Genomic DNA, 72,089 nt, shown 5'->3' with positions numbered 1-72,089 from the left:
TTCTAACCTTTTTTTTTTTTACAATTTGCTGTTTTTTTTTAAGTATTCATTTTTTTTATAATTTTTTTCTTTTGCGCTCTGGGTGCGCGCTCCGGGAAGCTTTCAGCTAAGCTCTCCTGTAAGCTTCTCCGAGAGCTCATCTGAAAGCGCACCCAGAGCGCAACTGTCGTTCGTGAAAAAAAAATATGAATGAAAAGTTAATAATAATGCAAAACATTTCGTACCATACAAATAAAATTTGTTTTTTTTAATATGGAAAATGATTATGCATTTCTATTAAAGATTGATGACGTCACTTCGGCGCCTAAACGCACGCAAAAGCGCCTACGATCGCGCCACGTTTGCGCCCCGGAAGCGCCTACGATCGCGCTGCGTAAACGCACCCGGAAGTGCACCGGAGCGCGCAGCGTAAACGCGTCGGGTCATGTGACCCTAAAATAACACTTTTCATTGGTTGCTAACAGTTTTTTTTTACAATGAATGAAATCCCCACCCATTTCCTTCACTTCTTCTTTCACTTTTGTGACTGAAAGACCTGCCTTTTTTGCTGCTCCATATTCCTGGATTCATCATGGCTGCCAGACCATCCAGCAGTGAAGATGACTCCAATGATTTCATTGATGAAGAGCCTCCTACCCCAAAGGTGAAGGAACATTTCATCTGGAAATTTTTTAAGTTTCCAGCAGACCAGAAGAAGGTGAATGCACCAAAAGTAGAGTGCAGGATCTGCAAAAAGGTCCTGTCACGGGGTAACCCCCAAAAAAAATACTCTTTTGGCAACTTCACCATGATTCGCCATGTGGAGAGGAGGCACCCCCAGAATTTTGCCCGGGAAAGTGTCAGGGCTCTGGCACAGGAGGTTCCCAGAGATGGGGCCTCTACATCAACAGGAGGAGCAACTTCTTCTGGAAGAGAACAATCTCAGGGGCAGGTAGCAAACATTCAACCTGCATTCAACCATGGGGTCGTCAGATGCAGATACTGCAATCAACTCCTCACCTATGGGGAGCAAAGTGTCCTGCTCATGGTTCGGGCATTAGAGAACCATCACTGCCCTTCCCACCCCTAATTTTTTTCTTTTCTTTTTGCTCCTGTTGAGCAGTTTCTATTCCCTGTTTTTGTTCCTCTTCAGTTAAAAGAAGAAAACCAAAAGTTCTTTTCAGAACTACCTCCAATTCTCATCAAAGAGCTATAATCTTAAAAAATGAAGAGTAAGTGAAATATAGTGCATTGATAATTGAAAGGAGAATGAGTAAGAAAGAACAGAAAGGTATGAGAGGTGAAAGGAAGTGAAGTAGGAGGACTGAAAGAAGGTGAGTGTTAGAAAAGAAAGTTATGACACAGTGAATAAACTGGAGGCCTCATTTCTGAAAAGTGACGCATCGCTACGTGAAAATAGCGATGCGTCACTTATCTGGACGCACTCCTTATGACATTCCACATATGTCATATTTAATATATGACTAATCAATTCGCAAGGAGTTACAGATATGTCAGTATTTCTGACATATCTGTAAACATATATATATATATATATTCACTGAAAAAACCATAGGTTTCACACCAGTTATAGTTAGCTGGAAATTTTACTGACATAAAACCATTGAAATTCCCACGTTATAGTTAGTCGGACTCACTATAACTTGCGCGTGCAATGCACTGCTGATGACATCACATATTACATCACTCATGACATGGTCAGTGACATCACTCATGACACCATCCTTGTGACATATTGACAGACCTCCTTTCACTATAATGTAACCCTTGAGACACATATTCAAAAATAGAAACTGAAATTTTTAAAAAAATGGAGATACCTATATCAGTTACAACAAGCAATTCAGTAATTCCACTATCTATATACACATCCACTCATTCACCAACAGTTCTATATAGTCACTCATACATATACTCACTCATCATATGAAGAGATACACCTATACATCCTGTTACACACCGACATTCATCCAAAAGTTACTCACACACATATTCACACGTGCAAATAAACTATTGAACAACCATTTATTTGAATATAGAGTTATACACACACTTCCACCTTACTTCTATTGAAAATTACACATATTTATTCTCTTAAACAATCACTTATAGAAACACATACTTATTTAAACAGGAACTCTTACAATCTCTTACTCTCACATATACTCACTTATATACATCAATATTCATATATACTAGATTAAAACATATGTAGTTACTGATAAAGACACTAGTGAGACAGTCATTTACTCACTAACAAACACATATAGACACTCATCCACCCATACAGTCCTGTACATATGCTGTCTTCAAAACACATACAAAGAAAGAGTCAGTCACTCATGCATCTATGTGCTAAGTAATACCCCCACCAAACCATATAGACACTCATACTGATACTAATAAAAATATCTAATAACCCATATACATACGCATGTAGCTACTTATCAACACATGTAGCCACTTATACACAAAGTGAAACACTAATATATATATTTAAATATTTAAACATAACTCACTAATATTTATTTTTCAGAAAGACACATATTCACTGGATGGTGTCATCAGTGATGTCATGAGTGATGTCACTGACCATGTCATGAGTGATGTAATATGTGATGTCATCAGCAGTGCATTGCACGCGCAAGTTATAGTGAGTCCGACTAACTATAACGTGGGAATTTCAATGGTTTTATGTCAGTAAAATTTCCAGCTAACTATAACTGGTGTGAAACCTATGGTTTTTTCAGTGAATTTAATAGGTTTTTTAAATGCTAATTCCTAACTATAACTGGTGTGAAACCTATGGTTTTTTCAGTGAATTTCATAGGTTTTTTAAATGCTAATTCCTTTGTATATCGAGTTTCTAACCTTTTTTTTTTTACAATTTGCTGTTTTTTTTTAAGTATTCATTTTTTTTATAATTTTTTTCTTTTGCGCTCTGGGTGCGCGCTCGGGGAAGCTTTCAGCTAAGCTCTCCTGTAAGCTTCTTCGTGCGCTCATCTGAAAGCGCACCCAGAGCGCAACTGTCGTTCGTGAAAAAAAAATATGAATGAAAAGTTAATAATAATGCAAAACATTTCGTACCATACAAATAAATTTTTTTTTTTTTTAATATGGAAAATGATTATGCATTTCTATGAAAGATTGATGACGTCACTTCGGCGCGCAACGTACGTGCCCTCGGAAGCGCCTACGTGCGCGGCTCCTAAACGCACGCAAAAGCGCCTACGATCGCGCCACGTTTGCGCCCCGGAAGCGCCTACGATCGCGCCACGTTTGCGCCCCGGAAGCGCCTACGATCGCGCCACGTTTGCGCCCCGGAAGCGCCTACGATCGCGCTGCGTAAACGCACCCGGAAGTGCACCTGAGCGCGCAGCGTAAGCGCGTCGGGTCATGTGACCCTAAAATAACACTTTTCATTGGTTGCTAACAGTTTTTTTTTACAATGAATGAAATCCCCACCCATTTCCTTCACTTCTTCTTTCACTTTTGTGACTGAAAGACCTGCCTGTTTTGCTCTTGCATATTTCTTGGATAATCATGGCTGCCAGATCATCCAGCAGTGAAGATGACTTCATTGATGAAGAGCCACCTACCCCAAAGAAGAAGGGACATTTCATCTGGAAATTTTTTAAGTTTCCTGCAGACCAGAAAAAGGTGAATGCACCAAAAGTAGAGTGCAGGATCTGCAAAAAGGTCCTGTCACGGGGTAACCCCCTAAAAAAATACTCTTTTGGCAACTTCACCATGATTCGCCATGTGGAGACCAAGCACCCCCAGAATTTTGCCCGGGAAAGTGTCAGGGCTCTGGCACAGGAGGTTCCTAGAGATGGGGCCTCTACATCAACCGGAGGAGCAACTTCTTCTGGAAGAGAACAAGCTCAGGGGCAGGTAGCAAACATCCAACCTGCATTCAACCATGGGGTCGTCAGATGCAGATACTGCAATCAACTCCTCACCTATGGGGAGCAAAGTGTCCTGCTCATGGTTCGGGCATTAGAGAACCATCACTGCCCTTCCCACCCCTAATTTTTTTCTTTTCTTTTTGCTCCTGTTGAGCAGTTTCTATTCCCTGTTTTTGTTCCTCTTCAGTTAAAAGAAGAAAACCAAAAGTTCTTTTCAGAACTACCTCCAATTCTCATCAAAGAGCTATAATCTTAAAAAATGAAGAGTAAGTGAAATATAGTGCATTGATAATTGAAAGGAGAATGAGTAAGAAAGAACAGAAAGGTATGAGAGGTGAAAGGAAGTGAAGTAGGAGGACTGAAAGAAGGTGAGTGTTAGAAAAGAAATTTATGACACAGTGAATAAACTGGAGGCCTCATTTCTGAAAAGTGACGCATCGCTACGTGAAAATAGCGATGCGTCACTTATCTGGACGCACTCCTTATGACATTCCACATATGTCATATTTAATATATGACTAATCAATTCGCAAGGAGTTACAGATATGTCAGTATTTCTGACATATCTCTAAACACAAAAGTAACGCATTGCAGGAGTGCGTCACAAAAGTGACGCAACTCCAGTAATGTGTCCTTTCACATGGAAAAAGCACCATGTGAAAGGTTTGCTATGAAGCAGGCGCAAGATTTTGGCGCAACTGCATCCTAAAAGTGACTCACTGCGTCATTATTACCAAGCTTTTTGCAAGGAACACCCCCTCTGCATGCATTATACCTGACACTATTTTTTAAAAAGTGACGCATCTAGGTACATGGGTCACTTTTTAAAACTCTGCGCCATATTGTATCTGCATCAGGTATAATGTATGCAGAGGGGGCAATCCCTCGCAAAAAGCTTGGTAATAACAACGTACTGAAATCTATGAGATTTCCCTGCGTCACTTTTAGGATGCTATTGCGTCAAAATTTTGCGCCGGCCTCGCATCACTTTTATGTTTACACATATGTCAGAAATACTGACGTATCTGTAACTCCTTGCAACATGATTCGTCATACATTAAATATGACACATCTGGAATGTCATAAGGACTGTGTACAGAAAAGTGACGCATCACACCAGCAGTGTAATAAAATGTGCCTCGTTGCACTATATTTAAAGGATGCAACAGCATCCTAAAAGTGACGCAGTGAAATCTCAAACATTTCACTGCGTCGCTATTACAAAGCTTTTTGTGGGGGAACACCCCCTCTGCATGCATTATACCTCACGCAGATATAATGTGGCGCTTGATTTTAAAAAGTGACCCATCTACCTAGATACCTCACTTTTTAAATATAACGCAACGCAACACATTTTTTTACACTACTGGTGCAATGCGTCACTTTTCTGTGCGCACTCCTTATGACATTCCAAGTAACGCATTGCTGGAGTGCGTCATAGCGATGCGTCACTTATCTGGACGCACTCCTTATGACATTCCACATATGTCATATTTAATATATGACTAATCAATTCGCAAGGAGTTACAGATATGTCAGTATTTCTGACATATCTCTAAACACAAAAGTAACGCATTGCAGGAGTGCGTCACAAAAGTGACGCAACTCCAGTAATGTCTCCTTTCACATGGAAAAAGCACCATGTGAAAGGTTTGCTGTGAAGCAGGCGCAAGATTTTGGCGCAACTGCATCCTAAAAGTGACTCACTGCGTCATTATTACCAAGCTTTTTGCAAGGAACACCCCCTCTGCATGCATTATACCTGACACTATTTTTTAAAAAGTGACGCATCTAGGTACATGGGTCACTTTTTAAAACTCTGCGCCATATTGTATCTGCATCAGGTATAATGTATGCAGAGCGGGCAATCCCTCGCAAAAAGCTTGGTAATAACAACGTACTGAAATCTATGAGATTTCCCTGCGTCACTTTTAGGATGCTATTGCGTCAAAATTTTGCGCCGGCCTCGCATCACTTTTATGTTTACACATATGTCAGAAATACTGACGTATCTGTAACTCCTTGCAACATGATTCGTCATACATTAAATATGACACATCTGGAATGTCATAAGGACTGTGTACAGAAAAGTGACGCATCACACCAGCAGTGTAATAAAATGTGCCTCGTTGCACTATATTTAAAGGATGCAACAGCATCCTAAAAGTGACGCAGTGAAATCTCAAACATTTCACTGCGTCGCTATTACAAAGCTTTTTGTGGGGGAACACCCCCTCTGCATGCATTATACCTCACGCAGATATAATGTGGCGCTTGATTTTAAAAAGTGACCCATCTACCTAGATACCTCACTTTTTAAATATAACGCAACGCAACACATTTTTTTACACTACTGGTGCAATGCGTCACTTTTCTGTGCGCACTCCTTATGACATTCCAAGTAACGCATTGCTGGAGTGCGTCACAAAAGTGACGCAACTCCAGTAATGTGTCCTTTCAAATGGGGAAAGCAGCATATGAAAGGTCTTGCCTCAGTCTAACACCTGCTGTAAAGCAGGCACAAGATTTTGACGCAACAGCATCCTAAAACTGACGCAGTGAAATCTCAAAGATTTCACTGCGTCGCTATTACAAAGCTTTTTGCGGGAGAACACCCCCTCTGCATACATTATACCTGACGCTATTTTTAAAAAGTGACGCATCTAGGTACATGGGTCACTTTTTAAAACTCTGCGCCATATTGTATCTGCAACATGATTCGTCATACATTAAATATGACACATCTGGAACGTCATAAGGAGTGCGCACAGAAAAGTGACGCATAACACCAGCAGTGTAATAAAATGTACCTCGTTGCACTATATTTAAAAAGTGACGCATCTAGATAGATGCGTCACTTTTTAAATATTGCATAACAATGCGCATTTTTTTACACCGCTGGTGCGTCACAAAAATTGACGCACAGGAAGCGCAAAACTAACAGCGCAAGGCCTTCATAAATATAGTCCTGGATTTTCCCCGTGCTTCCGGTGCGCGTACCATGCGCTTCCCCCGCGCAAAACGAAAAAAAATTTTTATTGCCCTGCAGGACCCTATTTTAGTCCCTACATCAAACCTAGGGGGTCAGAGGGGGTCTACTCTTCCCCCTTATGGTCATTTGCCCCTTTTTTTTTCAAACCCCTTGTGTCTCGATTTTACCGAGACACAAGATGGCGGCCGCTCCGCACTGTTTAGAATGTTTACAGACAACTGAGATCCAATCAGCTTCCTGTGCGCAAGTCGCGTGTCGCGCCTGGAGCGCTCTCCCGTGCGCGCACGGGAGAGCGCCTATCCCCGCGCAAAACGAAAAAAATTTTTTAATGCCCTGCAGGACCCTATTTTAGTCCCTACATCAAACCTAGGGGGTCAGAGGGGGTCTACTCTTCCCCCTTATGGTCATTTGCCCCTTTTTTTTTCAAACCCCTTGTGTCTCGATTTTACCGAGACACAAGATGGCGGCCGCTCCGCACTGTTTAGAATGTTTACAGACAACTGAGATCCAATCAGCTTCCTGCGCGCAAGTCGCGTGTCGCGCCTGGAGCGCTCTCCCGTGCGCGCACGGGAGAGCGCCTATAGATATATATATTTTTTTGAACCTAAATTACTCAAAATCCACTGGAGCACATATCTTGAGACATAGCAAAGGCACATCGGGCTACCAGTCCCTACAATTTTGCCAAGTTTGGTGGAAATCCATTCAGCCGTTCGGGCTAAAAGTGAAATCGACCGCCCTATGGAAATTAACATGGGGAAAACGCGTTTTGGGACCCCCCTTTTATCTCGGCCCCCGCTTGACGAATCCCCCCCAAACTTTCAGGGAAGGACCGGACCGCCATGAGACCATTTTCCTGAAAATTTCAGGCAGATTCGACAACCGGCGCCAAAGTTATTCAAAATAGAATGTTGAGATTTAACATTGAAAATTATCCTAACTATAACTACCTACTGGCGACCGCCAGTAGGTAATATATATATATATATATATATATATATTACCTACTGGCGGTCGCCAGTAGGTAGTTATAGTTAGGATTTTTTTCAATGTTAAATCTGAAAATTCTATTTGGAATAACTTTGGCGCCGGTTGACGAATCTGCCTGAAAATTTCCTCAAAATGGCCTCGCGGCGTTCCGGTCCTTCTCTGAAAGTTTGGGGGGGATTCGTCAAGCGGGGGCCGAGATAAAAGGGGGGTCCCAAAACGCGTTTTCCCCATGTTAATTTCCATAGGGCGGTCGATTTCACTTTTAGCCCGAACGGCTGAATGGATTTCCACCAAACTTGGCAAAATTGTAGGGACTGGTAGCCCGATGTGCCTTTGCTATGTCTCAAGATATGTGCTCCAGTGGATTTTGAGTAATTAAGGTTCAAAAAAATATATATATCTATAGCCGCGCTCCGGTACGCGCACCGGTACGCGCACCGGGCGCTTACCGCGACTTGCGCGCAGAAAGCTGATTGGCTCTGGGGTGTCTGTAAACATTCGAAACAGTCCGGAGCGGCCGCCATCTTGTGTCTCGGTAGGATCGAGACACGAGAGGTGGCCAAAACAAAGAGGGAAATGACCATAAGGGGGCAGAGTAGACCCCCCTTGACCCCCTAGGTTTGATGTGGGGGCCATAAAAGGGCCCCGCGGAGCAAAAAAAAAATAAAAAAAAATTTTGATTTTCGCGGGGTGAGCGCCCGGTACGCGCACCGGTACGCGCACCGGTAAGCGTACCGGGGAGTGTACCATGGGGAAAAAGAATGACAGTTTTAAAAGTAGCTGTTTAAAAAAAAAATGTTTTGTTGTTTTTTTTTATACATACACATACATATTACCTACTGGCAATAGCCAGTAGGTATATATAGTTAGGATTAATTCCCTATGGGACTTTTGAAAATTCTATGTCTAATAACTTTGGCGTTTGTGGACGGAATCGGCTGAAATTTTCAGGAAAATGGCACATTTTGTTTCTGAGCAGCCCCTGAAAATTTGGTGGGGTTTCGTCAAGGGGGGGCTGAGAAAAAAGGGGGGTCCCAAAACGCGTTTTTTGCATTGAGTTTTCCATAGGGCGGTTGGACTCACTTTTAGCTCGAACGGCTGAATGGATTTGCACGAAACTTGGCAAAATTGTAGGGACTGTTAGCCCGATGTGCCTTTGCTAGGTCTCAATATATGTGCTCCAGTAGTTTTTGAGAAATTAACGTTCAAACCAAGATATATATCTGTAACAGCGCTCCGGGCAGCGATCCGGTCCGCTTACTTTTCGCGAAACGGAACTTTGCGCGCAGAAAGCTGATTGGCTCTCCGGTGTCTGTCAACATTCTAAACAGTCCGGAGCGGCCGCCATCTTATCTCTCGGTAGGATTGAGAGAGAAGAGGTGAAAAACGAAGGGGGAATTTATTGAAAGGGTGCAAGGTATACCCCTCTTGACCCCCTAGGATTGTTGTTGGGGTTATTAAAGGGTCCCGTGGGGAAAATAAAAAAGAATGATTTTTCACGGTAGAAGCGTTTCCCGGGCCGCGAACTGGGCCGCAAACTGGTAGCGAAACGGGAATTCGCCATTTTGTGCTACGTTTTAATTGTTTAGAGACAAAAATTATCGCCGCACATCGGCCACAATGCATGAATATCGTTGAAAAGTCAGCGATATTCATGCATTATCGAGCAAATGCTCTTAGCCATGTTATCCACCTTCCATTGGATAACAGAAAGCTGATTGGCTCTCCGGTGTCTGTCAACATTCTAAACAGTCCGGAGCGGCCGCCATCTTATCTCTCGGTAGGATCGAGAGAGAAGAGGTGAAAAACAAAGGGGGAATTTATTGAAAGGGTGCAAGGTATACCCCTCTTGACCCCCTAGGATTGTTGTTGGGGTTATTAAAGGGTCCCGTGGGGAAAATAAAAAAGAATGATTTTTCACGGTAGAAGCGCTTCTCGGGCCGCGAACTGGGCCGCAAACTGGTAGCGAAACGGGAATTCGCCATTTTGTGCTTCGTTTTAATTGTTTAGAGTCAAAAATTATCGCCGCACATCGGCCACAATGCATGAATATCGCTGAAAAGTCAGCGATATTCATGCATTATCCAGCAAATGCTCTTAGCCATGTTATCCACCTTCCATTGGATAACATGGCTAAAAACCGCTCTGTGCGTGGTTTTTTTTTTTTTTTTTTTTTTTTTTTGCTGCGTGACGTTTGTTAACGTTCGATTCGATGGAAATCAGGAAGTGTTGAACACCATTTTGTCACTGCGAGTAAATATTTTGTTATAAATGAATCCTTATTGATAAACATTGTCTGCGCCATCTTGCGTTTTTGTCCAATGCCACAATTTTGTCGTGCACGGCAGCTATTTTAGATGCCTTGACCAGACCCACTCTCTGCACGCCGTCGATTCTCAGCATGGCTCCCCACCCTCGCACGCATCTCCCCCACGCAATGGTCACCCCCGCTCTCTCTCTCTCATGCATGGGCCATATACTTCCCCCATCTGCGCTGCTCTTCTCTGAGAATCACACCCTGTGCCCGTTCGACACCTCCCTTTCACCCTATTCACTACCGCACCCTCTGACACTTCTCTTCCTCTGTGTCCGATTGTCCAGGCCGGACCTAGGCTATCACCTAGCCCTGCGGATGTAGTGTATGGCTCCAGCTGTAGAGTATCCAGACATGCCAACCCTCCCGATTCAGGTGTGAGACTACTGATTTCAGTGCTAGTCTTTCGCTTCTCGATTCCTGCAAGGAAAAATGCGGGGGCATATTACCAACAACTAGCGGTAATTTTTGTCTCTAACTTGTTTAGAGACAATAATTATCGCCGCACTTCGGCGAATTTTATTGCACATAAACCTTGCTATTAGCAAGGTTTATCGCAAATGCGATAAAAAACGGCCGCAATGCATGAATATCGCTGAGAAGTCAGCGATATTCATGCATTAGTCAGCAAATGCTCTTAGCCATGTTATCCACTTCCCATTGAACAAGCGCATGGTCTTTTAAAGATTTGTGAAGTACTCGGGCGGGGGGGGCACTGGCACAATTTGCAGGCCAGGCAGTGTTCAACACGTGCATCACCCTTTCTCTGCCTGCTATTGCGCTCCATGTTTCGGAAAGGTAAGAAAATGAACGTGCATTTGAGTTTGAAATGTCCGATCTTGTAGCAGTACACTTGCAAAGCCCACACATGACAATAACCCGATTCAAGGCCCCATTCACCCGATTTTTTTAAAAAATATAGTACTCCAAGACAGTTACATTTTAAAACTTTATTAATATTTAAATATAACGAACGCAACAAAAACTGTAAATATATTTAACCATTTTTTTAAATTAACCAGAACTATAACGATAACAACAACAACAACAATAATATAACTTTTATGTCTAAATTACGCAAACATTTAGCTAATCTGCTAAAGGGGGGAGTCGCCATTTCTTTACAATAATCAATAATGAAAAATCCACATCAATAGGGTTGACCGTTTTGTCGATGCAGCACTATAGTGCAATATACACAGCACCTGGGGTGTCAAGAGTGAACAGGTCTTTCTTTGTTCCTTAAGATGTTATCTCCGAGAATGCTGATGCATTGGTGTCTGTACACTTCTTTGTCAATTCTGTCAAGATGATAACTGCTTTATAAACAGACGATATCTTTGTTTCGTCATTAGTGTTAAGTGTGTCTGAAACTACAGTGCCCTTCTGGTTTTTTTTCTTCAGGCTCTACAGAGTTTTGTGTGTTGTTCTTTTGAGCGACAATTATTCCAGAGGTTTCAGGTTCACTTGTTTTGTTCTGCAGTGAGTTAACAGCTTTAGAGAGTTCATGTTTATTTGCTATGTCCTGCTGTTCGTGAACTGCTTCAGAGACGTCAGCCTCATTTTTTATGTTTCAGTAGATCCTGGACCTGCCCGGCCGCGCCCAAAATGGCGCCGGTGTAAATGGGACTCGTAACTGCTTGTTGTGTACTGGTTGCCCAACCTTGATATCACGAGATACATATGCAGTTTTGAAGCACATGGCGGAGGCTCGTCTGCTGTAGTGGGGCGCCCCTTTATCGTTTCAGTCGCCATTCCGCCCGCTTTTGCTACACTGTGCCTCATCCGCCATTCAGCTGTTTACCGCCCGCTCTTACGGCTACAGCGTCTCGCTCACCATGTAGTTGAGTTGCTCCCACTCTTGCGGTGCAGCGGTAGGCGGCTTCCACAGGACTCTTAAAATGGCGGCCGGCTCTTCGGATTTGGGCCTGGTCCAGTAAAATGGCCCTGGGACACCTTGGAACTCGGACGCTTGTCTGCCAGGGCTTGGGTTCCATTCTCGAAAGCGTCCCCTCAGCCTTGAAGATTGTACAAAAGTCTTGGGGGCCCTCGACTCCCGCAGGCTTCCGGTGGGGAGCGGCTGCCATGATTGCTTGCGGAATGGCCACGACGGAGCTACGAGATGGTGGTGCTCTCATGGTGACGCCAGGTTCAGTCTGAAACATCCAGAAACAAGGTGGGGCTTTTATCGTTTGGGGAAAAAAAATGTTTTAATCCAATGAAAAGTGTTATTTTTAGGTCACATGACCTAGTCTTACATAATTAGGAAAAGAAAAGTAAAATGAACCAATGAAAAGTTTTATTAACAAGTCACATGACCTGTTATGCTTACGTTACGCGCTGCGCGGCGCGCTCTGGATCGTTTCCGGGAAGCTGCGCCTTGCGCACCGGAGCACATCCGGGTGCGCTAACGCGTCGCGTCATATGACGCATTACGCGACAATGCAGGTGCAGAATATAGTCAAAATGTCTCCACCAACCAGCGGTCGGAATTCCACCGCTTTCAGCAGTCCAAAAAGTTCGGTTAAATCTTAAGAGCGGGAGCACCTCAACTACATGGTGAGCGAGATGTTGTAGTCGCAAGAGCGAGCGGTAAACAGCTGAATGGCGGAAGAGGCACAGAGTACCAAAAGCGGGCGGAATGGCAACTAAAACGGTAAAGGGGCGCCCTGCGACAGCGTGTCTTCAGGTGAAACGGATTGTGGGACAAGGTCCAGAATGAAAGATTCTTCAAAAGGGAAAAAATTCCGCCGGACCCCGGGAGCCGGCCACCTATGCCGGGGGCGATCTCAGGCCTCACCAGGGCAACACGACTTGGGGAGGGGGCAGGAGCCAAGCGCCCCCTCTCAGTCCGCGCCATCTCACCGCCCCTCGGGAGCCTCCGTCAAGCGGTTTAGGGAGGCACCGTATCACATTGTTTTCCAATGCAGTCAGGTCCACAAATGGACCCCACTACTTTGAATAGTGAAGCTGCAGCAGGTGCAAATAAGGTTTAAACAGTGTTACAAGAACTGCTTAGAACTCTGAAGTATGGCACTCAATAACCAGGACTTATGCCATTTATGTAAGGCAGTGACATGGAAGCAACTCTGGGACAAAAAGCATGAACGAACATTCACGTATGAAAATCTTATTTGGAGAAGGGGTAGAATCCAAACGCCCCCTGCCAGTTCGCGCCACTACACTGTATGTGGAAAATCTGAAGACATCATTCTACAAACTCTCAACGCTTGTTATCAGTGCATCACTTTCATGCTCGATCGATTGAGCTAGCCGGATCGGGCAATAAAAAGTATAAAATAGTTATGTAAATAGTTATTTAATAAAATGTTTTATTCTGTTTCTTTGGTGGTGTGTTGTGTATATTTATAATATTTGCATAGGGTTTGCCGTTATTTTTGGCGGTGTGGGTGGCGGAGTCGAGCTGTTTTGCAGCCCTCATGGTGTGGAGCTCAATTCATTTCACTATTTTCGTATTTCTCATGAAGGGTTATTCCTAATGTTTGTATTTTACCGAGGTTAAAAAGAGATCGAATTAGTGGTCTACTGATTTTGCTCGATTACTTTTATTTTTTTACACGATTTTTCACTATCTGCAAAGACTAAACAGAGTATTGCGACTTTGTGCTTGTTTGTAAATAGAGAATGATCCAAAGAGAACCAATTGTAAAACAGTAAATGCTTGGATAATAATCAATCAAATGGAGAGACAAGCAGGTACGACGGATTACAACAGGGGTAAAGGTCTGCGTTAACTACCGTTCACTATCTGCAAAGAGAGAGTACTACTAAGAGAAAAGAGGGGAGTGGGGGGGGGGGGCAGCGTTCAAAGCACATCAGCGTGCATAAACACGAAAACGTTTTTACCTATCACGTACTTGACATTTGACAGCTTTTGATGTTTGCTATTAAAAAACCATTGAAATTCACAGAAAAAACCATAGGTTATACTCCATATATAGTTAGGAATTTGCATTTACAAAACCTTGAATATTCAATGAAAAAACCATTGGTTTTAGGCCATATATAGTTAGGGATTTGCATTTAGAAAACCTTATTTTACTCGCATAAAACCATTGAAATTCCATATATAGTTATAAGCGCTAACTATATATCGCGCACCCGCAATCCACTGCTGATGATGTCACATATTACATCATTCATGACATGGTTAGTGACATCACTGATGACATCACTGATGACATCTCAAATGACATCACTGATGACATCACTGATAACATCTCATTTGACATGACTGATCACATCACTGATGATATCATTCATGTGATAATACCATGAACCTCTTCAGACTCTAATATAACCTTAGATACAATCAGTGTAAACAGACAGTCACTCATCCATGGAGTTACTCACACACCTAGTCAGTTATGCCAAAAATCAATCACACCTCCATTTTCTCAACTATACAGTTATACACACCTTACTTATTCAAACATATACTAACACATATTTACTTTACTCTCTTATACAATCTCTGATACATGTTCACAATGATCCATACAGCCACTCACACATTCACTAGCTCTTATGCACAGTTATTTATAGATGTCAACTCTCACATGTACTGTGTTTTACATATGTACTTAATTTGACATGTAGCACTGAGATATCCATTCACTCACTAATACACTCATGCACAGTCAACCGCCCATACAGCTGTTTCCACATGCAGTTTTGAATCTATACATATAGTGAATCAACTACTCACACATCTATGTACAGAGTCACACACCTTCCAGCCACCCATACACACACACTCAGTTTCCCATACAAATACTTGGGCAACCAATCAACCCATACAGTTACTCATATAGCTACTGATCAACATATGCAGCAGTTTGTAGAACAACAGATATAATGATGCACAAATTAAAACAGTTTAGTCACTAACCCATGCACTCAGTGAGACACATTTAATCACTCACTCAATCAGTCAGTCATGCATCTAGTAAATCCTTCATCCAGACACTTATATATCCACACATTCATCAATATGTAAAACATATTTTAACTTTACAGAAACATACAGTCACTGGATGTTGTAATCAGTGATGTCATCAGTGATGTCATTTGAGATGTCATCAGTGATGTCATCAGTGATGTCACTAACCATGTCATGAATGATGTAATATGTGACATCATCAGCAGTGGATTGCGGGTGCGCGATATATAGTTAGCGCTTATAACTATATATGGAATTTCAATGGTTTTATGCGAGTAAAATAAGGTTTTCTAAATGCAAATCCCTAACTATATATGGCCTAAAACCAATGGTTTTTTCATTGAATATTCAAGGTTTTGTAAATGCAAATTCCTAACTATATATGGAGTATAACCTATGGTTTTTTCTGTGAATATATATAAATGCATATGCATATATATATATGCATATATGTGTATATGTGTGCGTGTAGAGAGAGGTAGAGAGGTAGAGGTGTAGAGGTAGAGAGGTAGAGAGGTAGCGGTAGAGAGGTAGAGATTAGTAGAGAGAGAAGAAGAGAGAGGTAGAGAGGTAGAGAGTAGAGAGTGAGTAATAGAGAGTAGAGAGTGAGTAGTAGAGAGTAGTAGAGAGCAGTAGAGAGAGTAGCAGAGAGTGAGTAGTAGAGAGTAGTAGAGTGAATAGTAGAGTGAGTAGTAGAGAGTAGTAGAGAGTGAGTAGTAGAGAGTAGTAGACAGTAGTAGAGAGTAAGTAGTAGAGTGAGTAGTAGAGAGCAGTAGAAAGTGAGTAGTAGAGAGTAGTAAAGAGTGAGTAGTAGAGAGTGAGTAGTAGAGAGTGAGTAGTAGAGAGTAGTAGAGAATGAGTAGCAGAGAGAATAGTAGTGAGTAGTAGAGAGTGAGTAGTAGAGTGAGTAGTAGAGACTAGTAGAGAGAGAGTAGTAGAGAGTGAGTAGTAGACAGTAGTAGAGAGTGAGAAGTAGAGAGTGAGTAGTAGAGAGTAGTAGTGAGTAGTAAAGAGTGAGTAGTAGAGAGAGAGTAGTAGAGAGTGAGTAGTAGAGAGTAGTAGATAGTGAGTAGTAGGGAGTAGTGAGTAGCGAGTAGTAGGGAGTGAGTAGTAGAGAGAGAGTAGTAGAGAGTAGTAGAGTAGTAGAGAATGAGTAGTAGACAGTGAGTATTTGAGAGTAGTGGAGTAGGAGAGAGTAAGTAGTAGAGAGTAGTGGAGAATATTCCAAAGTTTGGCACAGCACCACTTTCACAATGAGTCCAATCAAATCATATCACTTAGAGTCCTTATTGAAGCGCTGAATCTTGGTGTATATTCAAATGCTTTTATTTTCCTTAAGTTTATGTACCACAGCCAGCCGAAAGGTTTCGTTCTGTACAACAGAACTTCTTCAGGGCGTTCTTATTTCCTTCAAGTTATGTCGGTATCCAGTTGTCATATAACTAGATATTTCTTCCAAATGTTAGACGAGACATAAGTATATTCTTATTCAAAGTGACTAGGTATCAATTTTACCCACACAATTCGGGCAGACTTGAGTAATTTATAGCATCCTCAAAGTCAGTCTTTCAAAAATTCCAAAGTATAGGACATGATAATCCAAATCCAAATGTTTCGCAAGAAAAGTAATTTACAATCGTTCGGAATATCGGTGTTTGGGCAGATATGATCCAGGGACCCCCAGTATGCAAGGGGAATTAGTCCCCCCTCTACAAACGCGCCAGTGGCGTGCATTGCAGAGAGGTGTAACAAGGGTGTGGCCTCATTACACTTCTCTGCAATGCAGCTCCCTCGCGCATACTGGAGGCTCCTGGTGGACCAGTTGACCCCAGGGACCCCCAGTATGCAAGGGGAATTAGTTCCCCCTCTGCAAACGCGGCAGTGGGCTGCGTTGCAGAGAGGTGTAACAAGGGGCATAGTCTCATTACACCTCTGCAATGCAGCCCCTGGCGCATACTGGAGGTTCCAGGTGGGCTAATTGGCCCCCAGGGGCCCCCAGTATGCAAGGGGAATTAGTTCCCCCTCTTCAAACATGCACGGGGGCTGCGTTGCAGAGAGGTGTAAAAAGGGTTGTGGCTTCATTACACCTCTCTGCAATGCAGTCCCCTGGCGCATACTGGAGATTCCTGGTGGGCTTTCAGGTGTTATATAGTTAGGAATTAGCATTAAAAAAACCTTTGAAATTCACTGAAAAAACCATAGGTTTCACACCAGTTATAGTTAGGAATTAGCATTTAAAAAACCTTTGAAATTCACTGAAAAAACCATAGGTTTCACACCAGTTATAGTTAGGAATTAGCATTTAAAAAACCTATTAAATTCACTGACAAAACCATAGATTTCACACCATTTATAGTTAGCTGGAAATTTTACTGACATAAAATCATTGAAATTCCCACGTTATAGTTAGTTGGACTCACTATAACTTGCGCGCCTGTAATGCACTGCTGATGACGTCACATATTACATCACTCATGACATGGTCAGTGACATCACTCATGACATCACTGATGACACCATCCTTGTGACAGAGTGACAGACCTAATTTCAGTGTAATGTAACGCTTGAAACACATATTCAAAAATAGAAACAAACATTTTCAAAAAAATGGAGATACCCAAACCAGTAACAACAACCAATTCAGTAATTCCACCATCTATATACACATCCACTCATTCACCAACAGTTCTATATAGTCACTCATATATATACTCACTCATCATATGTAGTGATACACCTATACATCCTGTTACACATCAGCAGTCATCCAAAAGTTACTCACACACATACTCACACATGCAAATAAACTATTGAACATCCATTTATTTGCATATACATTTATACACACACTACCACCTTACTTCTAAGGAAACTTACCCATACTTACTCTCTTAAACAATCACTTATAGAAACACATACTTATTTAAACAGGAACTCCTACAATCACTCACTATATATACTATACTCACTTATATACATCAATACTCACATATACTAGATTAAAACATAATGTCGTTACTAATGAAGACACTAGTGAGACAGTCATTCACTCACTAACACACACATATACACACTCATCCACCCATACAGTCCTGCACATATGCTGTCTTCAAAACACATACAAACAGTGAGTCAGTCACCAACCCCTGCAGCCACTTATACACAAAGAGAAACACTGATACAAACATTTAAATATTTAAACAATACTCGCTAATATATGTATTCACTAAGATACACGTAATAAGCCAGTTACCCAACCAATTTTTTTAAAAAAAAACATCCATTTACACACTTATTTAAACATTTATTCTTCCATCGACCTTTACAAATACATATATAACACAAATTTATTTTTCAGAAAGACACACATTCACTGGATGGTGTCATCAGTGATGTCATGAGTGATGTCACTGACCATGTCATGAGTGATGTAATATGTGACGTCATCAGCAGTGCATTACAGGCGCGCAAGTTATAGTGAGTCCAACTAACTATAACGTGGGAATTTCAATGGTTTTATGTCAGTAAAATTTCCAGCTAACTATAAATGGTGTGAAATCTATGGTTTTGTCAGTGAATTTAATAGGTTTTTTAAATGCTAATTCCTAACTATAACTGGTGTGAAACCTATGGTTTTTTCAGTGAATATATATATATATATATATATTACCTACTGCGGTCGCCAGTAGGTATATATAGTTAGGATTTTTTCCCTATGGGATTTTTGAAAATTCTATGTCTAATAACTTTGGCGTTTGTGGACGGAATTGGCTGACATTTTCAGGAAAATGGCACATTTTGTTTCTGAGCAGCCCCTAAAAATTTGGTGGTGTTCGGCAAGGGGGGGCTGAGATAAAAGGGGGGTCCCAAAACGCGTTTTTCCCATGTTAATTTCCATAGGGCGGTTGGCCTCACTTTTAGCTCGAACGGCTGAATGGATTTGCACGAAACTTGGCAAAATTGTAGGGACTGTTAGCCCGATGTGCCTTTGCTAGGTCTCAATATATGTGCTCCAGTGGATTTTGAGAAATTAACGTTCAAAGTAAGATATATATCTGTGACAGCGCTCCGGGCTGCGCTCCGGTTCGCGTACTTTTCGCGTAACGGAACTTTGCGCGCAGAAAGCTGATTGGCTCTTCGGTGTCTGTCAACATTCTAAACAGTCCGGAGCGGCCGCCACCTTGTTTCTCGGTAGGATCGAGAGACAAGAGGAGGCCAAAACAAAGGGGGAAATTACCATAAGGGGGCATAGTAGATCCTCGTTGACCCCCTAGGTTTTATGTGGAGGTTTTAAAAGGGCCCAGCAGGGTCAAAAAAAAATTTTTTTTTTTTTTTTGCGTGGTGAGCGCCAAGTTCGCGAACCGGGAAGCATTCTGGGCAGTGTACTATAAGGAAAAAAGAATGATAGACTTTTCAAATACTGTATGTTAATTGTTTGTTGTTTTTGTTGATTTTTTTTTGTCTTTATTTTTAAAGCATTTTTTTTATTTTGTTTGTGTTTCATAATTTGTTAAACTTTCTAACATTTCAGTGTCTGAAATGTCATTATTTTCTTGGAATATTGTTTGCAATCTGTGAGGTTGTAAAATGTCCTCATTTTCAAGGAGGTCATCTACTGCTTGGACACATTGCAGTAGTTCTTTATCCAAAGTTTCATCCATAAATTCAATGTCAATTTGATCAATTGTATCAATCAATTCTTGGCTGCTCTCTTGCAGGTCCATTTCAAAAGAAACTTGGTTTTCGCCTTCCATTTTGCCTGAAATTTGGATTAAAAAAATATATATTAGTAGAGATAGGGCACTGTTGGGAATAATTTTAGATAGGCATTTTTTATCAGTGAATTTATCTTTGGGCAGTGTATAGTATCAGAGTGGGAGTAGGAATATAAAAAAGTGTATGTGATTTAACCTAAGTAAATTTATAATTATACAAGAGAAGTCTAAGTCCATCCATAACTATAACAGAGAAGTCTATCTAAATGTATAACTACTACAGAGGGATAGTATATAACTATCTGAAAAAGTTTACCATATTTACTTATAGTGCACAATATACTTCAGTTTTAAAAATAACAACTTACCTTTAGAAACAAGTTGAAGTGATTAGTGATATTCCAAATGATATATACAACAAGAAGTAGTAGTCAAAATGGCTGTGTTTCCTTCTCTTCCTTTATATATATTCAGGTATATAACCAATCAAATGTCAGGTAATAAAAGTAGAAAATGAAAGTAACATTTTCATTGGTTGTCAATTCCAACACTTCAGATGTGTTTTGTGAAGTAATTTACCTCACGGTACTTAGAGAGGTCTACAGGCTAAATGGCTAAATGGAATTTCAATCAAATTTGTGAAAATGAAAGGTATTGTTATGTAGTATGAGCTAATCTATATTTGGTGACAGTGTCTCTAGTCGTTTTTCTGTAAATTACTTTCCCACCTTTTTTTTGGACCGCTTCCCGGGAAGCGGCTCGGTTCGCGGACCTTAAGCGTCACGGGAGTCCACCATTTTGTGTTTCGGTCGCATTAAGATACAAGATAGAGGGCAAATAATGTTTAGAATGGGTAGAAGGGGTCATGGTAGACTTATCTTGACCCCCTAGGTTTTCTGAGGGTGGCTGAGGAGGCTTATATGTGCGGAAAAAAACATTTTTTTTTAAAATTCCGCGAGGTTTGCTTCCGGTTCGCGAACCGGGTAGCGCCCCGGGGAGCGTATTTTGTGGAAAATTAGTGAAAAAAGTTAGAAAAAAATAATAATTGTGAGTGATCAGATGAAGGGTAGCTCTGAGAAGAGCTTTTGGGTTTATGGTACATTTAGGTACTTATAAGTAGGTACCAATGCACAGTCTTAAATTCAGAATGAAAATTCTGTTGCCCTCATCTGAGAAGTGAACTCCATCTCTTCTGTAGATATCTTGCATGTAGTAACGCAAGTTATTGTTGTACAAGGAGCCCATTCCATGGTCTCTCATGTAAGCTGAAACAGATTTGTTTCCATGTTTCCTCGCTTTCTCAATTTGTGGACAAAATTGGTTGGACCACCTCCATTTCTGTCTTTGGCATATATTGGAATATACCAAGGCAGTTTGAGGAAAAAGTGCCATTAATTGCTCAAAGGTGTCCTTTAAAAGCATTTCCAGACCTACCCCAGTCAAAGTGCCCAAATCATTACCTCCACAGTGCACAATTAACAGGTCAGGTTTTGGCAAATGCATAAAGGTTTTCACCAATGGTATCAATTGGTGACATTTTAATCCTCTTTGGCCCAACCACTTAATTTCCACATCTTGTAAATTGAGGTTAGGTAAATTTCTGTTCTCAGCATACCTTTGAGCCCAGTGGATGTAACTATGTCCAACAATCCAGACTTTAAACATGGTGAGAGAAGGTTGTGCTGCAGTCAGATGAAGTGTGGTAATGAAAGGGCAGTTGAAACAGTGAGAGTTTGTAAAGAAAAAAAACTGTGGAGTTTCAGTGCTAATGATTCATTAGCAGTGATTGGTGGATTTCCATTTCTGAAAACAGAAAGTTAGGGTGCATGGATGTTTTCTTTGAAAGATGTAATTTGAATGGTCAAGGAAAAAACATTTAATGAAAGATTGCACTGGATACGCAGGTGCACTGAGAGTTCAGAGTTCAATTGAAACATTGTTGTGTGAATTTGCAAACATGAGAGGTCTTTCAGGAGGTGGTTGCTAAGCAAAAAAGGCAGAGAGGGCAGAGGGGGGAAGGGTTTTGATTTGAAAAAAGTGAGGGAAGATTTATGATTGGCTAATATGAGAGATATGTGTAATGAATATCTGTATTTCTGTGCTTTCAATAGCTGCAGCCTCTGGAGTGCATCCTCTTTGTTCTGCTGAAGACAATTTGGTGTATTTCTGAGACTGTTTTGAAACTCAAAAAGTATTTGCTAAGGTGAGAAAAGATGTATTTAATTTAGATAGAGAATAGTATGATTTAAGGAGAAAATGATGATGAAAGCTGTGTTTTTAAAATGTGGCTTTGTCTCAAGTGATATACAAATAGATTTTGTTTCTTTGAGAAATTTTAATTGCATATTTTGTGTAGCAATGTGGCATGCAGTAACACAAGTTATTGTTGTACATGGAGCCCATTCCATGGTCTCTCATGTAAGCTGAAACAGATATGTTGTGTTTAAAAACGATTTTTGAAAACAATTACATTTCTGGATATGTTCTGCTAGAGCTTCATAGGTTGTTTGGGTCATATTTATAAGGCATTTGAGTGTCTATGATGTTATTTTTCCCTTTTTAAATGGAAAGCGTTCTTCATGGGGCAAGTTTGTTGTAAATACGCTCCCACCTGTGCTTGGCAAATTTAGATTTTGATTATGGGAGTTACATAGCCATGTTAATAATGTCCCAAAAATGGTGCAAGGGCATTCAATAAAACGCTTTCATGTGTCTCAAGGACATTTTCATTCATTTCCTCTTGAATGCAGGTATACAATTGATTTATATGCTGTGTTTAAAAACGATTTTTTGAAATCAATTACATTTCTGGATATGTACTGCTAGAGCTTCATAGGTTGTTTTGGGTCATATTTATAAGGCAATTTGAGTGTCTATGATGTTATTTTTCCCTTTTTAAATGGAAAGCGTTCCTCATGGGGCAAGTTTCTTGTAAATTCGCTCCCACCTGTGGTTGGCAAATTTAGATTTTGATTATGGGAGTAACATAGCCATGTTCAAAATGACCCAAAAATGGTGCAAGGGCAATCTAAAAAACGGTTTCATGTGCATTAAGGACATTTTAAGTCAATGAGGAAACACAGGTGATGTAATTCTGAAATGAGGAAAAGAAACTTCACATTTTTCAATTACATCACTAGTGTTTCCTAAGTTTATGAATGACATTGTGCAGATGAAGTTTAGGTGTGACCACAGATTCAAAAGATGTCTGCCCTTTGTTCAAGAGTGAAATGGACATGACTTACTTCATTGGTAGGCCTTCACATGTATTATCTCCTTTGTTTTCTTAAACAAGTGAAAATCTCATCTGCAACCATGTGTTAGCCTCACCTCAAACAAACAAAACAGGTGATGGACCGAATGTGGATCAATGACACCCATTTACCCCAGTCCAAAGATCTGGGCCCAAACAAACCTCTAGATAGGCCACACTTTATCGTCAACCTGAATAAATCATTTAAAATGTTAGGGAGAGATTTATGATTGTTGTATGCCTGTTTTGTACCACTGTGTGTCATTTTTGTGACGCAGTGGTGGTGCAAAAGATTTGCTATGTTATATAATAAGTAGGGTGTTAAGTTTTTGATGACTGTTATTCATTTACTGTTTGGTAATAGTGGTTTAAAAAATGCCAACTAAGAATCGAATTAGAAAGGCGAGAAAACGTCAAAGACAGCAAGATCATGTATTATTGCAGCAGTCCTCTACCCAAAATACTCGTGAAATCACCAAGAAAGCTCCTGGTAAGAGCACGAAATCATTCATAAGAAATATTTGTAGTAAAAAAAGTATTTCTCCAAAAAATGTTTCAGTCCAGAAAAAGAAAAGCAATTTAAATGGAAAGGAAAGACCCATCAAAAATGTTACTGGTAGAGGAAGAGATAACTCTGTGCATGATAGTAGAAGGAAACAACAGTTTAGGGACATTCGAAAACGAATGTTCCGCAACAGGATAATAGTTAATTTATTAAAAAATATTAAGAAAGGCCAACAGAAAGTGGCATTTTATAAGAGAAGAAAAATGTAGAGAAAATTATTGATCATGCTTTTGAAATTAAGCGAAAGTTGTTTATTTTGATAATCAATAGAATTAGGAAACTAAACAAGGTAATTTCTGATTTCAAAACAAATAGTAGATGGAAGAGAGTAGTAAATCGTAGTAACTTTTGTGAAGTTTTTTCCGGAGAATGGATGCATAGTTCAAGTTGTGAGGCATTTTTTAATGAGGAGAGTTATTTTCAGGATAATGATTTGGTGTTTGCAGTTGACACCAGTGGTCGAGCTTATGAAGTGAAGGATGGTTGTCCAGTTGAAAAAGAAAAACTTGTGACAACAGAGACAGACGAGGTGTTAGGTAATGAGGTTTTAGGAAGACGTCCTAAGGGTCCTGTGTACATTTGGAAGTGTAGTTCTATTTGCAGTGTGCAACAGGTTTCCATCAATTTGTTTTGTGATTTTATACGGACATTTAATAAGAAAAGTTTGAAGCAGAAAATGAAGTTGTTGCAAGATTTAGATCCTTGCAGAGTGAGACAAATGACAGGTTTGCGTGGTCATTCACTGGCTTGTCTTTCCAGGAGAGTATGCCAGAGTGTTTTTCATCATTTCAGGATGCTAGCAGTGCATCATAATAAAGTGAGAAAATTAGTGAGAATGTTGTATTATGCTAAGAGTCCAGCAATTATGCTTAAACAATTATGTGCTGCTCTTTTGCATGGTTCTGAAATAGATGTCAAGAATATTTGTGAAGAAATTGAGTTTTGTTACTTTGGTAGTAAAGATGAGAATGTTCAAATTGACCCAGAAGTAGAGGGTAATGTTGAAGATAATGTACAGGTTTCTAGTACAGATGAATTTCAGAAGGAAATTGCCACGTTTCAGATGAAATCAAGTGAGAGGCCTAATTTCACTTGTGTGTGTTGTCGACGCACTTATTATAAGAATCAGACTAAGTTAGTGGATTTATATGCAAAAAGTGAAAGGGAAAATAATAGTGAATGGAAGGATTTTGCCACATACTTGATGGTAGAAAATTATTTTGATTTGGGATTGGATCAACGTGTATGTACTTATTGTTGTAACAAATTAAATCAAAACCAGATGCCTGCTAGGGCGGTTCATAATAATCTGGAATTGGTTGAGGTTCCTTCTGAATTGAAGGATTTAAATACTTATGAATCTATTTTGATTCAAAGTATCCATCCCTTTCAGGCTATTGTAAGAATGGAGCCAAAGACAGGGAAGTTGCCTCCATCAGATTTACAGAGAGGATTAAAGGGAAGAGTTGTTTATTTGCCTCTAGATTTGAACAAAAACATTAACACAATTGGAGTAGAAAAAGTGGAAGAGGAACCTCTGGTTATCTTGGTTAATGGGGTTCCGACAAAGAATAAGAAAATATGGCAAGATTTAGTGGATGTTAGGAAAGTCAAAAAGGCAACATTGTATTTGAAGAAAAATAATAAGTACTATATAAATGTATATGTTACAGAAGAGGAAGTAAGTGATGAAGAGGATAGCGATTTGTGTGCTGGCCAAAGTAGAGGCCTCTAAAAGTGAAGAAATATATGAACATTATAGTGTTCATCCTTTGCATTCCAAGGAAGTCATGGGGAATGCAATTGAATTGTTTCAAATGAAACAAGCCAAAGGGAGTCCCATTAGTGTTTGGGAGGAAAGTTTAGAAGCTCGGTGTTTCTCACAGCTATTTCCAACAGGTCAAGGAGGAAGATATGATGAGCGGCCTCATCAAATTCCTGCGTCTGAATACCGGACTTTACGATTGTATGCAGAAGATCCTAGGTTTCGACAATGCATTCCCTATTTGTTTCATCTCCTGTTTGAAAGCGATCTGTCTGGACTGTCATATGCAGTGAACCACATCTTAAAAAGTGGTATATAGATGCGAAACATCTCGGCAAGTGACTTTATGCATAAAGTCAATGTCCAAGACAGTATTTTGGATTCTCACCTAATTAATCTCATGGCGTGTCAGCGTGGTACTAATGAGTACTGGTACCGTCATCATGGTGATTTAAAATGTATGCTGAGGAACTTAGGAACTCCAACATGGTTCCTTACTCTGAGCTGTACCGAGTATGGCTGGGAAGACTTACTTGAATTTCTACGAGAGGCAAATGGAAATATTGAAAACATTGAATTCAAGACACCTGGAGAACTGTGTTCTTTGGATCCAGTGAATGTATGCAGGTACTTCAATCATAGATTTGAAGCTATGATGTCTTTCATCACAAATAAGAAGAATCCACCTCTTGTAGAGGTGTTGGATTTCTTCTGGAGAAAGGAGTACCAAGCAAGAGGTGCTCCTCATATACATATGTTGCTGTGGATCAAGGATGCACCTAAATTTGGAACAGATCCGTATGACTTAGTGATGAACTTCATAGAACAGTATTCTACGTGTGCTGTTCCAAACGCAACGGAGAAGAAAAGCCTAAGAGAACAAGTTCTACATTTCCAAAGCCATCGTTGTGGAAAGTACTGTCGTCGTAAATTCAGAAACAAGGACAAGTTCTACACCAAATGTCGTTTCAACTTTCCACGACCGGTGATTTCTAAAGGAAGAGTGAACAGTTTGATGTCTTCGCTGCGACATAATGTCACGAGGAAATCACCCAAAAATACATACAATTTGAAAAGGAACGAAGAGTCCAAGTACATCAACGACTACAACCCCGTGATTTTGTCCATGTGGAATGCTAACATGGATATACAGTTTGTGGCTGACAACTGTATGGCTGTGGCTCGGTATGTGACATCTTACATCACCAAAAAAGAAAAGACAGAATTGAAGGATATGTGGGAGGACATTTCCCATGAAAAGAGCCTCAGCAAGAAGTTGTACAGTTTCAGTCTGAAGATGTTGTCGTATCGAGAAATCGGAGCTTACGAATGTTCTGACCGGTTGTCTTCAGCAAGTCTCTATGACAAATCCAGGAGTATCGTTTGGGCGAGTCTTGGTCTTGCTGCAACGCGAAATCGAGTTCTAAAACCTGTCCGGGAAATTGAGTATTTGGCAGAAAAGGAACCAAACAGTACCGACATTTTGAAGACCAACATGTTGGATACATATTATCCAAATCGAAGCAGTCATCTTGAGAATGTTTGTCTATATGAGGTTCTCCAAAATTATATATTCAAGAGGAACATCAAAGAAGATATTGAGAAAGGAGTGTATGCTGTAATTGGAAGTGAGGGATGTCTGGTCAAGCAAAGAAAATGCCAATTAGTAAACCATCGAAAATTGAGTGGCGAATCTCCAGAAAAAAAGGAGTTTTTCTATTTAGCACTTTTGCAACTTTTCAAGCCTTGGTGTGCAGAAGAGGAACTGCTTGGAGATTTCCTCTGTTACGAAGACTCTTTCACTGCTGCTAAGGAGACCATAGAATGTCCTGCTTTTCCCAAATATAAAGAAATGTTGACTTTGGAAATTGAGCAGGAAGCAACGATTGCAGCCGAAATTGCCAGAGACAGTTCTCAGGATAGTCAGAGTTCTGTTTCATTGAGTCAGGATCCACTAGGAGGACCTATTATCGAAAATGAAGCTGCCACTGCTATGAATGTAGTGGAAAGAGCCATGGCACATGCTCAGGAGGATTCAGTTAACTTAGAAGACTTGAAAAAACAACTCAACGTTGAGCAGAGGAAAATATATGATGAAGTTACCAAGCAAATTGAGCATGGATTAAGTCATGAGAAGAAAGAGTGCTCATGTACATCGTTGAAGCCTGTCCGACTGTACGTGAGTGGAGAAGCGGGAACTGGAAAAAGTTTCCTTATTAAAGCAATTTCTTGTTATTTGCAGGAAAGGACTGAGACATCGTTGTCTTGTGTTGTTACCGCTCCTACTGGACTGGCAGCACATAACATTAAAGGTATTACTTTGCATCGTCTACTGATGCTGCCAGTGGAGCATGACAACAAATTACAATACCACAAGTTATCTGGGGATGCTTGTTGTGAAGTTTCAAGAGTCTTGAGGAAAATGAAACTTCTTATCATTGATGAAGTAAGCATGGTTTCCAATGTCATGCTTGCCTTTGTGCATTTGAGAATGCAAGAAGTTCTTAAAACTGAGTATGATGTGTTATTTGGTGGCAAACACATCATTGTTTTCGGAGATCTTCTGCAGCTGACACCAGTAAAAGGTCAACCTGTGTTCAAAATACTCACGTATGAAGATACCAGGAAGTGCCTAGGGAGCATTGGCAACGTCGATATATGGTTAAACTTCAATTATGCTGAACTGCATGAAAATATGTGTCAGGCGAAGGATGAAGATTACAAGAATATTCTACAAGATATTAGAATTGGAAAAGTGACCGAGCATGGGAAAGAAGCTTTAAATGCACGATCACTTTCAAATTTATATCCCGAACAAGACATTGTGCCTGAGAATATTTTTCAGAAAATTACTGAGAAGAAATCCGGAATATGTTTGATGCCAACTCTTGCAGAATGTGCCATCTTCAACAACAAAATGTTGAATTTAGAAAAGCAAGAGATTGTGAAACTTGAAGCTATTGACAGAATAGAGCATATGGGATCAACAATTATTGTGTCTGAGAATTTGAAATCAAAATTGGATTCATTAGAGAAGACTATATCTAAAACAGCGGGTTTTGAAAAGACTTTGAATGTGTGTTTAAATTGCCGAATCATTTTGAGAAGGAATTTACATGTTGAAAGAGGTCTGGTAAATGGATCAATGGGTAATGTTGTGGATTTTGAGAAATACCGAAATAGAGATGGAATTGAATTTTTAAAAATTAAATTTGATGGTATTGAGGAAGTACAGCTAATTGGTCGTTGTTCTGCTAGGTTTTTGCTTGTTAAAGACTTATATGTTCGCCATAAACAGTTTCCTGTTTGCTTGGCATATGCGGTGACAATCCATAAATCGCAAGGTTTAAGTGTAGATAGTGCATTGGTGAATATTGGTAGTTCTGTGTTCAAGGAGGGTATGGCATATGTGGCATTGTCACGAGTTAGAACTTTATCGGGATTGTACTTGATTGACTGTGATGTCACAAACATTCTTGCGGATCTAGATTGTGTTAAGGAATACAATAGGTTAAGAAAAGAGTATGCGCCACATTTGCCTCAAAATCCTTTGTTTGAGAAACGTATGGTAGGCCGGAAACAAAGAAATATCAGTAATAGTAGGGAGGTTGTAGCAAAAAGACCAAAAGTCGATGAACCGAAAATTGTAAGCAGAAAGAAAGTGGATTCTGTTGAAGATGTTGTCGGTTTTCAATTTGAAAACAGTTCTGGTGTCAACTGCTATGCAAATGTAGTGGTTAATGTTCTCTTTTCACTAGAGAGTTTAAAAGAACAGATTGTGTTGAATTCAGAACAAAGTTTATGCTGTTTGTTGAATTCTGTTTTCGAGAAATGTAGCACTGATCGAACAAAAGTAGAAAGTGTGTCTGAAGTTCGTTATTTGTTAGATGAATGTTCAGGTCAAACAGACTTCTCTGAAAATAATCAGCAGGATTGTCAGGAGTTTTTAATGTATATGCTTGATGTATTGCAAGATGAGGGTGTAGATGTAGATCACCTGTTTGGGCTTTCTTATCAATGGCAGCATGACTGCGAGAACTGTATGGTATCAAGTACTACTAGTGTAGACTCAGAAAGATTTATATATTTAACTTTGCCAGACAGTAAATCAGTCTCCTTTAATAAGCTAGTAAATGCAGCGGATCACAACATGGAGTGTAGCCAATGTAAATCTGAAATGATGTCAACATTATTTATACGTAGATATGGCCAGTATGTCATTTTAATGATCCAACGATGTAGGCCTGATGGATCAAAATTGTCAACTTTAATAAAAAATGTTGTGGCTTCTCAGCTGTCAATATCAGGAAGGACTTTTGTAACTGTAGCAATTATCTATCACGATGGTCCTTCAACAACATCAGGACATTACACAGCTTATTTAAAGTCTCGAAACGGCTGGTCATTCTGCAATGATTCTGTTGTAACTTTCAAAAAAAAATTGCAAAAGGTTCATCAAGTAGAGGGAATGTAAGTCTGCAATGCTGTCTAGATTATTGGTCCAAAACTTTTAATTATAATGTCAAATACAAATCCAACTATATAAACCTGATGCAAGTAAGTCTGCTTCATAGTAAGCAGTATCAGTGTCATAGGAAAAGGAGAACATGAGTGAGAAAGAAGGGTAAGATATTAGTAGTCCAGGATTGTGAAAGTAATCTTAAATGTTTTCTTTTTGAAAGTTGCGAAAATAGAAAATGACGGGATTTGATTGGAAGAATTACAAGAGTTGTGAATCGCTGCAACATGATTTGGCCAAGTGGAAACATGTGGTAGAATGTGAGAAGTGTTTTATTGTATGTAACATATTTTTCAAAACGATGGAGGTTTTATTTCAGAAAGTGGCGGGCTGAAAATATTTATAGCACAACAGAGTGTACGCTGTTCATAGGACATCCTTCGACGTTATGGAAAGTAAGTTAATTTTAAGGAGTTTTGAATTCAGATTTCTTAGGTTGTATGGGTTTTTTAAACACAATCATTTTGATTGTGTTTTTTTTTCCCCGCTGCTACATGATGAATACCTTCAAGTCACTGATTTAAGTGAAATTTGATACATTCTGAGAACAGCAAAAATAAACCATTTAACATGTATAATTAATGTTCTACTTTTTGTACTTATGATATACATTTAGAAATGTGAGGTAGATATGGAGAAACTGAGGCTTCTGTAAGTGTCAAAGTTAATGCTTACAGTGCTGCACTTCTGGGTACTGTTTTTTTTTGAAAACTCAATAGGCCTCACCTTAAAGAAACCTCTTGAAAGCACACATCTTATTTGCATCCTGAAACAATCATTTAAAATGTTAGACACAATTTTATGATGGCTTTACATCTTTTTTGCGCTGCTATTGCATCACTATTGTGAGACATCAGCAGTGCAAAAGATGCACCATGTTCCAAAATAGGCCTCACTTCATCAGCATCAAGATACTGTTTGTTTAAAATATATATCTTTAGGATTGTGTAGGGGACGTAGAGCAGCAGAGGCTTCTGTAAATGTCAAAGTTGTTGAAAAACTGTTTCTTCTTCAACCTTTTCCCTTGTCTTTTCAAATTTTTAAATACATGTTTTAATATTTTTGGAAATGTTTGTTCTCTCTTTCACAGATTGAAAGTATGAAAAAAGAATTGTAAAAATTAACAAGAATTATAAGGTAAATGTTTTCTACTCTTTTCGTTACATTTCAATCACATTCACCTACTTTAGGGCTTCAGACTATAGAGCTTTAAACAAAGATTATTTAAATGTGCAAATTTGGAGCTGTGCCCGTGGGTTTTGGTTCATGCTCAAGTGCATTGACCTAAAATGTGTGTGCACATTACCAAATCGCCGTCTGTTTCCTCAGGCGTACTCCTCCCACACCTTTGAAGTGAAGTTTAGCTTCACTATAAACACCCCGGCTGCTTTACCTTCTCATTCTACTGTCCTTGCTTTGTCCCCTCTCCTGTCTGCCGTGTGCATTTCTCCTCTCCCCCCCATCACAGTAACGTCACTCACACACGCAACGCCATTCACACACGCAACACCATTCACACACGCAACGCCACTCACACACACAACGCCACTCACACATACAACGTCACTCACACACACTATGCCATTCACACACGCAATTCATCCACGCAATGCCACTAATCCACGCAATACCACTCATCCACGCAATACCAATAATCCACACAACGCCAATTATCCACGCAATGCTTCTCATCCACACAACGCCACTCATCCATTTGCAAAACCAAACAAACAAACTCTTCTATTGTGAGACCTATTGCATTTTCAATGCTTGATTCTTTCACTTTCTTATGTATTTTGTTTTCCACAATTATATCCTTTTACTTCTCTTCTTAGGTAAATAAATCTATTAAACACCATTTCTGGTTTAAACCCTATAGCTGTCTTTCTTTTTACATCACTCTCTGTTTTCTTCTCTTGTACTTACTCCTTTATTTATTTATTTTTTTTAATTTGGGGTTAGCTCCCGATTCGCGTACCGGAGAGCTAACCGGAAAGCGAACTAAAAAAAAACAGCTTGCCAGAGTGTTACACTTTCTAGCAATTTTTGTAAAAAGGGGAGGTAGTTCTGAAAAGAACTTTTTTTTTTTTTCCTTTTATATTTTTTTTTACTTTTTTGAACATTATTTCATTTTTTTGTATTTTTTGAACACTTTTTTGTTTTTTTGTTGTTTTTTTAAAGGGAAAGAACAGAAAGAGGCATTTAAAATGGCTCAACAGGAGCAAAAAAAAAATTAAAACTTCTTGCGTTTGGAACATTGGTGTTTCTCGAAAGCCAGATTAATCAATTTCACACTCATGTTAGCGCATGAAATTAGTGTTCCACAATACAAGCATGTCAGCTTCAGATGCACACATTTTTTTTGTATGTTTGGCACTGTTTCGTTTGCCTCTGCCACTGACAGAGACAGATCAGAAGATGTTGAAGGCACCGAAGTTGGGGGGTTTTGTTGCAGTTCACGCATCTCTGCACGACTGTAGTTCATTGGATGCCACCTCTGCATATGTCGGTGCATCGTGTGATTTCCAAAGCTGTATTTTTTATTTGTTCCTCGGGATAATTTTTCTTTGCAGATAATGCACGTAGCATATCGTGCATTGACTTTTTTTTCTCCAGAAGGAATGCTAAAAAATTGCCATATAAAGCTTTCTTTCCGATGAGATACCCGGGGTAACTCTTGGACAAATTGTGGTCCCTCTTCTTCCTCGCCGTCTTCTTCTTCCTCTTCCTCCTCTATGTTTCCAATAAATTGTGGAGGGGGTCCTCTCTTCCTATTAGGAGATGGGGGTGGTGGTGGTGGGGGTGCAGAAGCTGAAGCTACTATTGAAGCCATCACAGAAAATTTTCAGGTCTTCCTTTCTCAAAGTTGAAAGTCAGAGTGAGAAAAAAGGTGGGGGCTTTCATCATTTGGGAAAAGAAATAGTTCTAAACCAATGAAAAGTGTTATTTTTAGGTCACATGACCTAGTGTTACATCATTAGGAAACCAAAAGTGAAATGAACCAATGAAAACTTTAATGAATAAGTCACATGACCTGTTCCGCTCACATTACGCGGAGCGCGCCGCGCTTCGAATCGCTTCCGGTTCACGTTCCGGAGCACTTCCGGGAGCGCTAACGCGGCGCGTCATAAGACGTATTACGCGACAACGTGATATGTCGCGTTTCCGCGACACATCACGATGTTGATTTCTGATGCGGTAGTTGCGTGAACGGAACGTTTACCGGTTAGCGGACCGGGTCGCGGCATCAAATAGAGCTAACGGAAAGCTTCCCGGTACGCGAAAAAGGAGCGAACCCGAAAAATATTTTTTTTAAAAATAATCATAAACATATAAAATATAATTTGGGATTTAAAGAAAAAGACATTTTACAGCTACAGAGATTAGCTTTTAAAAAACCATTGAAATTCAATGAAAAAACCATAGGTTATAGACCATATATAGTTAGGAATTAGCATTTAAAAACCTTATTTTACTCACACAAAACCATTGAAATTCCATATATAGTTAGTTGCACTAACTATATATCGCGCACCCGCAATCCACTGCTGATGATGTCACATATTACATCATTCATGACATGGTCAGTGACATCACTGATGACATCACTGATGACATCTCAAATGACATCACTGATGATATCTCAAATGACATCACTGATGACATCAATGATGACATCTCAAATGACATCACTGATGACATCTCAAATGACATCACTGATGATATCTCAAATGACATCACTGATGACATCAATGATGACATCTCAAATGACATCACTGATGACATCTCATTTGACATTACTGATCACATCACTGATGACATCATTCATGTGATTATACTATGAACCTCTTCAGACTCTGATATAACCTTAGATACACTCAGTGTAAACAGACACTCACAGACTGTCACTCATCCATGGAGTTACTCACACACCTATTCAGTCATGCAAAGAATCAATCACGCCTCCATTTCCTCAACTATACAGTTATACTTACCTTACTTAATCAAACATATACTAACACATATTTACTCTCTTATACAATCACTGATACAAGTTCACAATGATCCATACAGCCACTCACACATTCACTGGCTCTTATGCACAGTTATTTATATATGTCAACTCTCACATGTACTGTGTTTTACATATGTACTTACTTTGACATGTAGCACTGAGATATCCATTCACTCACCAATACACTCATGCACACAGTCAACCGCCCATACATATGTAAAACACAGTCCATGTGAGAGTTGACATATATAAATAACTGAACATAAGAGCCAGTGAATGTGAGAGTGGCTGTATGGATCATTGTGAACTTGTATCAGGGATTGTATAAGAGAGTAAATATGTGTTAGTATATGTTTGAATAAGTAAGGTGTGTATAACTGTATAGTTGAGGAAATGGAGATGTGATTGATTCTTTGCATGACTGACTAGGTGTGTGAGTAACTCCATGGATGTGTGACAGTCTGTGAGTGTCTGTTTACACTGAGTGTATCTAAGGTTATATTACAGTCTGAAGATGTTCATTGTATTATCACATAAATGATATCATCAGTGATGTGATCAATAATGTCAAATGAGATGTCAGTGATGTCATCAGTGATGTCATAAGTGATGTCATTTGAGATGTCATCAGTGATGTCATCAGTGATGTCACTGACCATGTCATGAATGATGTAATATGTGACATCATCAGCAGTGGATTGCGGGTGCGCGATATATAGTTAGTGCAACTAACTATATATGCAATTTCAATGGTTTTATGCGAGTAAAATAAGGTTTTGTAAATGCTTATTCCTAACTATATATGGTCTATAATCTATGGTTTTTTCAGTGAATTTCATTGGTTTTTTAAAAGCTAACATCTGTAGCTGTAAAATGTATTGTTCTTTAAATCCAAAAATATATTTGAGATGTTTATTGATATTTTTTTTTTTTTATATTTTTTTTCTTCGCTTCCAGTTTGCGAACCGGGAAGCTTTCCGTTAGCTCATCTTGATGCTGCGACCTAGTCCGCGAACCGGTAAACGTTTCGTTTGCGCAACTGTGACGCGTCACGGAAGCGCGACGTATCACTTTGTCGCGTAATGCGTCTTATGACGCGCTGCGTTAGCGCTCCCGGAAGTGCTCCGGACAGCGAACCGGAAGCGATCCGGGACGCGGCGCGCACCGCGTAACGTGAGCGGAACAAGTCATGTGACTTGTTTATAAAACTTTTCATTGGTTCATTTCACTTTTAGTTTCCAAATGATGTAAGACTTGGTCATATGACCTAAAAATAACACTTTTCATTGGTTTAGAACTTTTGCTTTTCCCAAATGATGAAAACCCCTCCTTCTTTCCTCACTCTGACTTTCATCTTGGTGAGAGAAAGACCATTTACCTATAATTGAGCAATGGCTTCTGTACTTGCTTCAGCTGGTGCACCCCCACCACCACCTCCACCTCCTCATGAGAAGAGAGGACCATCATCTCGGTTCATCGCCAACACAGAGGAGGAGGAAGAGGATGAACTTGAGGAAGAGGAGAGAGAAGAACAAGAGTTCATACAGGAGTTGCCCCGTGTTTCCCGTCGGAAAACTAGTTTTATCTGGCAGTTTTTTTCAATCCCTCGAGGGGAGAAGAAAGTCAATGCAAAATATGCCACCTGCCTTATCTGTAAAAAAAGGCTATCAAGAGGCACTGAAAAAAAGTATAGCATGGGAAACTATACCATGCATCGCCATATGACCAGGTGGCATCCACTCAACTACAGCCGTGCAGAGTTGCGTGACCTGCAGGATAATCCCCCAACAACTCCTGTGGCCAGGTCAACCTTGCATATCTCTTTGACTGGAGGAGAGGCACAGGAAACCGTGCCAAACATTCAAAAGAACTTTAAACACATGAAACTAACCTGCTTGTATTGCGGGGCATTACTTTCATGTGGGAACATGAGCATAAACTTAATGAACATTGCTTTCGAAAATCACAATTGCCCTAACCAACCCAGACAATATATATTTTTTTTTGCTCCTGTTGAGCCCTTTTCAATGCCTGTTTTTTGTTGTTTCCCCTCCTTCAAAAACAAAAAAAAAACATAAAACTGTTCAGAAATACAAAAAAATCAAAAATTGTTTAGAAAAAAAAAAAAAAAAAAAACATTAAAAAAACAAGTTCTTTTCAGAACTACCTCCCCTTTCAAATAAAATTGCTAGAATGTTTAGCACTCTGGCAAGCTCTATTTCTTTTGGTTCGCTTTCCAGTTAGCTGCCCGGTTCGCGAACTAGAAGCGAACCAACATTTTTTTTTTTTTAAAAAAAGAAGAGTTAGTCTAAGGGAAGTAAACAGAGAGTAATGTTAAAAGAAAGACAGCTATAGGGAGTAAACCAGAGATACTGTTTAATAGATCTATTTAAGGAAGAAAAGATGGAAGAGGGTATAATTGCGAAAAACAAAATGGATAAGGAAGTGAAAGAAAAAAAGAGAGTAGAACAATAACAAAGAAGAGTTTCTTGGAGAATGTGAGTGAATGTTCAAAATAAGATTAAAACATGTGGAATAACAGAGAGAAAAAATAGAAAACAGAAAAGAAAAAATAACTGAAAAAGATTAATTGAAACAGCAAAGAAATGTAAATAACATAGAGCCATATCATCAACATAGGCAATAAAAGTTTTGCTTTTTTTATCAGCAGAAATATGTCGCCAAAGCATTCTAATTAGCTTGATACATATGACTCCAAGTGAGGCCTGTCTTGCAACATGGTGCATCTTTTTCATCAGTGCTGCATCGGTTTCATGTGGCACGGTTTTAAAACAGCATAATACATTTGCCTAAATGCATCAATTTGTAATTTTGACGCCTCATAACATATCTTTTGCACCGCCACTGCGTCACAAAACTGACGCACAGTGGCGCGAAAGAGGCATACATATATCATAAATCTGTCCCTAACATTTTAAATAATTAATTCAGGATGACGATAAGGTGTGGTCTCTCCTGAGGTTTGTTTAAGGTGAGACCTACTCAGGGTTACAGATCAATTTTACGCTTGTTGAAGAATACAGAGGAGATAAAACATGTGAAGGCCTACCAATGAAGTAAGTCATGTCCTCTTATTACATCATTCATGACATGGTCAGTGACATCATCAGCAGTGCATTGCGGGTAAAAAGAGTAGAAAACATTTACCTTAAAATTCTTGTTAACTTTTAAAAATATTTTTTCATACTTTCAATCTGTAAAAGAGAGAACAAACATTTCCAAAAATATTAAAACATGTATTTAAAAATTAGAAAAGAGAAGGGAAAAGGTTAAAAAACAAACTGTTTTTCAACAACTTTGACATTTACAGAAGCCTCTGCTTCTCTACATCCCCTACACAATCCTAAAGATATATATTTTAAACAAACAGTATCTTCATGCTGATGAAGTGAGGCCTATTTTGGAACATGGTGCTTCTTTTGCACTGCTGATGTCTCACAATAGTGATGCAATAGCAGCGCAAAAGAGATGTAAAGCCATCATAAAATTGTGTCTAACATTGTAAATGATTGTTTCAGGATGCAAATAAGATGTGTCCTTTCAAGAGGTTTCTTTGAGGTGAGGCCTATTCAGTTTTTTAAAAAAAAACAGTACCCAGAAGTACTGCACTGTAAGCATTAACTTTGACACTTACAGAAGACTCAGTTTCTCCATATCTACCTCACATTTCTAAATGTATATCATAAGTACAAAAAGCAGAACATTAATTATACATGTTAAATGGTTTATTTTTGCTGTTCTCAGAATGTATCAAATTTCACTTAAATCAGTGACTTGAAGGTATTCATCATGTAACAGCGGGGAAAAAAAAACACAATCAAAATGATTGTGTTTAAAAAACCCATACAACCTAAGAAATCTGAATTCAAAACTCCTTAAAATTAACTTACTTTCCATAACGTCGAAGGATGTCCTATGAACAGCGTACACTCTGTTGTGCTATAAATATTTTCAGCCCGCCACTTTCTGAAAGAAAACCTCCATCGTTTTGAAAAATATGTTACATACAATAAAACACTTCTCACATTCTACCACATGTTTCCACTTGGCCAAATCATGTTGCAGCGATTCACAACTCTTGTAATTCTTCCAATCAAATCCCGTCATTTTCTATTTTCGCAACTTTCAAAAAGAAAACATTTAAGATTATTTTCACAATCCTGGACTACTAATATCTTACCCTTCTTTCTCACTCATGTTCTCCTTTTCCTATGACACTGATACTGCTTACTATGAAGCAGACTTACTTGCATCAGGTTTATATAGTTGGATTTTAAAATTGACATTATAATTAAAAGTTTTGGACCAATAATCTACTTCATGTACGTTTTGCAATTCCTCAGAGGAAATCCCAAGATTCTTTCCTTAAAATTTTGGTTTTAAAAACACCAGGTAAGAATTTTTAAGGTCAAACAGCAATTTTTTTTTGAAAGTTACAACAGAATCGTTGCAGAATGACCAGCCGTTTCGAGACTTTAAATAAGCTGTGTAATGTCCTGATGTTGTTGAAGGACCATCGTGATAGATAATTGCTACAGTTACAAAAGTCCTTCCTGATATTGACAGCTGAGAAGCAACAACATTTTTTTATTAAAGTTGACAATTTTGATCCATCAGGCCTACATCGTTGGATCATTAAAATGGCATACTGGCCATATCTTCGTATAAATAATGTTGACATCATTTCAGATTTACATTGGCTACACTCCATGTTGTGATCCGCTGCATTTACTAGCTTATTAAAGGAGACTGATTTACTGTCTGGCAAAGTTAAATATATAAATCTTTCTGAGTCTACACTAGTAGTACTTGATACCATACAGTTCTCGCAGTCATGCTGCCATTGATAAGAAAGCCCAAACAGGTGATCTACATCTACACCCTCATCTTGCAATACATCAAGCATATACATTAAAAACTCCTGACAATCCTGCTGATTATTTTCAGAGAAGTCTGTTTGACCTGAACATTCATCTAACAGATAACGAACTTCAGACACACTTTCTACTTTTGTTCGATCAGTGCTACATTTCTCTAACACAGAATTCAACAAACAGCATAAACTTTGTTCCGAATTGAACACAATCTGTTCTTTTAAAGTCTCTAGTGAAAAGAGAACATTAACCACAACATTTGCATAGCAGTTGACACCAGAACTGTTTTCAAATTGAAAACCGACAACATCTTCAACAGAATCCACTTTCTTTCTGCATACAATTTTCGGTTCATCGTCTTTTGGGCTTTTTGCTACAACCTCCCTACTATTACTGATATTTCTTCGTTTCCGGCCTACCACACGTTTCTCAAACAAAGGATATTGAGGCAAATGTGGCGCATACTCTTTTCTTAACCTATTTTATTCTTTAACACAATCTAGATCCGCACAAATGTTTGTGACATCACAGTCAATCAGGTACAATCCCGATAAACTTCTAACTCGTGACAATGCCACATGTGCCATACCCTCCTTGAACACAGAACTGCCAATATTCACCAATGCAGTATCTACACTTAAACCTTGCGATTTATGGATTGTCACCGCATATGCCAAGCAAACAGGAAACTGTTTACGGCGAACATATAAATCTTTAACAAGCAAAAACCTAGCAGAACAACGACCAATTAGCTGTACTTCCTCAATGCCATCAAATTTAATTTTTAAAAATTCAATTCCATCTCTACTTCTGTATTTCTCAAAATCAACAACATTACCCATTGATCCATTTACCAGACCTCTTTCAACATGTAAATTCCTTCTCAAAATGATTCGGCAATTTAAACACACATTCAAAGTCTTTTCAAAACCCGCTGTTTTAGATATAGTCTTCTCTAATGAATCCAATTTTGATTTCAAATTCTCAGACAAAATAATTGTTGATCCCATATGCTCTATTTTGTCAATAGCTTCAAGTTTCACAATCTCTTGCTTTTCTAAATTCAACATTTTGTTGTTGAAGATGGCACATTCTGCAAGAGTTGGCATCAAACATATTCCAGATTTCTTCTCAGTAATTTTCTGAAAAATATTCTCAGGCACAACGTCTTGTTCGGGATATAAATTTGACAGTAATCGTGCATGTAAAGCTTCTTTCCCATGCTCAGTCACTTTTCCAATTCTAACATCTTGTAGAATATTCTTGTAATCTTCATCCTTCGCCTGACGCATATTTTCATGCAGTTCAGCATAATTGAAATTTAACCATATATTGACGTTGCCAATGCTCCCTAGGCACTTCCTGGTATCTTCATGCGTGAGTATTTTGAACACAGGTTGTCCTTTTACTGGTGTCAGCTGCAGAAGGTCTCCGAAAACAATGATGTGTTTGCCACCAAATAACACATCATATTCAGTTTTAAGAACTTCTTGCATTCTCAAATGCACAAAGGCAAGCATGACATTGGAAACCATGCTTATTTCGTCAATGATAAGAAGTTTCATTTTCCTCAAGACTCTTGAAACTTCACAACAAGCATCTCCAGATAACTTGTGGTATTGTAATTTGTTGTCATGCTCCACCGGCAGCATCAGTAGACGATGCAAAGTAATCCCTTTAATGTTATGTGCAGCCAGTCCAGTTGGAGCGGTGACAACACAAGACAGCGATGACTCAGTCCTTTCCTGCAGATAACAAGAAATTACTTTAATGAGGAAACTTTTTCCAGTTCCCGCTTCTCCACTCACGTACAGTCGGACAGGCTTCAAAGATGTACATGAGCACTCTTTCTTCTCATGACTTAATCCATGCTCAATTTGCTTGGTAACTTCATCATATATTTTCCTCTGCTCAACGTTGAGTTGTTTTTCCAAGTCTTCTAAGTTAACTGCATCCTCCTGAGCATGTGCCATGGCTCTTTCTACTTCATTCATAGCAGTGGCAGCTTCATTTTCGATAATAGGTCCTCCTAGTGGATCCTGACTCAATGAAAGAGAACTCTGACTGTCCTGAGAACTGTCTCTAGCAATCTCAGCTGCAATCGTTGCTTCCTGCTCAATTTCCAAAGTCAACATTTCTTGATATTTGGGAAAAGCAGGACATTCTATGGTCTCCTTAGCAGCAGTGAAAGAGTCTTCGTAACAGAGGAAATCTCCAAGCAGTTCCTCTTCTGCACGCCAAGGCTTGAAAAGTTGCAAAAGTGCTAAATAGAAAAACTCCTTTTTTTCTGGAGATTCGCCACTCAATTTTCGATGGTTTACTAATTGGCATTTTCTTTGCTTGACCAGACATCCCTCACTTCCAATTACAGCATACACTCCTTTCTCAATATCTTCTTCGATGTTCCTCTTGAATATATAATTTTGTAGAACCTCATATAGACAAACATTCTCAAGGTGACTGCTTCGATTTGGATAATATGTATCCAACATGTTGGTCTTCAAAATGTCGGTACTGTTTGGTTCCTTTTCTGCCAAATACTCAATTTCCCGGACAGGTTTTAGAACTCGATTTCACGTTGCAGCAAGACCAAGACTCGCCCAAACGAAACTCCTGTATTTGGCATAGAGACTTGCTGAAGATAACCGGTCAGAACATTCGTAAGCTCCGATTTCTCGATGCGACAACATCTTCAGACTGAAACTGTACAACTTCTTGCTGAGGCTCTTTTCATGGGAAATGTCCTCCCACATATCCTTCAATTCTGTCTTTTCTTTTTTGGTGATGTAAGATGTCACATACCGAGCCACAGCCATACAGTTGTCAGCCACAAACTGTATATCCATGTTAGCATTCCACATGGACAAAATCACTGGGTTGTAGTCGTTGATGTACTTGGACTCTTCGATCCTTTTCAAATTGTATGTATTTTTGGGTGATTTCCTCGTCACATTATGTCGCAGTGAAGACATCAAACTGTTCACTCTTCCTTTAGAAATCACCGGTCGTGGAAAGTTGAAACGACATTTGGTGTAGAACTTGTCCTTGTTTCTGAATTTACGACGACAGTACTTTCCACAACGATGGCTTTGGAAACATAGAACTTGTTCTCTTAGGCTTTTCTTCTCCGTTGCGTTTGGAACAGCACACGTAGAATACTGTTCTATGAAATTTATCACTACGTCATCCAGATCTGTTCCAAATTTAGGTGCATCCTTGATCCACAGCAACATATGTATATGAGGAGCACCTCTTGCTTGGTACTCCTTTCTCCAGAAGAAATCCAACACCTCTCCAAGAGGTGGATTCTTCTTATTTGTGATGAAAGACATCATAGCTTCAAATCTATGATTGAAGTACCTGCATACATTCACTGGATCCAAAGAACACAGTCCTCCAGGTGTCTTGAATTCAATGTTTTCAATATTTCCATTTGCCTCTCGTAGAAATTCAAGTAAGTCTTCCCAGCCATACTCGGCAGAGCTCAGAGTGAGGAACCATGTTGGAGTTCCTAAGTTCCTTAGCATACATTTTAAATCACCATGACGACGGTACCAATACTCATTAGTACCACGCTGACACGCCATGAGATTAATTAGGTGAGAATCCAAAATACTGTCTTGGACATTGACTTTATGCATAAAGTCACTTGCCGAGATGTTTCGCATCTGTATACCACTTTTTAAGATGTGGTTCACTGCATATGACAGTCCAGACAGATCGCTTTCAAACAGGAGATTAAACAAATAGGGAATGCATTGACGAAACCTAGGATCTTCTGCATACAACCGTAAAGTCCGGTATTCAGACGCAGGAATTTGATGAGGTCGCTCATCATATCTTCCTCCTCGACCTGTGGGAAATAGCTGTGGGAAACACCGAGCGTCCAAACTTTCCTCCCAAACACTAATGGGACTCCCTTTGGCTTGTTTCATTTGAAACAACTCAATAGCATTCCCCATGACTTCCTTGGAATGCAAAGGATGAACACTATAATGTTCATATATTTCTTCACTTTTAGAGGCCCCTACTTTTTCAATTTGACCAGCACACAAATCGCTATCCTCTTCATCACTTACTTCCTCTTCTGCAACATATACATTCTTATAGTACTTATTATTTGTCTTTAAATACACTGTTGCCTTTTTGACTTTCATAACATCCACTAAATCTTGCCATATTTTCTTATTCTTTGTCGGAACCCCATTAACCAAGATAACCAGAGGTTCCTCTTCCACTTTTTCTACTCCAATTGTGTTAATGTTTTTGTTCAAATCTAGAGGCAAATAAACAACTCTTCCCTTTAATCCTCTCTGTAAATCTGCTGGAGGCAACTTCCCTGTCTTTGGCTCCATTCTTACAATAGCCTGAAAGGGATGAATACTTTGAATCAAAATAGATTCATAAGTATTTAAATCCTTTAATTCAGAAGGAATCTCAACTAATTCAAGATTATTATGAACCGCCCTAGCAGGCATCTGGTTTTTGTTTAATTTGTTACAACAATAAGTACACACACGTTGATCCGATCCCAAATTAAAAGAATTTTCTACCATCAAGTTTGTGGCAAAATCCTTCCATTCACTATTATTTTCCCTTTCACTTTTTGCATATAAATCCACTAACTTAGTCTGATTCTTATAATAAGTGTGTCGACAACACACACAAGTGAAATTAGGCCTCTCACTTGATTTCATCTGAAACGTGGCAATTTCCTTCTGAAAATTATCTGTACTGGAAAGCTGTACATTATCTTCAACATTACCCTCTACTTCTGAGTCAATTTGAACATTCTCATCTGTACTACCAAAGTAACAAAACTCAATTTCTTCACAAATATTCTTCACATCTATTTCAGAACCATGCAAAAGAGCAGCACATAATTGTTTAAGCATAATTGCTGGACTCTTAGCATAATACAACATTCTCACTAATTTTCTCACTTTATTATGATGCACTGCTAGCATCCTGAAATGATGAAAAACACTCTGGCATACTCTCCTGGAAAGACAAGCCAGTGAATGACCACGTAAACCTGTCATTTGTCTCACTCTGCAAGGATCTAAATCTTGCACCAACTTCATTTTCTGCTTCAAACTTTTCTTATTAAATGTCCGTATAAAATCACAAAGCAGATTGATGGAAACCTGTCCCACACGGAAAATAAAACTACACTTCCAAATGTACACAGGACCCTTAGGACGTCTTCCTAAAACCTCATTACCTAACACCTCTTCTGTCTCTGATGTCACAAGTTTTTCTTTTTCAACTGGACAACCATCCTTCACTTCATAAGCTCGACCACTGGTGTCAACTGCAAACACCAAATCATTATCCTGAAAATAACTCTCCTCATTAAAAAATGCCTCACAACTTGAACTATGCATCCATTCTCCGGAAAAAACTTCACAAAAATTACTTCGATTAACTACTCTCTTCCATCTACTATTTGATTTGAAATCAGAAATTACCTTGTTTAGTTTCCTAATTCTATTGATTACCAAAATAAATAACTTTCGCTTAATTTCAAAAGCCTGATCAATAATTTTCTCTACATTTTTCTTTTTCTTATAAAATGCCACTTTCTGTTGGCCTTTCTTAATATTTTTTAACAAATTAACTATTATCCTGTTGCGGATCATTCGTTTTCGAATGTCCCTAAACTGTTGTTTCTTTCTACTATCATTCACAGAGTTATCTCTTGCTCTAGCAGTAACATTTTTGATTGGTCTTTCCTTTCCGTTTAAATTGCTTCTCTTTTTCTGGACTGAAACATTTTCTGGAGAAATACTTTTTTTACTACAAATATTTCTTATGAATGATTTCGTGGTCTTACCCGGAGCTTTCTTGGTGATTTGACAATTTTTTTTTGGAGAGGACTGCTGCAGTAATAGATGAACCTGCTGTCTTTGACGTTTTCTAGCGTTTCTAATTTGATTCTTAGTTGGCATTTTCAAATTTTGAAATGATCTGCAGTTGAATCTGTGGTAAAATATAATAAAAAATGTTATTAACCACTACTACCAAACAGTAAATGAATAACAGTCATCAAAAACTTAACACCCTACTTATTATTTAACATAGCAAATCTTTTGCACCACCACTGCATCACAAAAGTGACGCACAGTGGTACAAAACAGGCATACACCTATCATAAATCTCTCCCTAACATTTTTAATGATTGATTCAGGATGATGATAAGGTGTGGCCTATACAGAGGTTTGTTTGAGGTGAGGCCTACTCACGGTTGCAGATGAGATTTTCACTTGTTGAAGAATACAAAGGAGATAATACATGTGAAGGCCTACCAATGAAGTAAATCATGTCCACTTCACTCTTGAACAAAGGGCAGACCTCTTTTGTGTCCGTGGACAGACCTAAACTTCATCTGCACAATGTCATTCATAAACTTAGGAAACACTAGTGATGTAATTGAAAAATGTGGAGTTTCTTTTCCTCATTTCACAATTACATCACCTGTGTTTCCTCATTGACTTAAAATGTCCTTAAGACACATGAAAGCATTTTTTGATTGCCTTTGCACCATTTTTGGGTCATTTTTAACATGGCTATGTAACTCCCATAATCAAAATCTAAATTTGCCAAGCACAGGTGGGAGCATATTTACAAGAAACTTGCCCCATGGAGAAAGCTCTTCAATATAAATGAGAAAAATAACATCATAGACACTCAAATGCCTTATAAATATGCCCCAAACAACCTAGGAAGCTCTAGCAGTACATATCCAGAAATGTAATTGATTTCAACAAACGTTTTTAAACACAACATATAAATCAATTGTATACCTACATTCAAGAGGAAATGACTTAAAATGTCCTTAAGACACATGAAAGCGTTTTTTGATTGCCCTTGCATCATTTTTGGGTCATTTTTAACATGGCTATGTAACTCCCATAATCAAAATCTAAATTTGCCAAGCACAGGTGGGAGCATATTTACAAGAAACTTGCCCCATGGAGAAAGCTCTTCAATTTAAATGGGAAAAATAACATCATAGACACTCAAATGCCTTATAAATATGCCCCAAACAACCTATGAAGCTCTAGCAGTACATATCCAGAAATGTAATTGATTTCAACAAACGTTTTTAAACACAACATATAAATCAATTGTATACCTACATTCAAGAGGAAATGACTTAAAATGTCCTTAAGACACATGAAAGCGTTTTTTGATTGCCCTTGCACCATTTTTGGGTCATTTTTTACAAGCTATGTAACTCCAAGAATCAAAATCTAAATTTGCCAAGCACAGGTGGGAGCATATTTACAAGAAACTTGCCCCATGGAGAAAGCTCTTCAATTTAAATGGGAAAAATAACATCATAGACACTCAAATGCCTTATAAATATGGCTCAAACAACCTATGAAGCTCTAGCAATACATATCCAGAAATGTAATTGATTTCAAAAATCATTTTTAAACACAACATATCTGTTTCAGCTTACATGAGAGACCATGGAATGGGCTCCATGTACAACAATAACTTGTGTTACTGCATGCAAGATTTCTACACAGAATGTGCAATTACAATTTCTCAAAGAAACAAAATCTATTTGTATATCACTTGAGACAAAGCAACATTTTAAAAACACAGCTTTCTTCATCATTTTCTCCTTAAATCATACTATTCTCTATCTAAATTAAATAAATCTTTTCTCACCTTAGCAAATACTTTTTGAGTTTCAAAACAGTCTCAGAAATACACCAAATTGTCTTCAGCAGAACAAAGAGAATGCACTCCAGAGGCTGCAGCTACAGAAAGCACAGAAATGCTGATATTCATTACACATATCTCTCATGTTAGCCAATCAAAACTCTTCCCTCACTTTTTTCAAATCAAAACCCTTCCCCCCTCTGCCCTCTCTGCCTTTTTTGCATAGCAACCACCTCCTGAAAGACCTCTGATGTTTGCAAGTTCACACAACAATGTTTCAATTGAACTCTGAACTCTCAGTGCACCTGCGTATCCAGTGCAATCTTTCATTAAATGTTTTTTCCTTGACCATTCAAATTACATCTTTCAAAGAACACATCCATGCACCCTAACTTTCTGTTTTAAGAAATAGAAATCCACCAATCACTGCTAATGAATCATTAGCACTGAAACTCCACAGTTTTTTTCTTTACAAACTCCTACTGTTTCAAATGCCCTTTCATTACCACACTTCATCTGACTGCAGCACAACCTTCTCTCACCATGTTTTATGTCTGGATTGTTGGACATAGTTACATCTACTGGGCTCAAAGGTATGCTGAGAACAGAAATTTACCTAACCTCAATTTACAAGATGTGGAAATTAAGTGGTTGGGCCAAAGAGGATTAAAATGTCACCAATTTATACCATTGGTGAAAACCTTTATGCATTTGCCAAAACCTGACCTGTTAATTGTGCACTGTGGAGGTAATGATTTGGGCACTTTGACTGGAGTAGGTCTGGAAATGCTTTTAAAGGACACCTTTGAGCAATTAATGGCACTTTTTCCTCAAACTGCCTTGGTATATTCAAATATATGCCAAAGACAGAAATGGAGGTGGTCGAACCAATTTTGTCCACAAATTGAGAAGTCGAGGAAACATGTAAACAAATCTGTTTCAGCTTACATGAGAGACCATGGAATGGGCTCCATGTACAACAATAACTTGCGTTACTGCATGCAAGATATCTACAGAGGAGATGGAGTTCACTTCTCAGATGAGGGCAACAGAATTTTCATTCTGAATTTAAGACTGTGCATTGGTACCTACTTATAAGTACCTAAATGTACCATAATCCCAAAAGCTCTTCTCAGAGCTACCCTACATCTGATCACTCACAATTATTATTTTTTTCTAACTTTTTTCACTAATTTTCAACAAAATACGCTCCCCGGAGCGCTATCCGGTACGCGAACCGAAAGCTAACCTCGCGGAATTTCATAAAAAATTTTTTTTCGCACATATAAGCCTCCTCAGCCACCCTCAGAAAACCTAGGGGGTCAATATAAGTCTACCGTGCCCCCTTCTACCCATTCTCAACATTATTTGCCCTCCATCTTGTATCTTAATTCGACCGAAACACAAAATGGTGGACTCCCGTAACGCTGCTGGTTCGCGAACCGGGACGCTTCCCGGGAAGCGGTCCAATAAAAAAGGTGGGAAAGTAATTTACAGAAAAACGACTGGAGACACTCTCACCAAATATAGATTAGCTCATACTACATACCAATCCCTTTCATTTTCACACATTTGATTGAAATTCCATTTAGCCATTTAGCCTGTAGACCTCTTTAAATACCGTGAGGTAAATTACTTCACAAAACACATCTGAAGTATTGGAATTGACAACCAATGAAAATGTTACTTTCATTTTCTACTTTTATTACCTGACATAAGATTGGTTATATACCTGAATATATATAAAGGAAGAGAAGGAAACACAGCCATTTTGACTACTACTTCTTGTTGTACATTTCAATTGGATTTTCACTAATCACTTCAACTTCTTTGTAAAGGTAAGTTGTTATTTTTAAAACTGCAGTATATTGTGCACTATAAGTTAATATGGTAAACTTTTTCTGATAGTTATATACTATCCCTCTGTAGTAGTTATAGATTTAGATAGACTTCTCTGTTATAGTTATGGATGGAGTTAGGCTTCTCTTGTATAATTATGAATATACTTACGTTAAATCACATACACTTTTTTATATTCCTACTTCCACTCTGATACTATACACTGCCCAAAGATAAATTCACTGATAAAAACTGCCTATCTAAAATTAATCCCAACAGTGCCCTATCTCTACTAATATATATATTTTTTTATCCAAATTTCAGGCAAAATGGAAGGCGAACACAAAGTTGAATTTGAAATTGTCCTGCAAGAGAGCAGCCAAGAAATAATTGATCCAAATTATATTGAATTTATGGATGAAACTTGGGACGAAGAACTACTGCAATGTGTGCAAGCAGTAGATGACCTCCTTCAAAATGAGGACATTTTACACCCTCAGAGATTACAAACTATATTCAATGAAAATAATGACATTTCAGACAATGAAATGTTAGAAAATTTATTAAATTATGAAACACAATCACAATAATAAATAATTGCTTAAAAAATAAAGAAATTAAAAAAATAATCAACAAAACCAAAAATCAATTAACATACAGTATTTGAAAAGTCTATCATTCTTTTTTCCTCATAGTACGCTCCCCAGAACGCTTCCCGGTTCGCGAACCGGGAGCTTCCCACGCAAAAAAAAAAAAATTGGTTTTTTTTTGCCCTGCGGGGCCCTTTTAAAACCTCCACATAAAACCTAGGGGGTCAAGGAGGATCTACTATGCCCCCTTATGGTAATTTCCCCCTTTGTTTTGGCCTCCTCTTGTCTCTCGATCCTACCGAGATACAAGATGGCGGCCGCTCCAGACTGTTTAGAATGTTGACAGACACCGAACAGCCAATCAGCTTCGCTTCGCAAAGTTCCGTTACGCGAAAAGTACGCGAACCGGAGCGCTACCCGGAGCGCTGTCACAGATATATATCTTTTTTTGAACGTTAATTTCTCAAAATCCACTGGAGCACATATATTGAGACCTAGCAAAGGCACATCGGGCTAACAGCCCCTACAATTTTGCCAAGTTTCCTGCAAATCCATTCAGCCGTTCGGGCTAAAAGTGAGGCCAACCGCCCTATGGAAATTAACATTGGAAAAACGCATTTTGGGACCCCCCTTTTTTCTCGGCCCCCCCTTGACGAACCCCTCCCCAAATTTTCAGGGGCTGCTCGGAAACAAAATGTTCCATTTTCCTGAAAATTTCAGCCAATTCCGTCCACAAACGCCAAAGTTATTAGACATAGAATTTTCAAAAATCCCATAGGGAAAAAATTCTAACTATATATACCTACTGGCGACCGCCAGTAGGTAATATATATATAGATATTACCTACTGGCGGTCGCCAGTAGGTATATATAGTTAGGATTTTTTCCCTATGGGATTTCTGAAAATTCTATGCCTAATAACTTTTGCGTTTGTGGACGGAATTGGCTGAAATTTTCAGGAAAATGGCACATTTTGTTTCTGAGCAGCCCTTGAAAATTTGGGGGGGTTTTGTGGAGGGGGGCCGAGAAAAAAGGGGGGTCCCAAAACGCGTTTTCCCCATGTTAATTTCCATAGGGCGGTTGGACTCACTTTTAGCCCGAACGGCTGAATGGATTTTCACGAAACTTGGCAAAATTGTAGGGACTGTTAGCCCGATGTGCCTTTGCTAGGTCTCAATATATGTGCTTCAGTGGATTTTGAGAAATTAACGTTTAAATCAAGATATATATCTGTAACAGCGCTCCGGGCAGCTATCCGGTTAGCGAACCTTTCGCGTAACGGAACTTTGCGATGAGAAGCTGATTGGCCCTCCGGTGTCTGTCAACATTCTAAACAGTCCGGAGCGGCCGCCATCTTGTCTCTCGGTAGGATCGAGAGACAAGAGGAGGCCAAAACAAAGGGGGAAATTACCATAAGGGGGCATAGTAGATCCTCGTTGACCCCCTAGGTTTTATGTGGAGGTTTTAAAAGGGCCTAGGAGGGTCCAAAAAAAAAAAAAAGTTCGCGAACCGGAAAGCGTTCTGGGCAGCGAACTTTATGGATAAAAGAATGAAAGACTTTTCTAATACTGTATGTTAATTATTTGTTGGTTTTGTTGATTATTTTTTAATTTTTTTATTTTTTAAGCAATTTTTTATTGTTGTGATTGTGTTTCAAAATTTAATAACATTTCTAACATTTAACTAGTTTATGAATTACATATAAAAATGATTAAAGACTCAAACAATTTTTTAATATTACATACAATTTTATTTTTCGGATTGTTTTTCGAAATTTAATACAACGTCTAGCATTTCACTGTCTGATATGTGTTCTTGTTCAGTGAACATAAGTTCAAACATTTGACCATCATCATAATGAAGTAAATGATCCACTGATTCTACACATTGAACTAATTCATGGTCCCGTGATTCATCCATGAAATCTGAGTCATCATTGTCCGCAATAACTTTTTCTGTGTTGGTCTCCAGAACAATTTCGAAGGAAACATTCTGCTCACCTTCCATTTTATTGCTGTAATTTGCATAAAAAATAAATATATCAGTAGAGATAGGGCACTGTTGGGTTTAAGTTCAGACAGGCACTTGTGAGTTTATAACAGAGAAGTAATCTATGGGCACTGTATGGTTTCAGGCGTGAAGTAGTACTATTAAAAAGTGCCTGTGAAGAAGCCTAAGTAAATTCATAATTATACCACAGAAACCTAAATCAGTCCATAATTATAATAAAGAAGCCTTTCTCAATGTCTAACTCTTACAGAGGGATAGTATATAACTATCTGAAAAAGTTTACCATATTTACTTATAGTGCACAATATACTTCAGTTTTAAAAATAACAACTTACCTTTAGAAACAAGTTGATGTTATTAGTGATATTCTAAATGATATATACAACAACAAGTAGTAGTCAAAATGGCTGTGTTTCCTTCTCTCCCTTTATATATATACAGGTATATAACCAATCAAATGTCAGGTAATAAAAGTAGAAAATGAAAGTAACATTTTCATTGGTTGTCAATTCCAACAATTCAGATGTGTTTTGTGAAGTAATTTACCTCACGGTATTTGGAGAGGTCTACAGGCTAAATGGCTAAATGGAATTTCAATGAAATTTGTGAGAATGGAAGGGATTGTTATGTAGTATGAGCTAATCTATATTTGGTGAGAGTGTCTCTAGTCGTTTTTCTGTAAATTACTTTCCCGCCTTTTTTTAGGACCGCTTTCCGGGAAGCGGCCCGGTTAGCGAACCTTAAGCGTCACGGGAGTCCACCATTTTGTGTTTCGGTCGCATTAAGATACAAGATGGAGGGCAAATAATGTTTAGAATGGGTAGAAGGGGTCATGGTAGACTTATCTTGACCCCCTAGGTTTTCGGAGCGTGGCTGAGGAGGCTTATATGTGCGGAAAAAAAACTTTTTTTTAAAAAATTCCGCGAGGTTAGCTTTCGGTTAGCGAACCGGGTAGCGCTCCGGGGAGCGAATTTTGTGGAAAATTAGTGAAAAAAGTTAGAGAAAAATAATAATTGTGAGTGATCAGATGTAGGGTAGCTCTGAGAAGAGCTTTTGGGTTTATGGTACATTTAGGTACTTATAAGTAGGTACCAATGCACAGTCTTAAATTCAGAATGAAAATTCTGTTGCCCTCATCTGAGAAGTGAACTCCATCTCCTCTGTAGATATCTTGCATGTAGTAACGCAAGTTATTGTTGTACAGAGAGCCCATTCCATAGTCTCTCATGTAAGCTGAAACAGATTTGTTTACATGCTTCCTCGCTTTCTCAATTTGTGGACAAAATTGGTTGGACCACCTCCATTTCTGTCTTTGGCATATATTGGAATATACCAAGGCAGTTTGAGGAAAAAGTGCCATTAATTGCTCAAAGGTGTCCTTTAAAAGCATTTCCAGACCTACCCCTGTCAAAGTGCCCAAATCATTACCTCCACAGTGCACTATTAACAGGTCAGGTTTTGGCAAATGCATAAAGGTTTTCACCAATGGTATCAATTGGTGACATTTTAATCCTCTTTGGCCCAACCACTTAATTTCCACATCTTGTAAATTGAGGTTAGGTAAATTTCTGCTCTCAGCATACCTTTGAGCCCAGTGGATGTAACTATGTCCAACAATCCAGACCTTAAACATGGTGGGAGAAGGTTGTTCTGCAGTCAGATGAAGTGTGGTAATGAAAGGGCAGTTGAAACAGTAGGAGTTTCTAAAGAAAAAAAAACTGTGGATTTACAATGCTAATGATTCATTAGCAGTGATTGGTGCATTTCCATTTCTGAAAACAGAAAGTTAGGGTGCATGGATGTGTTCTTTGAAAGATGTAATTTGAATGGTCAAGGAAGAAACATTTAATGAAAGATTGCACTGGATACGCAGGTGCACTGAGAGTTCAGAGTTCAATTGAAACATTGTTGTGTGAATTTTCAAACATGAGAGGTCTTCCAGGAGGTGGTTGCTATGGAATCAAGGCAGACAGGGCAGAGGGGGGAAGGGTTTTGATTTGAAAAAAGTGAGGGAAGAGGTATGATTGGCTAATATGAGAGATATGTGAAAAGAATATCTGTATTTCTGTGCTTTCAATAGCTGCAGCCTTTGGAGTGCATCCTTTTTCTTCTGCTGAAGACAATTTGGTGTATTTCTTAGACTGTTTTCAAAACTCAAAAAATATTTGCTAAGGTGAGAAAAGATTTATTTAATTTAGATAGAGAATAGTATGATTTAAGGAGAAAATGATGAAGAAAGCTGTGTTTTTAAAATGTGGTTTTGTCTCTAGTGATATACTAATAGAATTGGTTTCATAGAGAAATTGTAATTGCATATTTGGTGTAACATTCTGGCATGCAGTAACACAAGTTATTGTGGTACATGGAGCCCATTTTATGGTCTGTTATGTAAGCTGAAACAGAGATGTTGCTTTTAAAAACGATTTAAGAAATCAATTTCATTTCTGGATATGTACTGCTAGAGCTTCATAGGTTGTTTTGAGCCATATTTATAAGGTATTTGAGTGTCTAAGATGTTATGTTTTCCTTTTAAAATGTAAAGTGTTCCTCATGGGGCAAGTGTCTTGTAAATACGCTCCCACTTGTGCTTGGCAAATTTAGATTTTGATTATGGGAGTTACCTAGCCATGTTAATAGTGTCCCAAAAATGGTGCTAGGGAATTGCAGAAAACACTTTCATGTGTCTCAAGGACATTTTTAGTCATTTCTTCATGAATGCAGGTATACAATTGATTTATATGCTGTGTTTAAAAACGAATTTTGAAATCAATTACATTTCAGCATATGTACTGTTAGAGCTTCATAGGTTGTTTGGGGTCATATTTAGAAGACATTTTAGTGTCTTTGATGTTATTTTTCCCTTTTTAAATGGAAAGCGTTCCTCATGGGGCCCTGAGCAGTTTTTAGCCATGTTATTTAATAGGAAGTGGATAACATGGCTAAGAGCATTTGCTGGAAAGTGCATGAATATTGCTGACTTTTCTGCGATGTTATTTTTCCCTTTTTAAATGGAAAGTGTTCCTCTTGGGGCAAATGTCTTGTAAATACGCTCCCACTTGCGCTTGGCAAATTTAGATTTTGATTATGGGAGTTACGTAGCCATGTTAATAGTGTCCCAAAAATGGTGCTAGGGCATTCCAGAAAACACTTTCATGTGTCTCAAGGACATTTTTAGTCATTTCTCCATGAATGCAGGTATACAATTGATTTATATGCTGTGTTTAAAAACGAATTTTGAAATCAATTACATTTCAGGATATGTACTGTTAGAGCTTCATAGGTTGTTTGGGGTCATATTTAGAAGGCATTTTAGTGTCTTTGATGTTATTTTTCCCTTTTTAAATGGAAAGTGTTCCTCATGGGGCCCTGAGCAGTTCTTAGCCATGTTATTTAATAGGAAGTGGATAACATGGCTAAGAGCATGTGCTGGAAAATGCATGAATATCGCTGACTTTTCTGCGATATTCATGCATTGCGGCCGTTTTTTTTCACATTTGCGAGCAGTTCTTAGCTATGTTATCCAATGGGAGGTGGATAACATGGCTAAGAGCATTTGCTGGATAATGCATGAATATCGTTGACTTTTCAGCGATATTCATGCATTGCGGCTGTTTTTAATCGCATTTGTGATAAACAATTACATTTCTTGATATGTACTTTTAGAGCTTCATAGGTTGTTTGGGGCTATATTTAGAAGGCATTTTAGTGTCTTTGATGTTATGTTTACCTTTCTAAATGGAAAGCGTTCCTCTTGGGGCAAGTGTCTTGTAAATACGCTCCCACTTGCGCTTGGCAAATTTAAATTTTGATTATGGGAGTTACCTAGCCATGTTAATAGTGTCTCAAAAATGGTGCTAGGGCATTCCAGAAAACACAATCATGTGTCTCAAGGACATTTTTTGTCATTTCTTCATGAATGCAGGTATACAATTGATTTATATGCTGTGTTTAAAAACGAATTTTGAAATCAATTACATTTCAGGATATGTACTGTTAGAGCTTCATAGGTTGTTTGGGGTCATATTTAGAAGGCATTTTAGTGTTTTTGATGTTATTTTTCCCTTTTTAAATGGAAAGCGTTCCTCATGAGGCCCAGAGCAGTTCTTAGCCATGTTATTTAATAGGAAGTGGATAACATGGCTAAGAGCATTTGCTGGAAAATGTATGAATATCGCTGATTTTTCTGCGATATTCATGCATTGCGGCCGTTTTTTTTCAAATTTGCAAGCACTTCTTAGCCATGTTATCCAATGGGAGGTGGATAACATGGCTAAGAGCATTTGCTTCAAAGGTTGTTTCGGGTTATACACCATTTTTGGGAAATTAGTAACATGCCTATCTAACTCCCATAATCAAAATCTAAATTTGCCAACCGCAGGTGGGAGCATATTTACAATAAATTTGCACCACGAAGAACGTAAAATAGCATACTAGATACTCAAATGCCTTACAAATATGACCCAAAACATCTTATGAAGCACTAGTAGTGCATATTTCCAGAAATGTATTGGTTTTCATTTAATGATTTACTTCATTGGTAGGCCTTCACATGTTTTTTTATTTTGATATTTTTCAGTGAAAATCTTATCTGCAACCATGTGTTGGCCTCACCTCAAATAAACAAAACAGGTGATGGACTGAATGTGGATCAATGACACACATTTACCCCAGTCTAAAGATCAGGGCCTAAACAAATCTTTAGATAGGCTACATCTTATCGTCATCCTGAATTAATGATTTAAAATATTAGGGAGTGATTTATGAGTGTTGTATGCCTTTTTTGTACCATTGAGTGTCATTTTTGTGATGCAGTGCTGGTGGAAAACATTTGCTATGTTTAATAATTAGTACGGCATTAAGTTTTAGATGACTGTTATTTATTTACTGTTTGGTAATAGTGGTTAATAACATTTTATATTATATTTTTCCACAGATTCAACTGCAGATTCTTTCATAGTTTGGAAAATGCCTTCCAAAAGTCGAATACGAAAGGCTAGAAAACGTCAAAGACAGCAGGATGATGTTGTATTGCAGCAGTCCTCTTCCCCAAATACTTGTCAAAACACCAAGAAAGGTCCGGGTAAGAGGACGAAATCATTCTTAAGAAATATTTGTAGTAAAAAAAGTTTTGCTCAAAAAAATGTTTCAGTTCACAAAAAGAAAAGTAATTTAAATGGAAAGGAGAGACCCATCACAAATGTTACTGGTAGAGGAAGAGATAACTCTGTGCATGATAGTAGAAGGAAACAACAGTTTAGGGACATTCGAAATCGAATGTTCCGTAATAGGATATTAGTTAATTTATTGAAAAGTATTAAAAAGAAAGGCCAACAGAAAGCGGCATTTTATAAGAAGAAGAAAAATGTAGAGAAAATTATTGATCATGCTTTTGAAATTAAGCGAAAGTTGTTTATTTTGGTAATCAATAGAATTAGGAAACTAAGCAAGGTAATTTCTGATTTCAAAACAAAAAGTAGATGGAAGAGAGTAGTAAATCGTACTAACTTTTGTGAAGTTTTTTCCGGAGAATGGATGCATAGTTCAAGTTCTGAGGCATTTTTTAATGAGGAGACTTATTTTCAGGATAATGATTTGGTGCATGCAGTTGACATCAGTGGTCGAGCTTATGAAGTGAAGGATGGTTGTCCAGTTGAAAAAGAACAACTTGTGACAACAGAGACAGAAGAGGCGCTAAGTGATGAGGTTTTAGGAAGACGTCCTAAGGGTCCTGTGTACATTTGGAAGTGTAGTTCTATTTGCAGTGTGCGACAGGTTTCCATCAATTTGCTTTGTGATTTTATACGGACATTTAATAAGAAAAGTTTGAAGCAGAAAATGAAGTTGTTGCAAGATTTAGATCCTTGCAGAGTGAGACAAATGACAGGTTTGCGTGGTCATTCACTGGCTTGTCTTTCCAGGAGAGTATGCCAGAGTGTTTTTCATCATTTCAGGATGCTAGCAGTGCATCATAATAAAGTGAGAAAATTAGTGAGAATGTTGTATTATGCTAAGAGTCCAGCAATTATGCTTAAACAATTATGTGCTGCTCTTTTGCATGGCTCTGAAATAGATGTGAAAAATATTTGTGAAGAAATTGAGTTTTGTTACTTTGGTAGTAAAGATGAGAATGTTCAAATTGACCCTGAAGTAGAGGGTAATGTGGAAGATAATGTACAGGTTTCCAGTACAGATAATTTTCAGAAGGAAATTGCCACGTTTCAGATGAAATCAAGTGAGAGGCCTAATTTCACTTGTGTATGTTGTCGACGCACTTATTATAAGAATCAGACTAAGGTAGTGGATTTATATGCAAAAAGTGAAAGGGAAAATAATAGTGAATGGAAGGATTTTGCCACATACTTGATGGTAGAAAATTATTTTGATTTGGGATCGGATCAACGTGTGTGTACTTATTGTTGTAATAAATTAAACCAAAACCAGATGCCTGCTAGGGCAGTTCAAAATAATCTGGAATTGGTTGAGATTCCTTCTGAATTGAAGGATTTAAATACTTATGAATCTATTTTGATTCAAAGTATCCATCCCTTTCAGGCTATTGTAAGAATGGAGCCAAAGACAGGGAAGTTGCCTCCAGCAGATTTACAGAGAGGATTAAAGGGAAGAGTTGTTTATTTGCCTCTAGATTTGAAGAAAAACATTAACACAATTGGAATAGAAAAAGTGGAAGAGGAACCTCTGGTTATCTTGGTTAATGGGGTTCCGACAAAGAATAAGAAAATATGGCAAGATTTAGTGGATGTTAGGAAAGTCAAAAAGGCAACAGTGTATTTGAAGAAAAATAATAAGTACTATAAGAATGTATATGTTGCAGAAGAGGAAGTAAGTGATGAAGAGGATAGCGATTTGTGTGCTGGCCAAATTGAGAAAGTAGAGGCCTCTAAAAGTGAAGAAATATATGAACATTATAGTGTTCATCCTTTGCATTCCAAGGAAGTCATGGGGAATGCTATTGAGTTGTTTCAAATGAAACAAGCCAAAGGGAGTCCCATTAGTGTTTGGGAGGAAAGTTTGGAAGCTCGGTGTTTCCCACAGCTATTTCCCACAGGTCAAGGAGGAAGATATGATGAGCGACCTCATCAAATTCCTGCGTCTGAATACCGGACTTTACGATTGTATGCAGAAGATCCTAGGTTTCGGCAATGCATTCCCTATTTGTTTCATCTCCTGTTTGAAAGCGATCTGTCTGGACTGTCATATGCAGTGAACCACATCTTAAAAAGTGGTATACAGATGCGAAACATCTCGGCAAGTGACTTTATGCATAAAGTCAATGTCCAAGACAGTATTTTGGATTCTCACTTAATTAATCTCATGGCGTGTCAGCGTGGTACTAATGAGTACTGGTACCGTCGTCATGGTGATTTAAAATGTATGCTGAGGAACTTAGGAACTCCAACATGGTTCCTCACTCTGAGCTGTGCCGAGTATGGCTGGGAAGACTTACTTGAATTTCTACGAGAGGCAAATGGAAATATTGAAAACATTGAATTCAAGACACCTGGAGAACTGTGTTCTTTGGATCCAGTGAATGTATGCAGGTACTTCAATCATAGATTTGAAGCTATGATGTCTTTCATCACAAATAAAAAGAATCCACCTCTTGGAGAGGTGTTGGATTTCTTCTGGAGAAAGGAGTACCAAGCAAGAGGTGCCCCTCATATACATATGTTGTTGTGGATCAAGGATGCACCTAAATTTGGAACAGATCCGGATGACTTAGTGATGAATTTCATAGAACAGTATTCTACGTGTGCTGTTCCAAACGCAACGGACAAGAAAAGTCTAAGAGAACAAGTTCTACGTTTCCAAAGCCATCGTTGTGGAAAGTACTGTCGTCGTAAATTCAGAAACAAGGACAAGTTCTACACCAAATGTCGTTTCAACTTTCCACGACCGGTGATTTCTAAAGGAAGAGTGAACAGTTTGATGTCTTCGCTGCGACATAATGTGACGAGGAAATCACCCAAGAATACATACAATTTGAAAAGGAATGAAGAGTCCAAGTACATCAATGACTACAACCCAGTGATTTTGTCCATGTGGAATGCCAACATGGATATACAGTTTGTGGCTGACAACTGTATGGCTGTGGCTCGGTATGTGACATCTTACATCACCAAAAAAGAAAAGACCGAACTGAAGGATATGTGGGAGGACATTTCCCATGAAAAGAGCCTCAGCAAGAAGTTGTACAGTTTCAGTCTGAAGATGTTGTCGCATCGAGAAATCGGAGCTTACGAATGTTCTGATCGATTGTCTTCAGCAAGTCTCTATGCCAAATCCAGGAGTCTCGTTTGGGCGAGTCTTGGTCTTGCTGCAACGCGAAATCGAGTTCTAAAACCTGTCCGGGAAATTGAGTATTTGGCAGAAAAGGAACCAAACAGTACCGACATTTTGAAGACCAACATGTTGGATTAAGCATGAGCGGATTTTGCGGATTGGCAATCCGCGAATTTTGCGGATTTGCGGATTCGCAATCCGCAAAATCCGCGAATTCCCGCAAATTTGCGGATTTTTTTTTTTTTTGTGTTCGCCCGTGTTTCTGCCAGTTCGCGAGGGTTTTTACAATTTCGCAATTTGCGAACTTACCTGTCGGGTCGCAAGTTTTGCGAACTTGTTGTTTCTACGTGTCCAGCCTGTTTGGGACACTCTTCTTCATCACTGCCACTCTCTGTCACCACTGCCACTCTCTGACTACTCATGCCACCCTCTGGCCCACCCATGCCACCCTCTGTTTCTTCACCACACCCTCTGGTTGTCCAGTGTACATTATTTTCGGCAAAGCAAAGCACACCTTCCCTGCCTCAAGTGACCTGAATTAATTTGGGGCTGATTAATGTGTCACAGAATATTTTTTTAGCTGGCACCTGCTTCCTTAGTGCGCCCTGATTAGTGATCTTTTGCACTTGCTAAGTGCTTTCATTGTTGCAAAATTAGTTACAACACCTGCCCTGCCCCAACTGACAATAATGAATTAGGGGCTGATTAATGGATTTTAACTTCCAGCCTGGCTCCTGCTTGTCTCCCTTAGCTGTAATTCAGGACCTTTGTGGCATATGTGTAACTATTCTGAGGTTCAGAGCAGGGTCACATAATAGTTTCAACTGGCAACTGAACTCTGGAGGGGCCCCTCAGGAAGCACTACAGGAAATGGCTACTAATGATGTGCCTGAACTTTTGAACCTGGTAAGTAGTTACTTTCAGTTTTGCTAAGATCGTATTTCTGCAATTTTGCACTTATTCGCGGGGCGCGAACTCACGCGAACAGTGCGAGCAGCGCGAGCAAAATCCGCTGCTCGCGGATTTGCGGATTTTGCGGGAAATTCGCAAATCTCGTGGATTGCGGATTTCCCGAAAATCCGCAAAATCCGCGAGCGTAACGGATTTTCCGCCCATGCTTATGTTGGATACATATTATCCAAATCGAAGCAGTCACCTTGAGAATGTTTGTTTATATGAGGTTCTCCAAAATTATATATTCAAGAGGAACATCAAAGAAGATATTGAGAAAGGAGTGTATGCTGTAATTGGAAGTGAAGGATGCCTGGTCAAGCAAAGAAAATGCCAATTAGTAAACCATCGAAAATTGAGTGGTGAATCTCCAGAAAAAAAGGAGTTTTTCTATTTAGCACTTTTGCAACTTTTCAAGCCTTGGCGTGCAGAAGAGGAACTGCTTGGAGATTTCCTCTGTTACGAAGACTCTTTCAATGCAGCCAAGGAGTCCATAGAATGTCCTGCTTTTTCTAAATATCAAGAAATGCTAACTTTGGAAATTGAGCAGGAAGCAACGATTGCAGCCGAGATTGCCAGAGACAGTTCGCAGGACAGTCAGAGTTCTGTTTCATTGAGTCAAGATCCACTTGGAGGACCTATTATCGAAAATGAAGCTGCCACTGCTATGAGTGAAGTAGAAAGAGCCATGGCACATGCTCAGGAGGATTCAGTTAACTTAGAAGACTTGGAAAAACAACTCAACGTTGAGCAGAGGAAAATATATGATGAAGTTACCAAGGAAATTGAGCACGGATTAAGTCATGAGAAGAACAAGTGCTCATGTACATCGTTGAAGCCTGTCCGACTGTACGTGAGTGGAGAAGCTGGAACTGGAAAAAGTTTCCTCATTAAAGCAATCTCTTGTTATTTGCAGGAAAGGACTGAGTCATCGCTGTCTTGTGTTGTCACCGCTCCTACTGGACTGGCAGCACATAACATTAAAGGTATTACTTTGCATCGTCTACTGATGCTGCCGGTGGAGCATGACAACAAATTACAATTCAACAAGTTATCTGGAGATGCATGCTGTGAAGTTTCAAGAGTCTTGAGGAAAATGAAACTACTTATCATTGACGAAGTAAGCATGGTTTCAAATGTCATGCTTGCCTTTGTGCATTTGAGAATGCAAGAAGTACTTAAAACTGAATATGATGTGTTATTTGGTGGGAAACACATCATTGTTTTCGGAGATCTTCTGCAGCTGACACCAGTAAAAGGTCAACCTGTGTTCAAAATACTCACGCATGAAGATACCAGGAAGTGCCTAGGGAGCATTGGCAACGTCAATATATGGTTAAACTTCAATTATGCTGAACTGCATCAAAATATGCGTCAGGCAAAGGATGAAGATTACAAGAATATTCTACAAGATATTAGAATTGGAAAAGTGACCGAGTATGGGAAAGAAGCTTTAAATGCACGATTACTGTCAAATTTATATCCCAAACAAGAGATTGAGCCTGAGAATATTTTTCAGAAAATTACTGAGAAGAAATCTGGGATATGTCTCATGCCAACTCTTGCAGAATGTGCCATCTTCAACAACAAAATGTTGAATTTAGAAAAGCAAGAGATTGTGAAACTTGAAGCTATCGACAAATTAGAGCATATGGGATCAACAATTATTTTGTCAGACAATTTGAAATCAAAATTGGATTCATTAGAGAAGACTATATCTAAGACAGCGGGTTTTGAAAAGACTTTGAATGTGTGTTTAAATTGCCGAATCATTTTGAGAAGGAATTTACATGTAGAAAGAGGTCTGGTAAATGGATCAATGGGTAATGTTGTTGATTTTGAGAAATACAAAAATAGAGATGGAATAGAATTTTTAAGAATTAAATTTGATGGCATTGAGGAAGTACAGCAAATTGGTCGTTGTTCTGCTAGGTTTTTGCTTGTTAAAGACTTATATGTTCGCCGTAAACAGTTTCCTGTTTGCTTGGCATATGCGGTGACAATCCATAAATCGCAAGGTTTAAGTGTAGACTGTGCATTGGTGAATATTGGCAGTTCTGTGTTCAAGGAGGGTATGGCATATGTGGCATTGTCACGAGTTAGAACTTTATCGGGATTGTACTTGATTGACTGTGATGTCACAAACATTTGTGCGGATCTAGATTGTGTTAAGGAATACAATAGGTTAAGAAGAGAGTATGCGCCACATTTGCCTCAATATCCTTTGTTTGAGAAACGTGTGGTAGGCTAGAAACGTAGAAATATCAGTAACAGTAGGGAGGTTGTTGCAAAAAGACTAAAAGTCAATGAACCGAAAGTTGTTAGCAGAAAGAAAGTGGATTCTGTTGAAGATATTGTTGGTTTTCAATTTGAAAACAGTTCTGGTGTCAACTGCTATGCAAATGTAGTGGTTAATGTTCTCTTTTCACTAGAGAGTTTAAAAGAACAGATTCTGTTGAATTCTGAACAAAGTTTATGCTGCTTGTTGAATTCTGTGTTAGAGAAATGTAGCACTGATCGAACAAAAGTAGAAAGTGTGTCTGAAGTTCGTTATCTGTTAGATGAATGTTCAGGTCAAACAGACTTCTCTGAAAATAATCAGCAAGATTGTCAGGAGTTTTTAATGTATATGCTTGATGTATTGCAAGATGAGGGTGTAGATGTAGATCACCTGTTTGGGCTTTCTTATCAATGGCAGCATGACTGCGAGAACTGTATGGTATCAAGTACTACTAGTGTAGACTCAGAAAGATTTATATATTTAACTTTGCCAGACAGTAAATCAGTGTCCTTTAATAAGCTAGTAAATGCAGCGGATCACAACATGGAGTGTAGCCAATGTAAATGTGATATGATGTCAACATTATTTATACGTAGATATGGCCAGTATGTCATTTTAATGATCCAACGTTGTAGGCCTGATGGATCAAAATTGTCAACTTTAATAAAAAAATTTGTGGCTTCTCAGCTGTCAATATCAGGGAGGACTTTTGTTACTGTAGCAATTATCTATCACGATGGTCCATCAACAACATCAGGACATTATACAGCTTACTTAAAGTCTGGAAACGGCTGGTCATTCTGTAATGATTCCGTTGTAACGTTCAAAAAAAAATTGCCGTTTGACCTTAAAAATTCTTACCTGGTGTTTTTAAAACCAAAATTTTAAGTAGAGGGAATGTAAGTCTGCAATGCTGTCTCGATTAAAAATCCAACTATATAAACCTGATGCAAGTAAGTCTGCTTCATAGTAAGCAGTATCAGTGTCATAGGAAAAGGAGAACATGAGTGACAAAGAAGAGTAAGTTATTAGTAGTCCAGGATTGTGAAAATAATCTCAAATATTTTATTTTTGAAAGTTGCGAAAATAGAAAATGTCGGGATTTGATTGGAAGAATAACAAGACTTGCGAATCGCGGCAACATGATTTGGCCTAGTGGAAACATGTGATATAATGAGAGAAGTCTTTTTTTCTATGTAACATATTTTACGTATCGATGGAGGTTTTCTTTCAGAAAGTGGCGGGCTGAAAATATTTGTAGCACAACAGAGTGGATGCTGTTCATAGGAGATCGTTCGACGTCATTGAAAGTAAGTTAATTTTAAGGAGTTTTGAAATCAGATTTCTTAGGTTGTATGGGTTTTTTAAACACAGTCATTTTGATTGTGTTTTTTTTTCCCCGCTGTTACATGATGAATACCTTCAAGTCACTGATTTAAGTGAAATTTGATACATTCTGAGAACAGCAAAAATAAACCATTTAACATGTATAATTAATGTTATGCTTTTTGTCCTTATGATATACATTTAGAAATGTGAGGTACATATGGGTAAGCTGAGTTCTGTAAATATCAATTTTAATGCTTTCAGTGCTGTACTTCTGGGTAGTGTTTTTTTAAAAAAAAGAAAAGAGGCCTCACCTCAAAGAAAGCTCTTGAAAGCACACATCTTATTTGCATCCTAAATCAAGCATTTACAATGTTAGACACAATTTTATGATGGCTTTACATCTTTTTTGCGCTGCTATTGCATCACTATTGTGAGACATTAGCAGTGCAAGAAAAACATCATGTTCCAAAATAGGCCTGAGTTCATCAACATCAAGATACAGTTTCTTTTGAATATATATCTTTAGGATTGTGTAGGGGACGTAGAGAAGCAGAGACTTCTGTAAATGTCAAAGTTGTTGAAAAACTGTTTGTTTTTGAACCTTTTCCCTTGTCTTTTCTAATTTTTAAATACATGTTTTAATATTTTTGGAAATGTTTGTTCTTTGTTTTACAGATTGAAAGTATGAAAAAATATTTAAAAAAGGTAACAAGAATTATAAGGTAAATGTTTTCTACTCTTTTTACCCGCAATGCACTGCTGATGATGTCATTGACAGTATCTCTCATTTACTCTCTATAGCTGTCTTTCTTTTTACATTATTCTCTGTTTACTTCCCTTATACTAACTCTTCTTTTTTTTAAAAAAATATTTTTTTAGTTCGCTTAAAGTTCGCGAACCGGTCAGCGAACTTGAAGCGAACCAAAAGAAATAGAGCTTGCCAGAGTGATAAACATTCTAGCAATTTTGTTTGAAAGGGGAGGTAGTTCTGAAAAGAACTGTTTTTTTTTGTTTTTGTTGTTTTATTTATTTATTTTTTTTTTGGAACATTTTTTGATTTTTTTGTATTTTTAGAACTGTTTTATGTTTTTTTTGTGTTTTTTATGGAGGGGAGACAACAAAAAACAGGCATTGAAAACGGCTCAACTGGAGCAAAAAAAAAAATTACTTCTTGGGTGCATTAGGGCATTTATGATTTTCGAACGCCATGTTCATCAGGTTGATGCTCATGTTGCCATACGACAGCATACCACCACAGTATATACAAGTTAACTTCATATGCTGGAAGTTGGGTTGAATGTTTGGCACAGTTTCTTGTGCCTCTCTTCCCGTCAAAGACATTGTGGAGGTAGATCTGGCCACAGGAGTTGTCGTGGGATTGTCTTGAAGATCCCTTAACTCAGCCCGGCTGTAGTTTAAGGGATGCCACCTGCTCATGTGTCGATGCATCGTATAGTTGCCCATACTGTATTTTTTGTCTGTGCCTCTCGACAATCTGTAATCACAGATGAGGCAGGTGGCATATTTAGCATTCACCTTCTTTGATCCAGGAGGGATGGAGAAAAACTGCCAGATGAAACTTGTTTTTCGCTTTGAAACCCGGGGCAACTCTTCGACAAATTGTTGTTCCTCTCTGTCCTCTTCTTCTTCTTCCTCCTCTTCCTCCTCTCTGTTAGTGATAAATTGACTAGGTGGTCCTCTCTTCTTATGAGGAGGTGGAGGTGGTGGTGGGGTTCCACCAGCTGCAGCAAGTACAGAAGCCATTGTTCAATTCTAGCTAAATGGTCTTTCTCTCACCAAGATGAAAGTCAGAGTGAGGAAATAAGGAGGGGTTTACATGATTTGGGGAAAGCAAAAGTTCTGAACCAATGAAAAGTGTTATTTTTAGGTCACATGACCTAGTCATACATCATTTGGAAACCAAAAGTGAAATGAACCAATGAAAAGTTTGATAAACAAGTCACATGACCTGTTCCTCTTACGTTACGCGGCGCGCGCCGCGTTCCAGATCGCTTCCGGTTCGCGGTCCGGAGCACTTCCGGGAGCGCTAACGCGGCGCGTCATTAGATGCATTACGCGATAACGTGATACGTCGCACTTCCGCGACGCGTCACAGTTCCGCTAACGTAACATTGACCGGTTCGCGGACTAGATCGCGGCATCAAGATGAGCTAACGGAAAGCTTCCCGGTTCGCGAACTAGAAGCGAAGAAAAAAAATATTTAAAAAAAAATTATCAATAAACATCTAAATATATTTTGGGATTTAAAGAAGAATACATTTTACAGCTACAGATGTTAGCTTTTAAAAACCAATGAAATTCACAGAAAAAACCATAGGTTATAGACCATATATAGTTAGAAATTTGCATTTAAAAAACCATTGAAATTCAATGAAAAAACCATAGGTTATAGACCATATATAGTTAGGGATTTGCATTTACAAAACCTTATTTTACTCGCATAAAACCATTGAAATTCCATATATAGTTAGTTGCGCTAACTATATATCGCGCACCCGCAATCCACTGCTGATGATGTCACATATTACATCATTCATGACATGGTCAGTGACATCACTGATGACATCACTGATGACAACATCCAGTGACTGTATGTTTCTGTGAAGTTAAAATATGTCTTACATATTGAAGAATGAGTGGATGTATAAGTGTCTGGATGAAGGATTTAGTAGGTGCATGACTGACTGTATGAGTGAGTGATTAAATGTGTCTCACTGAGTGCATGGGTTAGTGACTAAACTGTCTTAATTTGTGCATCATTATGTCTGTTGTTCTGTAAACTGCTGCATGTGTTGATCAGTAGCTATATGAGTAACTATATGGATTATTGATTGGTTGCCCAAGTATTTGTATGGGAGACTGAGTGTGTGTGTGGGTGGCTGGGAGGTGTATGACTCTGTGCATAGATGTGTGAGCAGTTGATACACTAGATGTATGGGTTCAAAAGTGCATGTGGAAACAGCTGTATGGGCGGTTGACTGTGTGCATGAGTGTATTGGTGAGTGAATGGATATCTCAGCGCTACATGTCAAAGTAAGTACATATTTAAAACACAGTACATGTGAGAGTTGACATATATAAATAACTGTGCATAAGAGCCAGTGAATGTGTGAGTGGCTGTATGGATCATTGTGAACTTGTATCAGGGATTGTATAAGAGAGTAAATATGTGTTAGTATATGTTTAAATAAGTAAAGTTTGTATAACTGTATAGTTGAGGAAATGGAGGTATGATTGATTCTTTGCATGACTGACTAGGTGTGTGAGTAACTCCATGGATGAGTGACAGTCTGTGAGTGTCTGTTTACACTGATTGTATCTAAGGTTATATTAGAATCTGAAGAGGTTCATCGTATTATCACATGAATGATATCATCAGTGATGTGATCAGTAATGTCAAATGAGATGTCATCAGTGATGTCATGGATGTTGTCATCAGTGATGTCATCAGTGATGTCATTTGAGATGTCATCAGTGATGTCATCAGTGATGTCACTGACCATGTCATGAATGATGTAATATGTGACATCATCAGCAGTGGATTGCGGGTGCGCGATATATAGTTAGCGCAACTAACTATATATGGAATTTCAATGGTTTTATGCGAGTAAAATAAGGATTTGTAAATGCAAATCCCTAACTATATATGGTCTATAACCTATGGTTTTTTCATTGAATATATATATATATATTACCTACTGGCGGTCGCCAGTAGGTAGTTATAGTTAGGATTTTTTTCAATGTTAAATCTCAAAATTCTATTTGGAATAACTTTGGCACCGGTTGACGAATCTGCCTGAAAATTTCCTGAAAATGGCCTCGCGGCGCCCCGGTCCTTCCCTGAAAGTTTGGGGGGGATTCGTCAAGCGGGGGCCAAGATAAAAGGGGGGTCCCAAAACGCGTTTTCCCCATGTTAATTTCCATAGGGCGGTCGATTTCACTTTTAGCCCGAACGGCTGAATGGATTTCCACCAAACTTGGCAAAATTGTAGGGACTGGTAGCCCGATGTGCCTTTGCTATGTCTCAAGATATGTGCTCCACTGGATTTTGAGTAATTTAGGTTCAAAAAAATATATATATCTATAGCAGCGCACCGGTACGCGCACCGGTGCGCGTACCGTGCGCGCCACGCGACTTGCGTGAGGAAAGCTGATTGGCTCTCGGGTGTCTGTAAACATTCTAAACAGTCCGGAGCGGCCGTCATCTTGTGTCTCGGTAAAATCGAGACACAAGAGGTGGCCAAAACAAAGAGGGAAATGACCATAAGGGGGCAGAGTAGACCCCCCCTTGACCCCTAGGTTTGATGTGGGGGCCATAAAAGGGCCCCGCGGGGCAAAAAAAAAAATTTTTTTTTTGATTTTCGCGGGGGGAGCGCCCGGTACGCGCACCGGTGCGCGCACCGGTGCGCGCACCGGTGCGCGTACCGGGGAGTGTACCATGGGGAAAAAGAATGACAGTTTTATAAGTAGCTGTTTAAAAAAAAATGTTTTGTTGTTTTTTTATACATACACATACATATATAAATGCATATGCATATATATATATGCATATATGTGTATATGTGTGCGTGTAGAGAGAGGTAGAGAGGTAGAGGTGTAGAGGTAGAGAGGTAGAGAGGTAGCGGTAGAGAGGTAGAGATTAGTAGAGAGAGAAGAAGAGAGAGGTAGAGAGGTAGAGAGTAGAGAGTGAGTAATAGAGAGTAGAGAGTGAGTAGTAGAGAGTAGTAGAGAGCAGTAGAGAGAGTAGCAGAGAGTGAGTAGTAGAGAGTAGTAGAGTGAATAGTAGAGTGAGTAGTAGAGAGTAGTAGAGAGTGAGTAGTAGAGAGTGAGTAGTAGAGAGTAGTAGAGAGTAAGTAGTAGAGTGAGTAGTAGAGAGCAGTAGAAAGTGAGTAGTAGAGAGTAGTAAAGAGTGAGTAGTAGAGAGTGAGTTGTAGAGAGTGAGTAGTAGAGAGTAGTAGAGAATGAGTAGCAGAGAGAATAGTAGTGAGTAGTAGAGAGTGAGTAGTAGAGTGAGTAGTAGAGACTAGTAGAGAGAGAGTAGTAGAGAGTGAGTAGTAGAGAGTAGTAGAGAGTGAGAAGTAGAGAGTGAGTAGTAGAGAGTAGTAGTGAGTAGTAAAGAGTGAGTAGTAGGGAGAGAGTAGTAGAGAGTGAGTAGTAGAGAGTAGTAGATAGTGAGTAGTAGGAAGTAGCGAGTAGCGAGTAGTAGGGAGTGAGTAGTAGAGAGAGAGTAGTAGAGAGTAGTAGAGTAGTAGAGAATGAGTAGTAGACAGTGAGTATTTGAGAGTAGTGGAGTCGGAGAGAGTAAGTAGTAGAGAGTAGTGGCGAATATTCCAAAGTTTGGCACAGCACCACTTTCACAATGAGTCCAATAAAATCATATCACTTAGAGTCCTTATTGAAGCGCTGAATCTTGGTGTATATTCAAATGCTTTTATTTTCCTTAAGTTTATGTACCACAGCCAGCCGAAAGGTTTCGTTCTGTACAACAGGACTTCTTCAGGGCGTTCTTATTTCCTTCAAGTTATGTCGGTATCCAGTTGTCATATAACTAGATATTTCTTCCAAATGTTAGACGAGACATAAGTATATTCTTATTCAAAGTGACTAGGTATCAATTTTACCCACACAATTCGGGCAGACTTGAGTAATTTATAGCATCCTCAAAGTCAGTCTTTCAAAAATTCCAAAGTATAGGACATGATAATCCAAATCCAAATGTTTCTCAAGAAAAGTCATTTACAATCGTTCGGAATATCGGTGTTTGGGCAGATATGATCCAGGGACCCCCAGTATGCAAGGGGAATTAGTCCCCCCTCTGCAAATGCGCCAGTGGCCTGCATTGCAGAGAGGTGTAACAAGGGTGTGGCCTCATTACACTTCTCTGCAATGCAGCTCCCTCGCGCATACTAGAGGCTCCTGGTGGACTAGTTGACCCCAGGGACCCCCAGTATGCAAGGGGAATTAGTTCCCCCTCTGCAAACGCGGCAGTGGGCTGCGTTGCAGAGAGGTGTAACAAGGGGCATAGTCTCATTACACCTCTGCAATGCAGCCCCTGGCGCATACTGGAGGTTCCAGGTGGGCTAATTGCCCCCCAGGGGCCCCCAGTATGCAAGAGGAATTAGTTCCCCCTCTTTAAACATGCACGGGGGTTGCGTTGCAGAGAGGTGTAAAAAGGGTTGTGGCTTCATTACACCTCTCTGCAATGCAGTCCCCTGGCGCATACTGGAGATTCCTGGTGGGCTTTCAGGTCTTATATAGTTAGGAATTAGCATTAAAAAAACCTTTGAAATTCACTGAAAAAACCATAGGTTTCACACCAGTTATAGTTAGGAATTAGCATTTAAAAAACCTTTGAAATTCACTGAAAAAACCATAGGTTTCACACCAGTTATAGTTCGGAATTAGCATTTAAAAAACCTATTAAATTCACTGACAAAACCATAGGTTTCACACCAGTTATAGTTAGCAGGAAATTTTACTGACATAAAACCATTGAAATTCCCACGTTATAGTTAGTTGGACTCACTATAACTTGCGCGCCTGCAATGCACTGCTGATGACATCACATATTACATCACTCATGACATGGTCAGTGACATCACTCATGACATCACTGATGACACCATCCTTGTGACAGAGTGACAGACCTAATTTCAGTGTAATGTAACGCTTGAAACACATATTCATAAATAGAAACAAACATTTTCAAAAAAATGGAGGTACCCAAACCAGTAACAACAACCAATTCAGTAATTCCACCATCTATATACACATCCACTCATTCACCAACAGTTCTATATAGTCACTCATATATATACTCACTCATCATATGTAGTGATACACCTATACATCCTGTTACACATCAGCAGTCATCCAAAAGTTACTCACACACATACTCACACATGCAAATAAACTATTGAACATCCATTTATTTGCATATACATTTATACACACACTACCACCTTACTTCTAAGGAAACTTACACATACTTACTCTCTTAAACAATCACTTATAGAAACACATACTTATTTAAACAGGAACTCCTACAATCTCTCACTATATATACTATACTCACTTATATACATCAATACTCACATATACTAGATTAAAACATATGTCGTTACTAATGAAGACACTAGTGAGACAGTCATTCACTCACTAACACACACATATACACACTCATCCACCCATACAGTCCTGCACATATGCTGTCTTCAAAACACATACAAACAGTGAGTCAGTCACCAACCCCTGCAGCCACTTATACACAAAGAGAAACACTGATACAAACATTTAAATATTTAAACAGTGCTCGCTAATATATGTATTCACTAAGATACACTTAATAAACCAGTTAACCAACCAATTTTTTTTTAAAAATCATCCATTTACATACTTATTTAAACATTTATTCTTCCATCGACCTTTACAAATACATATATAAAACAAATTTATTTTTCAGAAAGACACACATTCACTGGATGGTGTCATCAGTGATGTCATGAGTGATGTCACTGACCATGTCATGAGTGATGTAATATGTGATGTCATCAGCAGTGCATTGCAGGCGCGCAAGTTATAGTGAGTCCAACTAACTATAACGTGGGAATTTCAATGGTTTTATGTCAGTAAAATTTCCTGCTAACTATAACTGGTGTGAAACCTATGGTTTTGTCAGTGAATTTAATAGGTTTTTTAAATGCTAATTCCGAACTATAACTGGTGTGAAACCTATGGTTTTTTCAGTGAATTTCAAAGGTTTTTTAAATGCTAATTCCTAACTATAACTGGTGTGAAACCTATGGTTTTTTCAGTGAATATATATATATATATATATATATATATATATATATATATATATATATATATATATATATATATATATATATATATATATTACCTACTGGCGGTTGCCAGTAGGTAGTTATAGTTAGGATTTTTTTCAATGTTAAATCTCAAAATTCTATTTGGAATAACTTTTGCGCCGGTTGACGAATCTGCCTGAAAATTTCCTGAAAATGGCCTCGCGGCGTTCCGGTCCTTCCCTGAAAGTTTGGGGGGGATTTGTCAAGCGGGGGCCGAGATAAAAGGGGGGTCCCAAAACGCGTTTTCCCCATGTTAATTTCCATAGGGCGGTCGATTTCACTTTCAGCCCGAACGGCTGAATGGATTTCCACCAAACTTGGCAAAATTGTA

Source organism: Lissotriton vulgaris, chromosome 7, assembly GCF_964263255.1.
Source record: "Lissotriton vulgaris chromosome 7, aLisVul1.2, whole genome shotgun sequence".
Taxonomy (NCBI): domain Eukaryota; kingdom Metazoa; phylum Chordata; class Amphibia; order Caudata; family Salamandridae; genus Lissotriton; species Lissotriton vulgaris.
Note: the sequence above shows the minus strand (reverse complement) of the source record.